This window comes from Scleropages formosus, chromosome 4 (assembly GCF_900964775.1).
Source record: "Scleropages formosus chromosome 4, fSclFor1.1, whole genome shotgun sequence".
In the NCBI taxonomy this organism is placed as follows: Eukaryota; Metazoa; Chordata; class Actinopteri; order Osteoglossiformes; family Osteoglossidae; genus Scleropages; species Scleropages formosus.
The window spans coordinates 24782802-24843705 of NC_041809.1; the positions used below are offsets into that span (position 1 = coordinate 24782802).

Here is a 60904-nt window from a genome sequence, read left to right on the forward strand (position 1 = left end):
ACTCCAAAACCACTTGGCTCGTACAGGGTCGTGGGGAGCCTGAGCCTAACCCGGCAACACAGTGTGTAAGGCTGGAGGTGGAGGGGACGCACCCAGGACGGGACGCCAGGCTGTCGCAAAGCACCCCAAGCAGGACTCGAACCCCACACCCACCGGAGAGCAGGACCCGGTCCAACCCACTGCGGCATTAATTACGTACAGCATGTAATGTGTGTATTTGCTGATGTAGAGTATCGCGGGACTCATTAACCAGCTCCCTAAACAGTGCCGTGGAATATGATCTGACATCTCTATAACACCGACCATGATGTAAAGATCAGGAAGTTAGTGAGAAATGTAAAGTAACTGCCTTTCTGTTTACTTTGAGATCACCCTTCTTAAATACACGTATTAAATCCCTCACGCATTGTCCAGTCTACTCAACTTTCTCAGATTCAAAATGAAGGTTCTTAAATATGCAAGTATACGTTTCAGATTTCGTATTCCTCACAACTAGCTCCTCATATTGCTGAATATGTTCTGCGACTTCCTGCAGGAAAGGTAAATGTTCTTTCCTAATGAGCGGGGATTTAAATGGGTCCGCGGAGTGTGTAAATCACCACAAATGGAGACAGACCAAATGCAGCGACCGTATTTAATTGAGGTCAGTTTAAGAGAAGGCATTCACTCCCCAAGGCAGGTAGCATTGTTCAGATCACTACCAAAGTCAATTAACAGAAGAATGTGTTGTTATGAGTATGCGATGTATGACTGCTGGAACTTCCTACGGGCTGACTGTATTGCAAGGTACACATACTGCCCCAAGCAGGGGTAGAATGCTAGACAACGCATGCCTACTTGCACAATTCCCGCATAGAAAAGGCACCAGCTGTCACAGCATGAGGTTTTTTGAAAGAACAGTTCTGAAATACACAACCGCTTGTGTGAGCGGCTGGGTCAGTACACAATACCGAAACTGCCTTTCATTTCTCATTTTGATTATGCTGTGCATCTAGCTTGGGAGGCCAAACGCTGTGTGTGAGTGTGACTGCTCTAGAGACAGATCTATGTCTGGCACAGAATCCTATGCTTTTGCCTTCAATTAATCCTTTTAATTTGGCTTTGGGTTAGTTTAGCAGTGAGTTAGTCAACACCCTCATCTTTAAACACCACTTAAATACAAGCAACGGTTTGTGGTAGACAATTGGTTTTTAGTTTCATCATGTGCATTATCTGGTTTCGGTTCATTAAATGTATTATCGGAAGTGAGCCTGTATGTATTTCGACACATCCAGGAAAGAGCAGTTCGCAAGTTCACCGCAGAGCTAAAACATCAGTAAACTCACCCTTTGCTTTGCAGTCAGCTGGTGATTCAAGACATATTTTCAACTTATATTGTCCTCCAGCAGCGTAACCCTCTCTTCAATCCTGGCATCTGAAAGTGAAGTTAAATAGTAAGGTAACCAAGCACCGCCATAAGCCAGTTAAGTAAGTTAGTAAAAGTATTTATTTTGGTCAAAAAAAATATATAACTTTGGCTTTCAAGACAGTACAAAAGCAGAAAAAGTATACAAAAAATCTGTGATTAGTACATAATATAAAAACAACCTGTGGCTGAATAAATGTATTTGAATCTTCCTTGCAATTTTGCCTGCTTGATATATGAGTTTTGCCAGTCTGATTTTGTTCTGTGCTATCAAGTGGCTGAACAAGGTGACCAGATCAAATAAAAAAATTTCTGAAAAATTTCAAGTTTGATGGGTTTGATTGGTTTCCTTCATAGACTGATCTCTGCTGTCAGCCTATGGTCATCTTACAGTGTTCTGCCTTCTAGTAGGCCTTTTTCAATCATCGGTTTGCCATTTTCTTGCCTGGCTCCTCCAGCTAGAGCAATAAGGGCATGAGCAGAGGGGTAAACTGGACTGTGCAGAGGAAAGAATGAGACAAGAGAAGAGGCTAACAGATGGCCTTTTTCACCGTGATGTGGGCAGGAGAAAGAGGAGAGTGTGAGTCATGGACATCAAGCCAACCCTGGCTGCCAGCCTGGATGCACTCCCACATGCTCTGAGGCTAGGCAGCCCACACCTAAGTTCATTGCTCTCCACAAGAAAATGATGTCCCTAGTGGAACACTGCCAGCTCAGTGACAGGAAGTCACGGCTCAATGCTGAAACGGCAAATTTTAATTGTGGTACTGCATGTATCGCAATTAACGGCCAAGGTGACTCTTTCGTCCACTAGCAAAAATCCACACTAATGTCCTGGATCTGTCTGACTTATTGCTTCGCGACATAACACAAAATTTTTTTCTTCACAGAAATGTCAGTCCAGTGATGTGCTCAGTTTAATGCATTGTACAGCTTTAATTCAGGTTAAGTATTTTTATCAATGGTGCAACAGCAATTTTGATCAGGTGACTAGTGCCTTAACCGCAAAGTACTAGGTTTGGGCGGGACGGTGGCACAGTGAGTAACGCTCCTGTCTCACAATGCCTTGGTAGTGCAAGAGAATGTGGGTTTAATCCCTGCTCAGTCTGTGTGGAGTTTGCATGTTTTCCCTGTGTCTGTGTGGGTTTCCTCTTGGTGCTCTGGTTTCCTCCCACAGTCCAAACATATGCCATTTATGTTCACCCATAGTGTGTGAGTGACACAGTGAGAGTGTGTTCCACTGATGTATGGATGAGTGACCCATTGTAAATAGTGTATCTAACAGTGCAAGTCACCTTGGTGAATAAGGTGGATGGGCTGATAACACTACACAGAGTTCATTGGAAGTCGCTCTGGAGAAAAGTGTCTGCTAAGTGAATAAATGCAATTGTTTGTGGTTGTGAGCATATTGGTGTTGTATGCTGCTAACAGAAAAACTCTTTACAGGTGCCTCATTGGAAGCTTCCCCTTTCAAGCTGAAGAACTGTGTGGATAGTGATGATCCTCTCATTCTTCTCATGCTTGTTCTGTCTGGCCTGGACTGCTAAACTGACATATCACTAATTGATTAATGGTCCCTAGGGGCTATGCATTGCTCCAAAAAAGACAGGCCTGCTTTCATTATGTCATAAAAGAGACAGCTGTTAGAAAATCAGTGGGTGTGGATGCTTATGTAGAGTAAGAAGACCACATTAAACAAAAGCTTTAGAAATCACACCAGCATGTCTGGTTAGATCATGGACTGCATATTCCCAGGTCTCTCAGGTATAGTAGGTTAAGGCTGTGTCTATGCAAGGCATCTAATTGTCTCTCTTAGGTAATCAAAGCTTTTTGTACAAGCTGTGCTCTGGCAAAACAGTGTGGGTGGAGGGGGTTGTGAGGGAGGGAGGATGGTGTAGCTATGGTTTGTCAGCAACTTTGGAACCAGACAGAAATGTGACACTGAAGGGGAACAGAGCTAATGCAAATTAGCATTTGATGAGCAACAAACAAGTACACTGTGCTCCACCTCAAAGCACTCCATTCAACTGTCAGCAAGGTTCTGGGCCATACTTTTTAACCCTTGCAAGCTAACCCTCTAAGTAATGATATACTAGTTACTGTGGGGTGAATTTGTCACCCCACAAAGTTTTAGAGCTCTAGATGTAAGTCAAATTGTCTTTATTGAATAAGCCACAAACACCAAGTCTAAATGGTGAGTGTCACACACACATTTTCAGAACCGCTTGTCCCATACAGGGTCGCGGGGAACCGGAGCCTACCCAGCAACACAGGGCGTAAGGCCAGAGGGGGAGGGGACACACCCAGGACGGGACACCAGTCCATCACAAGGCACCCCAAGCAGGACTTGAACCCCAGACCCACTGGAGAGCAGGACTGCAGTCCAACCCACTGCACCACCGCACCCCTGGTGAGTCAGTTTTCTCAAATGGAGAACTTCAACGTGAATTTAAAAAAAAAAAAAAGAAACACAGGGCAGATAAAATGTTTTTTCAACCCACAAAAATTTAAATGCAGATCTCAATTTTTACAATTCAACAAAGTGGAGAATATCTTTTTTTTCTTTCCTCAAGGTCAGCTGTCAGCAAAGTCATCCTCACTGCAGTCATCAGCACAAATGTTTATTATGTGCTGTCTGCAAAGAAAGATACTACATGAGTGGCAAAGAATGGTCGTCTTATTGACTTTTCAGGCTGTTGCAGCAACCCGTACAACTGCTTTTTTGTTGACTAGCCCTTGTTTTGTTGCTAAGTGGCCCAACCACATACATCTGGGATCCCATTACTGAGGGTTGAAGACTCATTGCAAATTAGGATGACAGGAAATGCCATTATACTGGTTATATGACAATAAACCAAAGATGACATGATGTCAATAAATGCAAAAAGATGCCTATAAGCACAAGGAGCACAAACGCGAGAAGTAAGATGGCAAAGCTTTGGAAAAATAAATTGCAGAAAACTGGTACAGGGCTAAGAAATTTACCCTGTGGTAGTCAACAAGAGGGGGTATGGTGGCGCAGTGGCGCAATGGGTTGGACCGGGTCCTGCTCTCCGGTGGGTCTGAGTCCCGCTTGAGGTGCCTTGTGATGGACTGGTGTCCCATTCTGGGTGTGTCCCCTCCCCTTCCAGCCTTATGCCCTGTGTTGCCAGGTTAGGCTCTGGCTTCCTGCGACCCTGTATGGGACAAGCGGTTCAGACAGTGTGTGTGTGTGGTCAACAAGGGTTAAAAGCAGTAAAAAATTACTGGATTTTTCATATGGAATTGCTCCACAAGGTGGGTGCATACTATTCACAAACTTGCCACCAAAGAACAGAACTGGTTTGACTACAGCATATGTATACCTGTCCTTCTCCATCATGGAATATTTAGTCTTGAATGAGGCAAAGTCAGAAACTTCTCAAGGTGCAGAGAACATCTGAGCAACATTTGCTGGTCATGCTTTTCAAACATAAGGGGTGAAATTTGTGTTTTATTAAGGACGGCGAACCTGGAGACTGTGATAAGGTAAAAGAACACTGCTATCTGGGAGAAAAATATAAAATGTTAATTCAGACCTATGAGGAATATTATTTATATATACTGTATGTCCTGGGGGCACGGTGGGTTTGATCGGGTCCCACTCTCTGGCGGATCTGGTGTTCGAGTCCTGCTTGGGGTGTCTTGGGACAGACTGGCGTCCCATCTAGGATGTGAACCCCTCCCCCTCCAGCCTTGCATCCTGTGTTGCTGGGTTAGGCTCCGGTTCGCCGCGACCCTACTTGGGAGAAACAGTTTCAGACAGTGTGTGTACTGTATGTCAAATATCAAGACTTTGATGTATCACACAAGTTATACAATTCTCAAACATTTACTACAAATTAGAAACAGAAATCTCGACACAAATATGATAAAGAGTGACATCTACTAGATTGCTACTATCTGCAACTGAAATGTTTAAATAATATTTGTTTTGCCCATGGGTACTCAAACTTATGACCGGTGCTCAATAAACAGGCGTAATAGTCATGAGGGGCATTCTAGGAACAAAAAATTTTATATCTGTACATTTATCATTGAACACACTCTCTGTCACCCACCGACTTTCCTTAATCCGTTGTCCAAGTCAAGGTTGTCTCAGATCACAGACAATCCCTGAAGCACAAGGTGCAAGGCTAAGCAGGGTACATCTTGGCCCTCTTGGCCATGCCACACACCCACACACACATTCACTCACCTATAAGCAACCAAGAGCACCTACAAGAAACCCACATGAGTACAAGGAATGGATGCAAATTCCACTTGGACAGGGCTGGATTTGAACCTATGCCAAAACAGTCTAGGCACTGTGAGGCTGTGTGACCTCTGTCACTGAACTGTAAAACTAAATACCAACCATAGGTTGGGGATATACTGAGCCAATAAGTTATGTAATGTAATATAATTAACATAGTGCTCAATACCAGTGGTATTCCCTGCTGGGCTGACCCATTGGTCTTGGCAGATGCTCCTGCTTTCCAATCAGTTAATCTGACTTCTAATTTTCACCACCAAAGTCCTAGGTACTAGGATCATATGTGTCTGTGAAACCAGCTTGACTGGCATGACTTCCTGTGGGAACCAGGCTGTGCCCAGAGTATAATTTTTGTGAGGCATATTTTTTCTCTCTATTTCATGGAAAATTACAATGGAAAATATCACCAAACGTGCTAACAAACACTGGACCCTCCTAGGACAGGACTAAATGCAGGATATTCTATCTATCTTAATCCTGCTTGGCATCCTGCTCTGAAGTGTACTATACCCCAAACCCAGATATACAATCACACTCCTACAAAGAAGTCCATTTTCCATTATCATCAACTGCTTGTCCACTGCAGGGTTGTGCTGGTCTGGAGCATATTCTGGAAGCATAGTATGGTAAATTGCAGGGCAATCTCACACATACACACACTGCAGGCAACTAGGGTTACCGATTCACCTAAAACACATGTCTTTGGATGTTGAGAGAAAGTAGGCTTCATTTGGATACTCCTAACTAAACGTGGACAATAGACTCAGCTAGATTGGAAACCACATCTGAACCCACAGCCCAGGGGCTGTGTGGCACCAGCGGTAACCGGTGTGCTTTCATTATGTTCCCTACAGATAAGTGGATGGGAAATTTGAACAATCTGTTTGGACACTGTATGTTTTTGCATAAAGGAATTTCCATTCGATTCGGGACAGGTACTGAAAAGGAACACTGTCATTGTGAGAGTGAAGAGGGTGAAAGCTGCAACTTCCTGCATTAGACTCCTATGATTACATAATTCTAGGCTGTTACTCATTTGACCTGCAGGCGTCCTTGTAATAGCAGAACTACATGTAAAACACAAACATGCAAGCTGACAGGCCTGGAGAAAAACTTCAGTAAATCTGTTCAGCCAGAATAAAAAATGCTTTCATACTTCATGACTGCAATAGAATGGAATGTAGTTGCTTGGGAAACATAATGACAACTGGTTTGTATCCATTTCTTGAGCATATAAACAACTGTGGGTAGTAACGACTTACATTACTTGTACTTGAGTAAGTTTTTCAAAAAATTGATGATTTCTGAGTAGTTTCTGGCAACTATTCTTTTGACTTTCACTAAAGCACATTTATAAACAAACGCATTTACTCTGTTACATTTCAGGCCTCAAATTCAATCAGTGTTTATGAAAAAATAAGCAATTATATCTTTTTGTCATTTATGTAATTTGTCTTTATTCAAAGCAACTTACAGCAGTGTACTCATTTACAGAGCAGGGAATTTATACAGGACTGTAATGGCCTGACATCCTGTCCAGGATTTACTCTGCCTTATACCTTGCGCTTTCTGTGATGGGCTTTGGACCACAATTTCCCCTGCTTTGATCACTTACTGACAGTAAATTATAAATAAATCAAGATTTTATACTGGATCTATTCTGTGTGCACTACTTAAAGTCAATACAACAGTTTCAAGAAATGGGTTTGAACTGACAACATGATGGTTACAAACCATCATCTCTAACCAGTACGCAACATAAGTTCCCACTATCTTCAATAAGTTGACTGTATGTGAGAGTTTTGTGAGTGCTGAAATTGAATTTTCAATTCAATACACACACCCTCTCTGAAACTGCTTGTCCCAAGCAGGGTTGCAGTGAACCAAAGCCTAACCCAGCAACACAGGGCACAAGGTTAGAGGGGGAGTGGACACACTCAGGACGGGATGCCAGTCTGTCGCAAGGCACCACAGGCAGGACTCGAACCCCAGACTCCCCAGAGAGCAGGCCCCAGCCAAACCTGCTGCACCACCGCACCCCCCTCAATTCAGTCCAAAATATTGAAAGGTACTCTACATAGACACACATTTATTTCTAACTTTTTTTTAAATAACTGTACTTTAATTGAGTATTTTGGAAAAGCTAGAAAATGGCTACCCCTTCAATAAAAGGTGAAGAGAGAAAATCGTACTGCCATGGGAATCAATGTTTTAAACAAAGAGCAGGAACTGAAACACCTGACTGCCAGAGGAGGGTGCCTGTCTTCAACCCTTTGGAAAACAGTACAATCTGTGCTGTTCATGAAGCCCACAGGCTTAATTATGAGGCCTTCATCTGAACAGGCAAGGACAAGCATTGTGACGGACAATGTCAACAGTATAAAGACTCTTCTTCCCTACTATCACGACCACTGTTCTGCTTCAGTCAACATTGTTTCCTGTCCACATTCTCTGGAAGCTTTTCTTTATGACCATTAGAGTATTTCTATGCAGTTCAATCTCCCTCCTCTTATCCCCACGCTCCAATGCAACTGAAGCTGCAAACTGACCTTGCACACATTTCTCTGCTCTTTAGAGTCTCCTTCCAGTCACATCAGCTTTATCACTGCACTACAGCTGCTGGAAAATGGGTTTTAACTTACTACATATTTATAAATTGATTAAAAAAAAAATATTCATTCAGAACACACATCAAAATCCACATACAAGACATTGAAGAGACAGTCGGGAGAGGTCAAGAGCCTGGGAAGCACGTCTCAGCTAGATACAGATGGGATACAAGTGCAGCGCAGGAGCAAATTTACCTTCTGGGGCACCAGTTCTCCTTGACTGATCCATCATCAGCTTTCGCCATGAGCAAAGCTCTGATGTTGTCATAATCTGCAGGTGATGAGGGGGCATAAGACGGGCATCGTGTGGATTACAAGGCAAGACCAAGGGTTGGTAGTTTAAAAAAAGAAAAACCACAATGTCAGATTGTATGTGTTAAAGTGGGGTACAATGGAAGTGAAAAGAAGAGGGGTTACAGCATGAAGCAGTGCAGTTACTGGTGGTATATGATGTGAAGGAGATTCAGAAGGCCATTTGGACCAATCTTGGGGTGGGACTGGAAGGCAAGGTGAACAAAGGCATTTTAAAGGTGCTCCAAAACAGTCACACTCTGAAAAGTGTGTGTCTGTTTTGTTAAGAAGGGACTAAGTCCCGTAGTGCAGAGAGTGCTGTGGCCTTTCTGGGGTTTACCACTGCCAGAGGTGAATTTTTTTGCTTTCTGTAGGCCCAGGTCTGGAAAAGAGACAAACGAATAATAACTCCTTTGCTATGTTCCCTTGAGTGCCAGAATTTACAAATAACCTTAGTTAATGGGGGCGTTGTCTGACTGGGGATAGTAAGTGTAAATGCACAGGGGATGCTAGTGGGAGGGGGGTTCTAACTGTGCCCATCTCTTCCACACATGAAGTTTCGTGCACGCACACTTCCCACGAATAGGAGCCACTGAATCAATCGCAGTGTTCTGTCCTTGTCATAACAAAGGAGCGTCTGCTCCCAGAGGGCTTCATTAGCCTGAATTTCAACATCCTTGACTGCAGGGAGGAGAGAGTGAGAAAGAATGAGAAAGAGGGAGAATTCACGTTCCACCAGACACAGAAAAGGACTGGAATTCATTTACCTTTTAGGTTTAGCTCATTGTTTTCAATGTTTCAAAGGCCACACAAAAGCATGTCAAACGTAAAATCAAGATTTTGGTGATGTCACACATCGTCCATGTGCGATATCACCGAAACCTTGACTTCAGGTTTAAGAGGGGCTTCTGTATCCTTTCTGGATGAAGTTTGGGATTCCACCACACTTTATCCAGAAAGAATACAGAAGCCCGAAGATTCAGTTTGGAAGTTTGAACCTGAAACTTGAAAACAGGAAAAGACTTGCATCCTGTGAAGACGGAAGAGGAAATCTGGATGTTTGGACATTGTATGCTAATACACCATTAATATACTTTGCATTATGATTTAAATTTTTATATATAACTTTATAACTTGAAAACATTTCAGGTCATTTGTTCCTCTTTGTTTTCCTGCTTTGATAATTTAAAAACAGCACATATTGGAATGAGAGTCTCAGCAGTAAAGACAAATTTTGCCTACACAGCTTGGGGTCTTTCAGAAATACTCTTTATTTATGGTTGCAGAACATAAAGGACTACAAGAACAACATTACATACACAAAGCATAAAATGTGTTATGTAATCCTCTCATGAGGATTGACAGCCACACAAACACACCCAACAAGTAGACCCCAAAACAATCAGAAAAAAACTACAAGGAAAAAAGATGCGATGTCTTCATGAAATGATTACAAGTTGTATAGAAAGACCTACAAACCGGTTTTGGAGAAATGTGATCAGTGTTTACATATAACCACAGTCTCACTACAGGTACACAGCAGCTCACTGTGCCACCCAACAACTTGCCCTTGGCTCCAGGAAAAACAAGATTAAAATAGAAATGCACATTACTGTGTTGGGTGAGAGCATGCTAGGAGGTTCTCCATGTGCACTCTATTTAAACACCACATCTACCCTACGCAAAACCATTTTGCAATGATGTTAGAAGTATGGCAAATGGAGAAGTAAAGGGATTGCATAGACTAAATAAATAAATTAAAGTCAGATGTCTCATGTAGATTTCAGTTTTATAATATTGATACATTTGATAGTAGACCATGGCCATTTTTAAAAGTTGCACTACAAGGTGATCTTTTACTGCATTGTCTATCTTCAAAAAATGTAGGGTCATGAAAAGCAACATCAATAAATTCCTTTTCAAAAACACATTTTGGAGTTGGTATGAAAGGCTAAATTGAGGTGCGAAGTAATACTGTCATATCTTGGGAAAGAGGTGGAGTAATCCCTTTCAAAGGTGCTACGGTCTCAGCAGCAGCCCTTTCTCCATCCCATTCCTTGGAAAGAAAGATTAAGGTGTTTCAAACTGGTCACATCAGAATGGTTAGGGCTGCCATTTTTTAATCATTACCTTGGGACTGGTGAGACAGCACATCAAGCTATACACACACACACACACACTGACTGAAACCGCTTGTTCCAAGGGGGGGGGTCGCGGCAAACTGGAGCTTAACCCGGCAACACAGGGCATAAGGGGACACGCCGAGGAGAGGACACCAGTCTGTCACAAGGCACCCCATCAGATATAATATATACACATACACAATGTCTGCAACTGCTTATCTTGAGCAGTGTTGACCTTTCAACACAGGGCGCAAGGCTGAGAGGGGAGGGGACACGCCCTGGACAGGACACCAGTCCACCACAAGACACCCCAAGCAGGACTTGAACCCCCGACCACCATAGAGCAAGCCCCAGCTAAGCCTGCTGCACCACCGTGCCCCCCAGATATAATATACCACTGTGGAATTTTTACATTGTGTGTGTGTGTGAGCCTATGGTTAGTATAGAGGAAAAAGGTACATAGATAGCGTAAGCAATAGAAGAAAAGCATCTGTCAATTAATATGTTTCATACGATGAGAAACAAACCTACAGCCAAATTCAGTTATTTCTGGGATTGTACTGTGCTACTTCAGATAATTCATTTTTCCCCAGCATGTTTAGTCTTGACTAGAAAGTGCCTTCCAGCCTCCTCACATTAATATTCTTACAGCATCTGGGAATCCTGGTGACAGGGAGGCCACATTACAATGTCTTAGACTGGAAGTGATCGCATTACAATGACTGAGGCAAACAAAAACAGGAACAGGAAATTTTCTTTAGATTCAGCGTTTCAGATTAAATGACTAAACTGTTTTCCTTTTTATCGTTGCACAATTCACACTGGAAGATAAAACGGAGAAAGAGCGAGAGAGCACGATGGAGCGGGAGAAGAGAACTCTTGAGAATTTCTGTGAATTGAATTTGCAACTGAGGAAACCACCTGGATTAGGCAGCGGACTGTTGATGGGATAAGAGACCACTGTTGGCTTGGAACAGCTCAAACCCTGAGCCACAGAAAAGAATCAGTACAAGATTTAGAAGTTAATCCCATTGTAGATCTTGGAGAAGGACTCTCCTGTGTCAAAATTAATTCCTCTCCATGCAGCAGGAAGCAATCGAGACAAGCCAACAATAAAGATTTAAATTTCTGGCTCTTAGTCATCACCATGGACTGCAGGCAATGCAGAGTAATGCAATGTTTCCAAAATCTTCCTTTCTGGGGCTAGTGCAATGTTTAAAGCATAATGTGCAGGCAGTACATGGATGCTCCCTTCTACTTCAAGGACCCAGGTTCAAATATCACCTTTTGCTGTAATATGCTTAAGCAAAGTGGATGAACTGAAGTGTCATGAAGCTGAATCTGACTTATAGCAACCACTTGCATGATTTACTAGGTAATGAAGGGAATGGATGGTTTACCATTGTCTTCTCCATGCATGTCTGCAGGGTGCAGTGCAAACAGAAGGAGAACATGTAAACCCTGAGCTGGATATGAACCTATACCCACAGAGCAGCTCATTAGCTGTGAAGCTCTGGTGTTATCTACTGTGCTACTGTGTCCCCTTGAGCAAAGATGCCTCCGCTGAACCGCTTGAGTAAAAATTACCAGTCTGTATAAACGGGTAAATCATTTAACTACTGTAAAATTAACATTGTACAATGCTTTGGAGAAGACACACACAGACACATCATCTGAAACTGCTTGTCCCAAGCCGGGTCGCAGCAAACCGGAGCTTAACCCAGCAACACAGGGCGTGAGGCTGGAGGTGGAGGGGACACACCCAGGACGGGATGCCAAGCAGGACTCAAACCCCAGACCCACTGGAAAGCAGGACCCGGCCAAACCTGCCGCACCCCTGCTCAATAAAATAATGTTTTTCAAAATATTTTCTGGGAAAAAATGTATATATATGTTTCTTGTTTGTATAATTACTTAACAATGTGACATAAATTGCAATTACAAACGCAAGTTATAGGATATGTCATTGTGAAAGGAGCATCAGGCTATGTATATGTTCCCAATATGTACAGCAATCAGACTAACTCAGTATCATGTTGCACAATCTGCCGTTGGATTCACATGGAAATTAGGCTGCTGTTGTCGACATAGTGGTGCATGCTAACAAAAGGTTCTAATTACATTTGAGCTGTATGCCTCCCTGGGAGATGTGAGAAGTAGGACCATGGTGGACTATTCGAGCAGTCATTCACACCTGCTAATGTGCTTTCTCTCTGTCTTGGCCATTGTTTTAGAAGAACAAATAAACATAAATAAGATCTATTTGCAATGGCCAAAGTGATTGGTAAGGTTTATCTTGTGTGTCTGCTAATCTGCTAGCTCCAGGTGCTATTGAGCACATTTCAAACTGCAGTTACATGCAAGCACACAACACAAATTAGAAAACACATCTTAATGACTTGAACGAACTAAACTAAAAAAGTTATACTTCGATGTGACTGTATACTGAGCTTCATCAACAGACACTTTCACTTGTATGATATACGTAAACAACGTTACTGAGTTTGACTTCAGTGGCGGGGGGAGCGTGATAAAATATGATAGCTCAACAGTCAAGCAGAAGGCTTGTAAATTTGCTTTAAAATGATGGAGAGAAACTGTTCTAGGTGTTGCACACATTTACTTTTATTTATTTAGCAGATGCTTTTCTCCAAAGCGACTTCCAGTGGATACTATGTAGTGTTATCAGCTCACACACGTTATTCACCAAGGTGACTTACACTGCTAGATACGCTACTTACAATGGGTCACTCATCCATACATCAGTGGAACACACCCTCTCTGTGTAACTCACACACTATGGGTGAACCTAAACAGCATGTCTTTGGACTGTGGGAGGAAACCAGAGCACTCAGAGGAAACCCATGCAGACACAGGGAGAACATATGAACTCCACACAGACTGAGTGGGGATTGAACCCACATCCTCTCGTACCACCCAGGCGCTGTGAGACAGCTGTGCCACCATGCCACCCATTAAGACATTAAGTATTACTGTGACACAGGTCTGGCCTTAAGCTAACTGAACCCGTTTGACCCAATGGCACCCTGTACCCACAGGAATAGGGAAACACCCTACTGAAGAGTTTGGGTGGGTATAAGGGAGAGGCATTGTTCTGTTTACATATAAATAAATATAAATAAGAGATTGCTTTGTTTTTAATACAACCTAATATGAAATAACTGTCAGTACAGGAGGTCCCACCAAAAGGTCTGAACTGGCCCCTAACAAAATTACTGCTGACCCTTATTGCCTCAGGCATCCCTGATAAGATGACCTTCATCATTCACTCGAAGATTCGCCGTTTTATTTGTAAACAAAAGGGAGCTGATCCCAAGTCTAAGAGCACAGTAAAGGAACGTACTCCTGCGTTTAGTCACGCGTGTTCTACTGTGTTCACCACTCTCTGTGTGGGTGTGTTTGCGCCGTCTGTGTGTGCGTGCAGCTTTTTTTTGTTTTTTTTTTTTGCTCGTTGGCACGCGCGTGCCCGCACTGACTGTGCGCGCGGAGCCCCGTCCTTCCAGCCCAGTCCGGCGAGGCGGTTCCTCGCGCTCCGCTCTTCTAGTTCGGCTTTTTTTTTTTTTTTTTTTTTTTTTTTTTTTTCCACGAGCGCTGCCGCCATGTTTAGTTGAGGCAGAATGACAGCGAGACAGCGGAGGAGAAACACGGACTAATTCCGAATAAATGACAAAGGAACCCTGCTTATAAAGGGCATGGCACGTAGCTATCGAGATTTACAAAACAACTGGGCGATGCGTGTTTTTTTTGTGTCCCTCCCAAAGTAAACTGGAAGGATTTAAAGCCAAGTGCGATTTCCTGGATGTGCTGTGTGTGTGTATATTTCGTTTTCCTATGGCGTAGGCACTTTTTTTAAGGCAGTATTTTTGTTTTTTTGGGACAGAAGGGAGATCTTTTAATAAAAGAAGAGCATTATTTTGTACATTTTTTTTATAAAGCGGTTTTCTTAATAAAAAAGCGCCAAATGTGTAATACATGAACACACTCCGAGTAAACGTTTAGCTACCTCTTCGTATTTCGTCCTCAAGAGTGAAGGAGTAGCCAGACCGGCAGCAACTTGTTTTTATGACCAACTGATAATTCAAGTACTTGATCAAGGGTTTTTCAGACCTTTAACCAAGGAAACACTGCGGTTTTTTTTCTGGAAGGTCACGCTGAAAAGGGATAAGTCGACGCAAAAATGACGAACAGTATTCCAAGCGACATGGTGAGAATCGATGAATTTCTTCTGTAAAAATCATTGTAGTCACTCTTAATCGCCGGTCCTGTTCTGCTTATTGTTTATAGGTTCCACTGCCAGCATCTGGAAGTATTTTCTTTCCAGGAAGTGGTAATTTTAGAGACACAGTAACTGTGACAGTTGGGCAGGAAAAGGAGTACAGCGACACGATTGAAGCGGTGTTTACTAGGTTTGTTTTACACGGAATAGTATAAGGTGTTACTTTGTTACAGGTATCATTCAAGTAATTCTAAGATCAACACTTGGAGCCGTACAAATTTGCAAACGCACAACACATTGGAAACGGCGTCTCAGTGAGCTTAATAGGAAGATCATGGCATGGGCTTTAGGCTAGCGCCTTGCTGTTTGGTGTTGGGTATGATGACCTGCCCTGTCTTACAGCTTCTCTGGGTTGAGATCATCATGGCAGAAACAGTGAAGCAGTCCTCTTTCCGACATGCCCATGAACGTTGATTTCCTACCAGCTCTTCTGAGTAATACACTGATTGTCTTTTTATACAAGTTAACTAAAATGTTGTATCTATCAGAGTTTACGTCTTTGCTCGGTTTCCAGGTTAAGTGCCACTTAAAGTGGCTTTGGTGTATTTATTATAGGGTTGCGAAAGGTATGCCATTTAAGTTAATTGCCTGCTGTAAATGGGGGTATTTAAAGTTTCTTCCCCCTCCGGGTAACCTCCCCTTTGAAAGAAGCCCTTTGTGTTGTCCGAAGTTCAGAGCGCACCCATAGACAAAGATGCTGTTGTATATGTATCGCTGTGTATTTTGTCTCCTCTTTAAGTCACTACACAGATAATCACTTGAAGATGTGATCTTTCAGTGCTTCTCCAAGACTAATCCGGTCAGGTCACACATACAAGGCAGTGTTGAAAACCAGTGATGGCACCCACTTTGGTCTAGATCCACATATCTTGAGTGACCAGCTGAGTACTGGAAGAACAAAAAGGCCTTTTTATCAGTATCGAAATGTCCCTGAAGGGCACAGTGCATTCATCTGAAGCAGAGATCCTCCTTAATGTAAGATAACGTTAAGTGATTGAATGTCAGTAGACCTATAAGGTAATGGCAGAGCAGGTAGATGGTGGGAATTTCATTTGCTTTTAACTCACCGATCTGTGGAGTTGAGGGAATGTTACAGGGAATTTTGGGACTTCCTTAGTGGGTGAGAACCTGTAACGAATCACCTTGGGCTGAAAGTCGTAAACTTTATTGGTTGAGTGTCCCTGAGAGTTAAGGATGAAAGCGCTTCTGTGGGAGCTGGTGTAACCCCAGGGGGATATTACCTTGGAACTAAACAGCGCAAAGCTCCTATTTGTTGGGTGAACGTCTACTGGGGAATAACTAACAGGCGTTTTCAATTCAGACTTAATTCCTTTACAAGAAATATCAAATGTGTCACTATCTTTTAGACTGAAAGAAAAGAGCCTGAAACTCAGTTAGTTTTTGCAGTGACTTAGGCTTAGCGGTGTACAGAAGGACCGTATTAGGGGACTGAGTAAAATCTCTACTTTGCCAGGAGGTGTGACAAGCCCCATGTCAATCCAGTTGTTCAGATGGCTGGGGGACAATGCTAGGTGTCATGCTGAAAGACTGTTGGTGATTTCAGCTTCTACATAGTAAGACTGTGGCCTGCTGGTGTTCCCTTGATGTCCCTTAGCATTGATCTGCTTTTGCCAAGATGTGTATTTGGCTGTGTATGTGGAGAAAGTTTAAAATGTAGGCCGTGCCATTTGCTGTGGATAAATGCATCTATTAAGCAGCTATTTTGTGTAATTCTATGTAATATTGTTAAGACCTTAGTTTGAGTTGGCTGGGTGGATAGATATCCCGGTGTTCTGTTTAGGGCCACATTGCAATACCACTGAGCCACTGTGGGCAGGGTTAGATATTCGGTAAGCTGTCACCTTGAGAGAGTATTACGTTAAGCCCGGTGAGATGAGAGTGCTAAGAGAAAATAGATATGCTCTTGAGTTATTGCAAAAATAGCTAACATAGTAGAAACTGCTTCAGTATTTCTATTTTTAAAATATGTTTATCTGTCTGTCTAATCTATTTCTGTAATTTTTGTAAATTTAAGCAAAATAGCACAACAAATGACTGCAAGAACTAAAATGCCTCTTGAGTCACGTTCACTCAGCGACAGCTAAGACCGGAGAGCTTCCAGTTTGAGACTGGATCTTGAAAAAGCACTTTTTAAAATAGCCTTGATGTAGAATAAATCCAGTTATTTAACTTGCAAAGATAAATAATTGTTGTCGGGGTTTCTGTCTTCTCATTTTGTGTCCATAACCAGCCACCTCTGTGCTTCTCGCTTTCCCTCAATCAATTCTCTGTTGTCCAGGTGGAATGAGGAGTGAGGAGTGTTTTGCTAAGTGTGGACTCAGCATCAGGACTGGGAAGATTCAGGGGAGAGAACATTGCCTAATATGAGAAAGGAGGAATGTACCAAAAAAACTAATTATGCAATTGCTTGGCTGGTTATGCTAGGTTTAACATTACAGGAAATTGAGGAAAGAAGGGCTCAAATAGTGAAAGTTCAGGTTTTCTTGGTCAGGTGATGAGTGAATTAAATTATTAAAGGGAGGGTTTTTGGAATGATGAAACTTTTAGGATGTTTGCATTATTTTGTACGAGTCTCAAAAACAGAACTGTAATACCCTACAAAGCAAAACTCTGTGTGAAAACAGGACACGCTGGATGGGCGTCTCCAAGAAAACGGGTATCAAGAATTAAAAATTTGCAGTAAAGAATGTTTTTCTTCCTTGTCCTTCAGAGTCTTGTCATCTCATTCCTTTGTGAGATGGTTTCTCATTTGGGATACTCATAGCTCATCAATGTTCACAGCAAACCAGCTCAGCTGGTTTTGATGCTTGTGTTAGACATAAGACATTCCAAACATGTCAGGTTATTCACTGGTTTAGTTAGCGCAACATAATGGGAGTGGATTGCTGGGCCAGGAGGGCAGACAGCATTGGACCAGAGCTGTATCCTATGGAGTTATTTGGGCTGCAAATGCCTCTTCAGTAGTGTGGCGCACAGTGCTCTGGGTTTGGGTGGGGTGAAGGACACACTGGCAGTGTTCATTACGAATGTTTATTGGAACACCGGCAAACAGGGAAATAATGCTCTTGGTTCGAGGACCCCTTTTCCTCAAGGACCTTTACCTCAATCCAGCCTTCCCAGCCTGCTTAGCACCCCCAGGCTTTCTCCCTTTCTTACTGGCAAACACAGTCACCCCATTATATTCGCTCTAAGTCCCCCCCCAGTGGTTGAACACTTTATTCACATCTTACTCACAATACAACTATTTACAATAAACACATTTCCTGCTCAAACTCTCAGTAAAATGGGTCATTACAGTAGTTTGCATGACTCACCAATTTGTATTCTTCACCAAGGGAAGAAAAACAGGAGTAATTTTTTGTTGGAGATCAATGCAATCATGTGTCACATGGTGTAGGTGTTCCGTGCTATATAGTATTTGGTGGTTTAGAAAAACGTCTGACATCTGTATACAAACAAGCTTTATTAATTGCTTTGGGAATTTGAATACATGAGCAGCATGCTGTGGTATTGGTAATGGAATATTCTTTGTTGTCTGCATTTTGTTGTAGAGGTTTTTAAATTGCTCATTCAGAGACCAGCAGACAGAACACAACTACAAATACTGGAGATATTGTTTTCAGTTATTACATTTTGATTTCTGAAGTGTTTTGCTTTTTGGTTTTATAATTTGAGTTCACACGAGACCGTGTTTTCTAGCAACAACATTGTACAGTTTGATGGCAAAGAGAGACTCGGAGACCAGCTAAACCTGTTTTGTGAGTATTGCGTAAATTTGCCCATTCATCTAATCACGTTGCTGAACCTGTGTGGCTGTTTAAGGGGTATGATTGGGTAATAGGTGTAGGACTCCACTTTGGGAGAAAACAGAGAGCGCTACATCAGTATTTTAATGGAATAAATCCCATACCAACAATTCTTTAACACAGAAAAATAGCATTGTATTTTGTTTTTCTTTTTACTGAAATGTAGAAACTTGAAGTATTAAAAGTACAACCTTTTCAGGGTCCTGTCCTTTGTCTTCCAAAAGATGACCAGTAGCAGGGTACTGTGGCCTGAGCCATGGTAATACTGTGAGCGTCTCACTCTTCTGTCTGCTAGTCTGCCAGCCACCACCCAAAGCAAGTGGGCAGACGGAAGAGAACGAGGGGAAGTGGAGCAGACTAGCTCAATAAAGGAACCTTTCAGGCTGGACTGGGAACAATTTACACAAGTATCTACAGTGCTTGTGTTCTCTGTTGGCCATGCACACAACCCACTGATGGTCCTTCCTTGTGAAACAGAAGAAAATTGATGCTGCTGAAATACACACACAAACTGCATTTGTACATTTTGTATTTTAATGTATTTTTTAAATATCCCTGTGTACTGGCAACATAGACAAACAGTACAGTAAGAAATTTCTATACAGCCACTTAAAGGCAAAAGATTTACTACTGTCTAAAAAGTACACAATCCAAAAAATTAGTCCAGACATCCCAGAATTTGTTTGCACTATCATGAAGATGTTAATTTTATAAAGAAGAAAAAGTTAAACACTTTTGACATCCTTGTATGGTGTTTATAGAGGGAAATTTAGGTGTAAGCCATAGCAACAAAATGTATTTTTTTGCCAAGTACCTAATAGTAATCAGCATATGTTCCATATCTTGGTTAAAAGTGCTGTGGTGTAATAATAAGAAAATAGAGGGTAATAGGATAGAATCGTGTTCAGTCAACCATTCAAAAAACTAAGAAGCTTGTATCCTGGTGCAATTTCAGAATTAATATCAAAGTACCATGAGTGGCTATACATATTTATACTAAAATAGTATGATGGCTTGAAGAGAGATGGACAAATGTTGCTTTATACTGAGAAAGTTCGAAGTAGTTAAATTAGTTGTTGCTCTAATAAACTTGTACTCACTCCTTGTTTTGAGGATAAATGTGTCAAGAGTACCTGGACTGCTTATCCTCACTTAAGATATAGCTAAGATGCCCCTATAAGTGTCTTGTAAAGATATACTGGATAAAGGTAGACTGTAAATAAAGTAGGAATACAAATAAAAGTAATGGTGTTACTACTGTATGTTTAGAAGTAAATTCAGTTTGATTTACATTTGGAATGCACTGTTGAGAATTCTTTCATTTCATGAATATTGAAGTATATTTAAATCCTTAAATTGTTTTGACATTCAGAGGGATAAGTTTAAATGGAAACTCACATAATTTAAAAAAAGTGATGTAACACCACTAATAGTCTGTCATTATCAGAAATCATGTAAACAGGAACACCTCACCCAGTAAAACGGAAGGCAGATGAAGATGTAAAATCCAAACAACGACGGCTAAACTATAGACAAAAACTCAAAAAACTGACAGCAACACTTACCTGTCTTGCTCCCCCAGGAGCCTGTCAATCACCAAATTATTTATGGGTGCTTTGCAGACCTCACACCAGGCTTCTACCCCTGTCATCCCCAGCTGTACTGTCACTCCAAAATCCACCATACATAACACCAGGAGAGGAACCCTCCTAAACAGTTAAAAACATAGAGAAGTCAGAAAAATAAAGTGGAAATTCAGCTTTTTGAAGTCATACAAGTGATTCTTCCCTTTGTGTAATTTTGTACTCCATATGGAAGCTAATGTCAAATTCATGTTGTCTTCTTAGGACATTAGCTGCCAAATTGTGGTAGAATTGCAATAATTTCTTTGTACTTTCAGACATCTCTGAGTGTGTGAATATTACATGAGTGAACTTATGGCAATGTTTTAGCCTTGCAGTTTGCAAGTTGTTTTGTTTTTTGTTTCATACCCCAAGAAATGCACATGCAATGTGTAAGAATTCTTATATGAGTTCTTAAGAGTTTTTATGCTCCAAATTATATGTTGTTTGAAATGGCCTGGGTTGTTGAGCTGGTTGTTCATTCTTTTGTTCTGTACCTTTGTTTTTTTCCAGCCTAATCTTTACAAGAACTATTTGTATATTTACATTATAAACCAGGTTTCTTAAGCAGTGTGATACTTGCTGGTTGAAAGTCAGTTTTTGATTGATAGAAGTTGATTAAAATTATGGTAAACATCCATCAAACCATGGTGTTTAACTTTTTAAATTCCACATCTTCATCAAGTCAGTACTCAGACTTGGATAACTTATGTGAAAATGCATGTTTTGTTTAGGCAATTTCTCAGAATGAAAGCAAACTAAGTTTGTATTATTCTGCCATTATTGTATCATTGAGGTAAAATTCAGTCAAAATTCTCAAGATAATGAACTGTACATGCCATCCTGGATTAAGGGTGTGTTCTGAAATCTCAGCAGTGTGGCAGTGCATCTTCTGTTCCTTAGCAACCCGCCAGAGGAACATTCCGCAACAAACCTTGCCATGTTCTGCAGCTGCAGCAGTGACGTCATGTTAGATTGACCTCATCACCCCTGTATTCATGTACTTACCCATGACAGTGACATCGCCCTCTGGAGAGAGGGAGAACATCACATCTTTAAAATAGAGGGTTCTTTGTTTACATGGATTCATAGGTGTTAACATACTGATGTCCCTTTGTTGCCTGAAAGCAGTAGCTATTGTTTGCGGAATTTTCCTGCTTGTCAGCAATTTGTTGGACAATGGTTATTTTAGATGCTCTTTAGATGGCCCTTGGCTGTTTCTAGCAAGCTTAATTTTTTTGTTGCATATGGTTTCTGACATAAGCTTATATTTGTCATCTGCAGAAATGTTCTTGTTTACAGGACACAACATATGTTACACTCAAATGGCTGCTGCATATTGCAGACCTGCTGTAGTTGAAAACCTAATAGATTATTACGTGTCTTTCAGCTTATGTCTTTTTCCAAAGTGACTTGCAACTTGGCTGTATTCCAAGCTATTTACTGTTTTTTACCCATTTAGTACTCATTGTAGTGGTGCAGTAGTGCAGTGAGTGTGCCTTATAATACCTAAGTTCCACATTCAGCTGTCTGCTCAGATCTGGCTTAAGATTTGCAGAGATTGCAGGCTATCCCTATGTTTGTAATCAAAAGTCATGCACAGAGAAATACAGTGGTAAACCACTTTCATACCCTTCCTTGCCTTGACATCATGCAAGTGGTCAGTTTGAGTTGAATTACACTCGGCAGCACTTATCCTACCATACAACAGTGTAATATATACTGGAGAAATTTAGGTTAAGTGCCTTGCTCAAGGATACTACGATAGGAGCAGGGATTCGGAGCAGGGATTCGAACCAGGACTATTTGATTGCAAGATGACATGTCAAATCACTACATGACTTGCTGCCCCTATGGATGACACATTAAACTGCTGAACATTGCGCACGTCAGCATATTCCGTTACATCTCTTGATTATTGCTGCACTTGTGTGTTTGCCATCCTTTATGCATGGAGTCAGAGCTATGTTGAGTCACTGAAAAGTGCTGGCTCTCTTGTCTTGTTGACTGGGCAATAGCACCGTGTCAGTGATGAGTGTGATGAAACACCGTCTGGAGAGAGGCAATTATCATCCCATTATGCCTGCAACCTGTATCTTGGCTTAGACACAATCATGGGTTGCTGTTGTCAAGAGGGGACTGGGATGTTTTATTTACTTAAACACAAGGCTTGTGTACCTCCTGCAAAAGGCTTCATCGTCCATACAATGGCTCTTGTTGGGGTGATTAAGTTTGCTGACGTGTTCCTATTAGGAAGGCAGATTGGGTCACCCTTGTAAACTATAACTTTGATAGGCCTTGTCTTCCAGCATGATGGTTTGTTTGGCTCGATTAACAAAATGTAATGTCAAGGATACAGCGAGTCATCAATGGCTGATAATAATGCTGATGGAATATGTGTTATTAATGTTAATAGATAATGCCTATTATTTTTGTCCACCCACATCTCTATTTTAAGACCTCTAGTGCTGCTTCTAATTGGATTTAAGGAGGAGGACTAGAGTGAACATAACCCTGGAATGTGATAGGAGCAGTACAAGAATTTAGTACATCAAAAAATTTAGTGGAGGATCTCAGGATGCAGTTCTTCACAGAAGTTATTTTGTCCTTGTAAAAAGCATGTTCTAACCACAGTTTTTTTTTTTTTGCAATGATACTGATGAGCCCTTTCTTTTGGATTTTGCTTAAATTCTGGTTATTTATAAGATGCAGGTAAGGATGAGGGGGAACATGATGTTAGGAGATCAGTGTGATGGAGGGAAGAGAGCATCAGTTAAAAAATGACTCCAGCATGTCTGAATTGTGGAGTAATTATGTGCTTTTTTTATGAACCACCATTTGTCAGCCTGGCACAGTTTCATGGGGCTTAAGTGTTATTTCAGTAATTTTAATGATCTGTGTACAAATTAGTGAATATTGTTAATAAACAGACCTAAGTTTATAATTTTGAAACTTTTTATGAAGCAGACATGAGCTTATTTGAGGTTGCTATTCCTCTGTTTTCAGATCCTTTCTCCCTCCCTCCGCACATGACCATATTAATTTTTTTCTGAAATTCAGGCTGACACACAGCAAATAAATGCATTGCTGGCAGCTCTGAATTAGTGGAGCTTTTGTGCATGTAGGAAGTGAAATTTTTATTTGTCTAAGATCCATCACTCCCCGTGATATTGTGCTACCCTTGAGGATTTCAGGTTCAGGGTAACGAGGCTTGACATTCAGAAGGTTAGTGGGGTCAGGGGATAATGTGAAGTATGATGTAACAGGCCACTCTTCTAGCTGCTTTTGCTGTGGCACCATACACCCCCAAGGGCTTTCTGTATTTAGCCCACCCCACCCCTTCATCCACCTTTACAACTGCTTTATGGACAATTCATTGAGTGAAAAATGAAAATGTCCTTTTTTTTGACCTCAGAGGAAGGTTGCTAAATCTTGTTGTGCGTTTAGGGATGTGAATTATTGATCTTGGGATTCAGAATGAGATGCAGTTGTTATTTGAGAAAGTAAGCATTTGTTTTAATATTTGTGTTCATGTTATGTGTGTTTTACTGTTGATCCTGAAAGAGCTCCTAGCCAATGATCAGACACAACAAGTGTTCTGAACTTGTAGGCCACGCAGTGGTCAGGGCCCTGGCTCTCAGTTTTTCATTCAAAACTTTTCATCTTAATCTGAGGTGTATGCCTCCCTATTGCAGTTTTTTTTTTTTTTTTTTTAAACTGTTGTCCTGCAGACTTAGTCATTCTACACTTTTTGCCCTGGGAGGTGTCCATCCCAAATTAGCAGACTCTTCTGTAATGCTTTCTTTTCCACATTTAGTCACTTAGAAGAGCAGAATATATGCTTGAAATGTCAGCTGTTTTCAAATTAAGCAGTAAATAAAGAAGTTGTAGGTTTACCTCTCATCTCTCTTGAAATTCCTTTTAACAGAATGTTTTTCAGTAATGAACCTCCACCTAACGACAGAAATATTTTAGGAAGGCGAATATGAAAAAGGCTGTGGGCACCCTAGAAGTGAAGAAGCTGCAAATAGAACAGATAAGTTTAGGTTTAAGATTTGGGAAGAACCCGCTGCTGTGCTTAACCTGAATTCCTTTGCTTCAACATCTAGCTGCGTAAATGGGTGGAACTAATATTCATATTGATTTGGCGACAGGTAAACAACAACAGCAGTTGTCATCTGAAACGAGTGAAATGCCCCACCCTTTGCCTCTAATACTCTGAAGCTGTGTCGGTCCTGTTAAGTGCAACCAAAAAATCAACACGCCAGTGTCATGGCTGTCACTGCCCATCGCTGCCTTTGTGTAATTATAGTGCTGGACAGAAATAGAAGTCTTCTGTTTTCACACACTGGATGACTGTAGGCAGAGCAGCACCACGGTGTGTTTTCACTGGCCAAAATGTCTACAAACACCTGGTGAATAGGTCAGACCAAACTGCATTTTTCAGTGTCTGGACCTGCAGAGCTCACTTTGTGTTGATGACACCCTTGAATTGCACAGCTACTGGACAGACAGGGTGGGTTATGAAATGTGCTCTTTATGTGGCCAGAGTGTAGGATCCTGTCTGTGTGATGTCTGGTTGTTTCAAATCCATTTTTGGTCCTTACATGTGATGGCTGATGAATGCAAGCTATTGTTTCTTTGATTAAGTAGTGTAGGACTTTCTAACCGTACTGCAGTTTTTCTGAAAGTAGAAAAGAGGCGTGGCAGAAGACTCTTGAGAAATGGAGCTGATTTGTAATGTGCCATTGGAGGCATGCTCCTTGTCTAAGAGTAATAAATGGAAATGTGGAGCTTGAAGCAACGTGAGTCATACTAGAAATTATTTTGGATATTTTAATATGAACAATGTTTTTCATGCTCAGGACAAACATTTAAAGTATTTTAAAAAGTTTGAGTAAGATAACTGTTTGAGTCTTTCCAGTATGTTGATTGACACTTGCATCATATGTATGCTTTGGTGCCATGGTTAGGAGGGTGTAAAAACAAAAAGAAATTAAAGCCAAATACAGTAACAGCAAAATCGTCTGTGTCGTATTGAGCGCGGAGGAGACTGAGGTGTGTGTGTGTGTGTGTGTGTGTGTGTGTGTGTGTGTGTGTGTGGACCCAATAGTCGAGGAGGCAATGCAAGTATTGGGAGCCATAAATGTCAGGAGCGGGAACAAGGGATTGAGGAGAATGAGGAACTTGGAAGGGAAGGGCAGGTAGATTGTCGTGGGTTCACTCGAGAGCGTGTGTGTGTGGGTATAAGAAATTTTAATGTTCGCTTTTCTAGAGCACTGGAGAGACGGGTTTCTCAAATGAGATTCCGCACCCAGGGTGTGCAGGTGTGGCTTCTTTATACCCCGCTGTCTTGACTGGCAGGTGCGGACGTTTGGGGCGAGGTCGTAGGTATGACAGTCCGACTGAAAAGAAGGAAGTCTTTGTCCTACCTTGGGCTCACGCGCCCATGAGCTGGCGAACCGCTCTAGACGTGTAATGTTTTGATACGTGTTGCAAAGTAGCGCCCGTTTGTTATTACGAATCATTGTATGTGGTTCGTAACTACGGGTTTTACGTAAGTTGGATGTTTGTAACCCGGCGACTGCCTGTACATTGTTGCTGTAGTGTGGTTCTGGGGCTATGTTTCAGGAAAAAACAAAGAGGAGGCTGTTTGAAGTTCATTATTCCCAGAATATATTTTGTTCATTTAAGTGTGAATACATGTTATTTTATAGGACGTTACAAAGGAATTCAGTATGTAGTGCAGATTACTGTGGATGCCTTTTACATTATGAATATGTTTGTTTGAACTTTTAAATATGGTGTAGAGAGACACAAAAAATAACACACCTGCGCGACTGACAGTATATCAGGTTTGGGTGTTAAAAGGACCACACAGTGTGATGATAACAGGGAGCAACCCTCTACTCATCCCCCATAGACCACTGCTCCTCCAGGCCACAAAGGCCCCATGGTGATCTTCTGTCCAGCTGGCATATGATAAACAAGCCTTTGGCCCTATCTAACCACATCCTCTGTGGTGTTGCCATTCAGCTCTATCTATCTCTGTGTCTTTGAGCTTGTTTGATTGCCTGCATATAACTCTATGTGAACCATACTGTAGGTAAATCCACCATAATCCTTGTGTGCATCTTGGATGGATATCATTTTGTTTAGTACAGAATCCAAACATCCCAATCTATCATTATTTAGACTACATTGCTTTTTCCTGATACTGCAGAGTGCACTGGTTTCCATCATAGCTTTACACACGCACACGCACACGCACACACACACACACACACGCATGCCTTACCCCTGGCTGCAGATGCCAGCTGGTGTGTGACCTTTGCTGTCAGACAGACTGTGATGAGCTCAGGTAGGAGGCTTTGACCAAAAGCATTTTGGATTCTGAAGTGTTTAAACATACATCTAGGACCAGAGTCTGCCTGCTCATACTCCTTGCCCTCAGTTTTACCTGAGAGTTTTTGACCCTCTTTGTCTGCCCATGAGCAGCCTGGGTGGGCTGATGTTCACAGGCCAGCAGGAGCCGGATCAATACGAGGGAGCATGTGAAAGCAATTTCAGTGGCTGTGCGAAAAAATTTCCCAGCATCCTGTTAAATCTTGTAGATCTAAGAGTCACCCACAGAGTGGAATGATGTAATTTCCTCGGAACCCCCCCCCCCCACCCTAAGGCTTTTATCTGGCGGCCTCTATTGTTTTAGTGACTTCCTCTTACCTTGCTCCTGCGCCACAAACACGCCTCACTAAAAGAGTCCATGAGGCAGCCGCTATCATCGGAATCAGAAAGTTTTCTGGGCAGCTCATGAACTGGAACAGCTGAATAATTTTGATCCTGGCTTGTGGTAATAGTAGCATTGCCCCTGTGTTATTTGTAATGGCTGTAGTGCTGTTTGTATAGAAGATGTGTAGTGATTTATATACTCTTCTAATATGTGTTTTTTTAACCACAGCTTGTAGCATAGCGGGTAGAGCTTTTGCCATACAATCAGACACCTTTAGGGGAGGCGCTTAACCCTGAATCCCTGCTCCAGGAAAAATCACTATGGCTTTATGCATGGGTAAATAATTATATCTGTATCTTAGTGTACATGCCTTACATTGTCACTTTGGATAAAGGCATTAACTGAATCTGTACATTTAAATTTACGTACATCCTTATGTACATAAATATTTGCATAATCTGTAACTTACCTGCTGTCAAATCTGATTTGTCAATGAAAACTGAAACAACTACATTGCTGGTAATTTCAGCCAATTAATAGCACCCTCTTTCTGGATGCTCTGTGCCGAATGATTTCCTTGGCAACCTCCCTTGAAGTTTCACAGTGCGTTTATACTAACAGCCCAGAGAACATTTTGCTTTGAGCAAAGTGTTTGTACCTTCTGAACTCAATCGCTGTGGCCTTAGCTAAACTATTGTGCCCCAAAGCTCTCAGCTCATATGCTCACTGGGTGCTGAATGGTTGTGATAAGTTAAGAAATTATGCATCTCTAGACTGGAGTTGTTGGATACTTAAATTGACTGACTTGAACTTCAAACATTCAAGAAGTTAATGAACCTGTAATTTTTGACACTAACACAGAAGCTCCTACTTTATACAAGACTTTCAAAGTTTATTGTGCCCATCAAGTATGTTTTTCCCTTTGGGAGGGAATTTTGAATAACATATTGATTGTGATAATTCATCATTTTCTGTAATTTATATTTACTCATTTAGCTGATGCTTTTCTCCAAAGCAACTTACAGTGTAAAGGTTACAATTATGTACCCATTTATACAGCTGGGTAATTTTACTGGAGCAATTTTAGGTTAAGTACCTTGCTCAGGGGTACTACAGCCGGAAGCAAACCTGCGACCTTTAGGTCCAAAGGCAGCAACTCTAACCACTACGCTGCCAACTGTCTCTGTAAGCTGAAACAAGGGTGAGTTATGCACTCTTTCTGAGCAGAATTACACCATGTTTGAAAAACACATTCTTTACTCTGACGAGCATTTTCTTGTTTATGTTCGAACTCCAAAGTCTACTCTGAATTAAGTCCTTGTCTGATTCAGTGGTGTGTTACAGGAAGCACAAGAACTTTGATTTGGGTTGCAGTGAATATGGTCAGATGCTGGAGACTGAGAAAAATGATGATTAATGAGATTGAAGGGTGTTAGTCATGGTTGCACATTGGCTATTGTATTATGTTTTATATTTATTATTTATTCTTACTAGCCATTGATAAGTATCCATGATGGGATGAATACATTTTTGCTCCCACAAAGACAATCTTGGAGATGGTCTTGGAAATGGAATTTCCTTGAGAAATTATAATATTTAAGTGATCTTAATGGATGTCTTCTTGCCTTTGAGCAAATGTCTGTTTTGGAGGGCCCACATTCTGCCTAGTTGCTATAGGGATGACACAGCTCTTATGGGAGGCAGTGAGAGATGTGATTCTGCATTATGTCAAACACAAGTGAGCGAGTGGGCAAAATTATAGGGTGCAGCCTAATTGCTGCCTGTTGTTTCTGACTGTTAACACTTTTAATTACCCTCCTATTGTGTGTGTCTGTGTGTTTATGTAGTGGTCAAGAACTTGGAACATGTTTCCCCAGTAAATGACCCAGAAAAATGGCAGTTCATGTAGCGTAAAGATGTTGTGTTAAATAATCTATCATGAGAATAGTCTGTTTAAAGAAGTATTTATGAGTGCATAGTTGGAACATGAAGCTCAGTAACTCCTGATCATCAGTGGAATAGTGAGTGGTAATTGGTATAAACTGGCATGCCCTCACAGGGTGGTGTGGTGGCACAGTGGGTTTGTCTGGGTCTTGCTCTCTGGTTGGTCTGGGGTTCAACTCTTGCTTGGGGTGCCTTGCGATGGACTGGTGTCCTGTCTTGGGTGTGTCCCCTCCAGCCTGGCACCCTGTATTGCCGGGTTAGGCTCTGGTTCACCGTGGCCCTGCTCGGGGCATGTGGTTTCAGTGTGTGTGCGGCATGTCCTTCATTTGACCTGATGAGGTTTGGGTTCAGAAGCTGGGTGTATAGGAGTTTGTGTCTTGAGTTTGCATGTTCTTCCTGTGTTTGCTTGGGTTCTTTCTGTGTACTCTGGTTTCTGCCCACAATCCAGAGATATTTTTCAGATGGATTGGTGACATCAGATTGCCTTTAGTATGTGTGAGTCTGCCCTGAGTTGGAATGACATCTCATCCAGAGTGTACCCTGTCTCATGTCTTATATTTCCGGGATAGGTTCTGAACATCTGCGACAAAATGACGGGCTGTGGGAGGCAGGGTGGCAGGCTCTTTTCTTTGCTGCTTAAATTACTTTAATAATGATGACAGTGCTTTTGAAGAGCCCTGCAGTGATGCTGCGAATTACTTATGCTACTCATGTTCATTCTGTCCATCTGTCCATCTTGGCATTTGGGTAGTCACTGCTTAGAAGTCAGGCATCACTGTGCACTGCTGGGCACATACCAGTGCCTTCCCCTTCTCAGTCTGGTTTGCTATCTCTTCTGCAACATATCAGTCAATCAAAATTAAAATATCTCAAAATAAAATTATCACTGAAATATACCATGTCTGTAAGTTCACTCATTTTCATTGTTTAAGGTCATCTTGTGTTGACACAGGTAGAATGGAACTTGTGGTCCAGTTGAGGATCAGCACAGCCTCTTGATTCAAAGCACCATAACAAATACCAAACAGCCTTTCATTCTAGTGTTCTGATTCCGTCTTGATTTGACTTCTACGTGTGCTATCCATAAATGCAAGGATTATACAGTTGATTACAGTTCATACAGTTGATTTTCCCTGCACCGGAGAGAGAAAAAGACACATAGTTGATTTTAAATAAATCCTTGCCCATGGCCTTTGTGTCCGGTGTCTCGCTGTCATCAGTGTGTGGTTGCATAACAGCCAGTTATTACTGTTTTCATCAGGCAACTGTTAGTCCTGGTAGTGTTTGATTGCTTTAGGACTGCTGGGAGGCAGAGAACTTGACCAATTTGCAACGCCCCCAGTGAAAAATGCTAGTCTACCCTTTATTTAGTCATGATGAAGGCTGTGTGCACAGTGAACAGTTCACCATTTGTGCAGAGTTTGGGCCACAGAGGCAGGTTGATAATCCCTGAGGTTATGGACAAGTACACATCAAGCAAGGCCCCATAATTACTTGTTAAATGGAGTTGCCACCTTTTGGGTTTAAAGGATTCTGTTGTGACCCTGATGAGCACCAATCCCCACCCCTGCCTTACTCATCCCCATGGAGCCATCATCTTAGTAAGTCAAGGAGCTGTAATTAGACCTCTGTAATTTGGCCTCCTAATTACTGTTGAGGTTCTCATACAGATGCCTGTGGCCTTCAGCAGGATGATGGTAATTATTTATGGTGAAAATTACTTTGTATGCACTTAATGTTTTTATCATTCCCTCCAGCTGACTCACTTGACTTGCCTTATCTTGGTTATTTGGATCTGTCTTTGGTTGTTCCCTTTGCTTACAGATGTTCCTTTCTAACTGTCTGTGTCCCCTTTTCAGATGGCTGTCCTGAACATATGTCATGCCCCTAGGTTCTAATTTGCTGCATAGGTCTCTTCACACACATTTGCACACTGTGCTTGCTCATATAGTAAAGATAATATTGTTTCTGTATACCCACACATTCCCTGCACCCTGTGTGTATTACTGTGATTTTGGTTGCTGGCTTGTTTTCACAGCGAGAGATAATTGGATTTTTCTTCTTCCCTTAGATGCTTCTAGTGGGGGGAAGCATAGAGGTTGGAGATGCCATAGGATAGCACATGCTGGACAGTATCTGGGAGAGAAAGTCACTGGAATAATGGGGGCTTTCTTTTAGGGATCTTGAGGAAGCCACATTTTACTTTTATTTAGGTTTTTCATTAATGTGTAATCTGTAATCTTTGGAGGAGATTTACAAAAGCAGTACAGATTGACATGCAGTGAGGGTGATAGCAGTGAATAGTGTTTTCAGATTCCTTGAAATGCACTAAGTGCTCATGAAATGCGTTGTGTTACACTGAGGAAGTTCTGACTTTTGACACTTCATGAAATAATAATAAGGAACTTTTAATGGTGCCTGAAGCTGTCATTCTTAACATTGCTTTTTCAGTATTTTCCAATTTCCATATACAGTATTTTCAGTAAAAATAACATTAGGGAACCTTTTAAAGCACTCAGCAAATCAATTTTGTTAACTGCTTGTTCTTTGTTTTCGGCAGTCCAAAACCTGCCCCAGAAGCACTGGATGCTGGACTAGGAACTAAAGAACTATATACATTATATTTATTATTTTAGGCTCCTGAAGAGATCTCCAAAGCCACCTACTTGAATAACGTAAGGATTAAACATTGATACATCCATTCCTCGCATCAGCTGGGTTAATTTATTCCATGAAATTCAACTGTGAGGGAGTCATGTTACTATTATTTATTACGGAAAAATAATTAGTTCCCAGACTACAACATGTCACCAATATTTAATCAAACTACTACAATAAAGTATATTATATGGATGGCGATAACACCAAGATATTGTCTGGTGTCTGTAAAAAAAAAAAAAAAACAAAAAAGTTATTTTCTGTATATTTCTTTTATTGCTGTAGTTTCATTCATTCATTCTTTATGAAAAACTGCTTGTCCAGGTCAGGGTTGTGGTGGTCCGGCATATATCCAAGATGCACAGGGTAAAGACAAGTTTTTGTTCATAATTAAATGAATATAAATGTGTTTTTATCCATGTTTTTCTTGTGTTAAATGACTTCTCTAAACCAATAGCTGGGGACTGGAGATAAGTTGTCGAGAATCACCTATATGGCGTTTACTGCTCATGCATGATTGTACTCTGTGTTGCACTTTAATTAAGAATGCACAGAGGACATTAATGGGAGCAGAAAAACTTCACAATGGGTAAAATAATGTTGTGCTGAATACTAAGCTCATTGTATGTAGAAAGGTATTTCACAAGCCATAGCAGTAGATTTTTGTTGTACATGATCCTGCTCTATGAGGGGTTGAGTGTGCTGTATTTATATTAGGATGTAAATATTTTTTCCTCTTTTTCTTCCCCTCCTCCCTCCATTGCTGTTGTGATTGAATTTGTTCAGTACCATAATCTGATCTGATAAACCGCTTGGGGAAGGAGTAGATCACTGCTCTAGTCAGCTGTTACATCATCTGCCTGAAGAGCAGACGACACGGCCATGTGCTCCCCCTTGGGAAAGCTGGGAGATCCCGAGGACATGTCTGAACACACCAATCACGCAGAAATAGAACAGCCCCATCTCCCACTCTCACACGTACAGTTAATGCCTACTCACTCTTACACGAACTTGCACATATAAAAACAGCCAGAAATTCTACAGTCGTCTAGCTTACATGTTTTTTTTTTTTTTTTCCCTCCCAGTCTGGCAATGCACAGGTGCCTGACAGATGCAGCGAGACTGGCCTTAAATGTCATTATGGAATACTTTAATATTATTTATTTTTCAGTTGATTATTTATGTTTCTTCAAGGTCTATGCTTAACAGTAATTTAAAATAAGTGTTATCCAGTATTACTTAGAAGGGTATGAAAAAGCATTTTACAGGATATTGTATTATTTTGCAGACTGCTGGCACAGGTTAAATAGTGGTAGTCAGTTTTTTAATTCTCTCTGCAAAATATTTTGTAAAGGACTTTCTTTATACCTTCTTGTGTGAAATAAAATTTGATTTGTACTAACCTTCTGTCATACCTTCACTCTGACCTCCAAGTGTATGTTCTTTTAAAGCTTTGCTGTCCACTCAGAGCTTGACAGAGGTGGTGCACAGTGCACAATGTAATATATTAATCTCTTTAAGCGAAACTGGTATTTGCATGTGTCAAGTGCTCTGAAGATGAAAAAAAGTCAAGCGGGTGGAGGTATTATATTTCTGCTGCCAACAGTAGTAAGTCTTTTGTACATATCACTGCAAGGTTATAATGCCCTTGCTGAGCACTGACAACTTTCACTACTAGCCTAGAATGACAAAGCTGCATTTAATGGAGTGAAAGATGAGTATCAAACTATTACATAATGAGGCCTGTTGAGAGTAATATAGTTTCAACAAAGATTTTGAGAACAAACTGAAGGATAATTTAGAATGACTAGCAGACTATATCATTGTTCTCTAAGTTCTATTCCATTTTTAAGTCAATTTTTAAGTCTCAGCACATCGAAGCCACAACCTCGACCTGCAGATACATCCTGCATAACATCCGCAGGATTCATCCTTACCTCACAGCAGACTCTGCCAAACTACTTGTCCAGGCCGTGGTGACATCCCGTCTGGACTACTGCAGCTCTCCCCTGTCTGGCCTCCTGCTACTGCCATCAAACCTCTACAGCTGATACAGAATGCTGCTACCCGAGTTGTTTGACTTGCTGAAGTGTTCGCATGTATCTCCTCTACTCGTTTCTCTGCACTGGCTTCTTATAGCTGCCCAGATCAAATTTAAGACCCTGGTTATTGCCTACAAATGCATCAGTAGAACTGCTCCCGGCGATCTACAAGACTTGATCATTTGCTACACACCAACCATACTGCTACACTTTTCCACATCTGCCCGCTTGGTGGTCCGATGCACGGAAGGTAAAGCATGGAGGTTCTCGGTTCTGGCTCTGTTGTAGTGGAACGACCTCCCCCGCTCACTCAGAACTGCTGAATCTCTGTCCACATTTAAAAAGGGTCTTAAAACTCATCTCTTCCGGACTCACTTCTCCCATGATCTCTTAAGTTCATGTATGGTATAAATGTTCATGATCATGCTCGGACCAGTCCTTTACAGAGCCGCTCCTGCAAAGTAACGTAAATGTTTATATGTATCTCAAAGAAAAAAAACACTCTAGGAAGGTGATTAGAAATCGGCAATATTCTGGTAAAGTTATTCTGGTTAAGTTTTTTGTGTGATGAACGTCGGTGCATATGGTGAAGGAAACTAACTGTACTTAAGAGTCACAGATCTGCAGCCATGACTCTTTCTCCTATGTAGTGCACAAATTTGTATTTTTTGTGAGATGTACGTCGCTTTGGAGAAAAGCATCTGCTAAATGAATAAATGTAAATGTAAGTCATGTCTTATATTACAAGGTGTTTTTTTTGCTGATCAGAACACTCATCTTGAAATAACTATCCAGGTCTTAACTGTTGCTGTTGTTTCGTGTGTCAGCACAGGAACCTTTAATTTGGATTGGCGTTATTTGCATTTTATCAGATCATGGAATCCAAAGGAATTTAGTTGAAATTCTTAACACTTGTCAGCACAATCAATACTCTACTGTCAAGCGAAAACGAAACAAGTTCTCTCAGTAGATTTCCTCCCACAGTTCAAAGACATGGAGAGAGGAAGGCAATGGTAAACAACTTCCATACTCCACAGCAAAAACTAAACGGCTGCCATGAGTCAAAGTCAACCAAACTACACTTAACCCATACGACCCTTACTCTGAGCTGCAGTTACAGCTCTGGGACTGTTACGGCAATTCTAGCACCATTGCTCATCTGAACAAAGTCCATTCTTCTCCGCAATACTGTGCAAGCTCCTTGATGTTTAATATGGACAGCAGTTTTCCAATCATTCCACGTATTCCTGATGAGGTTAACGTCTGGGTCTTCAGTAGGCATTTCTTATTTTTAAGTATTCCAATGAGGCTTTTCTTGTAGCTGTGTACATTTTCCAAGTCAGCAGTAGGTTTTTCTCCAAGATTTGTCTTATGGTTGAGTTCACTCTTGGTCTCATCAGACTGGAGAATCTTCATTCACTTGATTTAGGGCTCTCGATGATCTGTGAGTTTTCCTAAACAATGCTTATCTTTGTGCCACTCTCTCATAAAGTATACTGACCTGAGCATTTTGTACATTTCTTCCAACCTCTGTTGTAGACTAGTATAAGTCTGTCAGGGTTGCCATATGCCTCTTAGTGGCTTTCCTAACAAATTCCCATCTTGCACAGGTTGTCAGTTTTATAGAATATTCTACACAAATTCCAGTTGTTCCATTTTATCTTTGTTTTTTTTATGATGGAGGTTAAGGTGCTTTAGAAATATTTTTGTATACTTCCTCTGGATAGTATATAGAATTTTAATATAATGGTAGTTGGTAGATAGTGTTTTCTTGGATTTGCTTAGAATGTTTTGTCCACTCGACGAGGATTTTGATTAGAAATCCTTAACAAAGGTTACAGTATATATATCACTCACAGGTGTATTTATTTTCAATAGCATGAACCTTTATTGCCATTTACACATACAGTGCACTGAAAATCTTAGTGTTTTGCTCAGTCTCAGAACACTTAACATCACAAATATAAGCACATGGAATAGGCACATCAACACGGACTACATTCAGAATTCTTTCACTGTAAATAGGTATCTTGTAATAAAGTAGTTACCTCTGAAGAAAGCTTTATTTATTTATTATGGGTGAATTCTGCAACCAGTTGTGGTCTTTATTTGCAATTAATTACAAAAGCTGTGAGGTTTTTTTTGAAGGTATCTGTGTTGATCAGTAGTGAGGATTTTTTATTCCCTGATTAAAAAAATAAATACGGAAAAATCTCAAAGGGGGGTACGTGATTTTATAGACACCGTTGCACTTATCTTGTGAATCTAAAGAGAACATCAGGTGGCCTCTGTCTCCCGGTTGATTTGGAGGAGGGCATGTACAGCCAAGTGAGATCCAAAGGCCCTGACTATCCTACTGTCTTTGGTCTGTTATAGATTAACCTGAGGCTTATCCTAGTGAGCGGCAAGACAAAAGAGTTTCTCTTCTCCCCCAATGACTCAGCTGCAGACATTGCCAAGCATGTGTACGACAACTGGCCGATGGGTGAGTAGTCCTGTTTGAGCTACAGCGTTTGTCCTCTGGGGATGGGGGCTGAAGACACTTAAAAGGGTTAAATGCAGGCATTGCGGGTTTTATTTTCAGAAATAACACTGCTTGTCACTTTCTCTGCTGCTGGCTCTTTCTTTCAGTCTTTCTTTCTTTTTTATTTATCTCTGTCTTGTAAAGTCTTTGTCTCCCTCCCTCTCTGCCCTTGAACCTCTCCTTGGTTTTCTCTGGTCCCCCTGCACCTTTCTCTGTCTCCCTGTAGTTAGCTTCTTGTCTCTTGGTCTCTATCCTTGTCCTTGACCCCATCTCTGAAATTAGTACAGTGCCATTGCAGGCATAACAAAGCAAGTTTAGGCGTGGACAGGAGTGCTAATGAGTTGCACATCTTTGCCCGCTATGACTCGGAAAATTCCAATCTGGTATAGGCAGATGGCATGCAGATGCAGACTCTTGGCACCTTATCCCAACATAAAAATGTTGTGCCTTTCAGCTGTTTTATTCTGAAATATATTAAATAATTTTTAACACTGCAAATTGATAGTATGTATTATATATGCCATTTTCTGTTTTCCTGTTTTATTACGCTTTAATACCAATTAAACTTACCTGTATACGTGTCCAGTTATGCAATATGTAGAATGTGCAGTTATGTACTTTGCGTGGAGCAATGGCTTAATAATGTAGTAGTAATGTGATTGTTGTTGGATGGGTGCCAGGTCAAAGCAGCACACAGGAAAGAGAAGTTCTACCCTGTATGTTCAGTGTACCTTTGGGGAAGTGGAATTTTTGCTATAAACCAAAAGCCTCTTCTGTTTTTCTTTTCCTCTAGCTTATTCCAGTGAGTGGCAGGAACAAAGCAAAAGAGTCTTAGTTAGATATTGCACTTCCGTTTCATTATTAAACCTTTTTCCTGGACAAATTCGAGTTAAAAACATATGTAGAAATTTACACTGAAACTAAAAACAGACCCAGTCAACTTCTTGAATTTCATGTGAAGACTGTGTCACCCTGTTAATGTCTTTCTCTCTCCCTATCCAACACGAAGACTGGGAGGAGGAACAGGTGAGCAGTCCCAACATTCTGAGGCTCATCTATCAAGGCAGGTTTCTGCACGGCAACGTGACGCTAGGAGGTATGCATCATACCAACTCCACCCTTTTTACACTGTGACTGCATGTGTTTTTCTTCTGTGCCGATGTCACCACCTCATTTGACACAAAAGACAAGCATCCAGTTCGAACCTGGGACACTCCATAAACTAAACTGCTTCTTGCCATCATGTGTAGTGTATGTGTCTTTGCATTTGCTTGTTGAATTGAGTGGGGGGTAATGGACTTGTTTAAACATGCTGTAAGATGTAAAACAGTAAGATGGCAGAACTCTGAGTTTCTGCAGAGAAACATTAGTTGGCAGTAAAATGCACCCAAACAAAATAGAACTTAACTGTCACCTTACTATGGGGGGCGCGGTGGCACTGTGGGTTTGGTCTGGGTCTGCTCTCCGGTGGGCCTGGGGTTCAAGTCCTGCTTGGGGTGCTTTGCAATGGACCGGCATCCCCTCCCCCTCCAGCCTTGTGCCCTGTGTTGCCGGGTTAGGCTCCGGCTTGCCGTGACCCCTCACAGGACAAACGGTTTCAGCCTCTGTGTGTGTGTGTGTGTGTGTGTGTGTGTGTGTGTGTGTGGTTTCTACTGACAGTTATAACATGTTGACTTTCAGTCATATCACAGTTCCTGCTGCCAATAGTCCTACCACACTAACTTGTATTTGTGCTGTATTTACCGCTACCCACTATGCAAATACACTGGCTTCCACTTGTTTTGTGGTTGCCTCTATTGGTAGTATTGTCACATGTAGTACTGATAATTATTGCTACTGACAGTAATATTACACTGGCTGCTACTAATACCTTTAACACTTCTACTGATATTAATATAACATCGGCTACAACCCATTTCATAATGAATGTTACCATTGTTACCATTTCTGCAGACCATTAATGTTACTACTAATACCACATCTAATGAATAATCATTACTAAAGTCACTGCTACTGCTAGTCTTCTGGTAACATTATTTTAAGTACTTTTAATAACTGTTTTGTAATGCTGGTAGTAAAAAAGAGGTCATGTAAAACACTGTAGTGGTATGTATATCTGCACTAAACCTCTCACTGTTGGCAAAGGTGTTGGGTTTTTTCCATTGGAGTAGGCCATGCCAGCTCATGGTTTCACTTGCCTTTCCTTCTTGACCAAAAGGAGCAGCATATCAAAAGTAGTCCTCAAATAGGTATAACTGGGACAAGCCTTTTGTCTCATCAGAAGTTTGTCACCCACCTCTACAGATACTGGACTTGGGGTGTTGTTCATTTTGGTGATCACTTATACTCCCTTTTGCTCTTTATCCTGGTTAAAGCTAATGACCTTGCACAGTTTTCCAGTGTTCTGCTGCCGACTAGTGAACCCTTTCGGTGTTGCCTTTTTTCTTGAAGTGCAGCCAGAGGTGCTCTAAAATGGCAACATTTCTCTGCTCCTGCAAGAAGAATAATAACAGGGAGATGCCAGCCTTCAGAGCTCCCAAAAAACCAGAATAAAGGGGTGCTATGGCTAGGGAAAGCTATAACAGCATTCACATGCTTATTATGTATTTTCTGTAAGGTAGAAGCCCCTGTTGACCTGTGTTAAGGAGAAAATGGATGCTTGGAATAGAGGGTAGAATATATGTCCGGTTATAAAGAAGTAAAGTGCCTGTAATGTAGCAGGAATGAAAATGTGAATGCTGAGCAATAGAAACACCGCAGCATTTCTACATATTGTCCTGATAGCTGTTGTCACTAATGCAGGATCAATTACTTAAGTACTGTGAACTACAGTTTAGATTGTTGGAGTGTGAAATAAACTGGGTTGTGCTGTTTATCATGTGGCATGCGATCCTGTGTTTTTCCACCATTCTTAGCAAATCTCAGAAGAAATGTCTTGATCTCCTCTGATTCATTTCTTTTTATATATTGCTTCCTAACACTCATTCATTCTGTGTCCTCAGCACTGAAACTCCCTCTTGGCAAGGCAACTGTGATGCATTTGGTCGCTAGGGAGACATTGCCGGAGCCTAATTCCCAAGGTAACCATTTGCTTTCACGTGTACTTGCATTCAGGGCTATTCTTTAAACAACTGGGCAGATCATATTGCTGTTGCCGACCTACCCCTGGAAAAGTAGGGCTTTGCATAGTTTTATGGTTAATAACCAGTTTTCGCTTTGCAGACTAAACTAAGAGAAGTACAAAACTAATATGTTGAAGCGTCAAAGTCCTTATGGATGAAAGTAATCTTGCACCTTCTACTCTTTCTTGCAGAAAGATGATTAAGAAATATTTTTGATTTTTTTCATTTTCTATGTATGTGAATCTGGAAATAAGGAAATGTAGTGTAACGATGGTTGACACCATCCCTGCTGACCTTCAAGATAACCTTCTCCCTGGCTCCTTAGGTCAGCGAAACCGTGAGAAGACTGGCGAGAGCAACTGCTGTGTGATCCTGTAGAATGGCCAGAAGGCTCCCAAACACCGGCGTGTAATATAGTCTTTGTCTTTCATGCTGCTGAAATACACTGACAAACACACTCAGAACATAGCTTGGAGGACCAATGGGCTCTTTATAAGAAAATAACTAATTAATTAACAATAAATATTACAACGGAAGTGGGAGAAATGTCACTAGATGGAACTTGATCAATCACACTAGTTCTTTTGTGTTGCACTTCAGTCTTGGGTTCTTTCTGCTGCATCTTGAAAGATAGGGCAGCTGTGTCTGAAATGGCTGAAATCTACCCCTTGATTTTTCTCTCCTTAAAGTTTGCAGGTTTCCTGTGGTGGCATCACTTGTATGGGGGAAACCTTTTTGTACCCAGTGCTTAAATCAGTGTTGTGTTTGAAGGGAGAGGTTTCCAAAGAAGTGGCATGTTAGGCTTGGTGAGGTTTCTATAACCACACTGAAGTCCTGGCAGCTAATGCATACAGATGCTCTTATGATTCAAGCCCAGTAAATGCAGCAAAACCACTAAATTTATCTGTTGTAATTTAATCCATTACTTTTCAGCATAATGCCAGACTTAACGTTAAAGTGCCTATATTCTGTTCCATCATAAACATGGAACTGGAGAATACTTTTATGTTTTCCAGAAATGATACCTGCATTCTTTAACGTGCAAGTTCTGGACTAAATTCCTAACAAAAAGTTGCTTTCCCTATTACTGGCTTGGGGGAAAATTCTCCTTCATACAAGACTTGTACTTAAATTACCCACCCTTATTTATATTTGCGACTGTATTTTGACAGTCTAAGACTTCATTGTTTAGGGCAGTATACTGCTGACTTTCAGCTAAAAGAGGATGGGGTGGCATAAGTTTCTTGCTGTCATTAACCTTTTTTAACCTAGTGTATTAATGGTTATTGGTGCTTGCAGTTCAAGCAGAAGGTAAATTTGGAATGAAGTTTTTAAGCATCCAGCAGTTGTATTCTTTGCATACATTAGAATTCATTTGCACAACACTGAAGCATGACCTATTTCATCTAAATCTGTAAAAAAAAATTTTTTTTTAATATTTTTCCAATGGGAATTATATTACAAACTAAGGTTACATATGTGTAGAATATATTTAATATGAATCTTATATAGTACTTAAATAGAGATCTTATTGATATATATTGGTGTTTAGTGTAAGATGGTCTGTATGAATAGCTTGCTAGCAGTTGAAACAGTCTCTTGCTGACAGGATGTCTTGTACTTTTAAGTAAACAAACCCTAATCATGGACTCAGATTATTGTGTGCTTTTCTTTTCTTTTTTTGTTTTTTGATCTCTTCATAATTTAATATTTTTTTTTCTGTGGTTATTATTGCTTTAAGGAAATTCTTTATAACAATACTAGATCACAAAGAGTATTGTTCATAAGTTTCATATATGTATAGCGCAAGGTTTTCAAACCAGTCTGTAAATAGCACTAATTCTTTTTTCAAACTACAAATGGAATAATTCTGTAAACTAAATAAAGAATATTGAAGTGAATGAATGTTGGCTTGGACCATTTCTGGTTATCTGGGTTCTCTCTAGAACTGGGGATTGGGTGTATGAACCTGAGGGTTATGTTTGGATTAGAAAGAGTAAAATGAAATAAACTTTACTGCGTAGTGTGGGTCACAGTGAATCCCCACAATTCTGTGGAAAAGAGGAGATGGAGTAATTCCTGACTTAATCTCTGCCCAGCTGCTAGGCAGGAAACTAATAGGAATCACAGGGTTGAGAGGCTGTATAAGGCTGCCTGCTCAACAAAGCCAGAATTGTTGTGAGCTTCCAGTGCCTATCCAGAGTAAGCAGAAAAAAAGTAAAATTGAATGAATGAGTTTCATATGAATTTGCTGGTTAATCTGTAAAATTGATTTTTTTCCTAATGTTCTATAATTGTTATGAATTTAGGAAGGAAGCATAAAAGTGTTAAAATTAAAGTTATTCACTTATGAGAAATCTTTATCCTCCCTGGTCCTTACTCTTGCCTTTAGTCCATTCTTATGCAGAAGATAATTGGTTCTTGGATGAAAAATGTCACCTAAAATTAATTTAAAAATGAAAATGAGAAATTTCAGTATGAAAATGACAACACCAGCATATAATATTTAACAAGGGAACTCCTCATGAGACAATTCTGGACCCCTTCCTGTTCATACTGTACACCTCTGACTTTAGGTACAACACTGAGTCATGTCATTGGCAAACGTTCTCAGATGACAGCGAATGTTGGGTGTATCAGGGTCGGACTGCCAGAGTGGTGCCCTCTTAACAGTGGCACTGAGCTTGCAATGAATCCCACCACATCTTGCATCACCTCACTTCACTCCTGTCTTTCTTGCATAAGATATGTTTTCCTGTTTTGTCCTTTTACCTACATACACCGATCAGCCACGACATTAAAACCACTGACAGATGAAGAGAATAACATTTATTATCTTGTTATAATGGCACCTGTCAAGGGGTGGGATATATTAGGTAGCAAGTGAACAGTCAGTTCTTGAATTTGATGTGTTGAAAGCAGGAAAAATGGGCAAGCGTACAGATCTGAGCGACTTTGACAAGAGCTAAATTGTGATGGCTAGACGACCGGGTTAGAGGATCTCCAAAACGGCAGGTCTTATGGGGTGTTCCCGGTATGCAGTGGTTAGTACTTACCAAAAGTGGTCCAAGGAAGGACAACGGGTGAATCAGCGAGAGGGTCATGGGTGCCCAAGGCTCACTGATGTGTGTGGGGTGCGAAGGCTAGCCCGTCTGGTCCGATCCCACAGAAGAGCTACTGTAGCACAAATTAGTGAAAACCTTAATTCTGGCCATGATAGAGAAGTGTCAGAACACACAGTGCATCACAGCTTGCTGCGTATGGGGCTGCGTAGCTGCAGACCGGTTAGAGTTCCCATGATGACCCCTTTCTACCGCCGAAAGCACCTACAATGGGCACGTGGTGAGAAGGTGGCCTGGTCTGATGAATCACGGTTTCGGGTGCGTGTGAGTCGTTTACCTGGGGAAGAGATGGCAGCAGGATGCACTGTGGGAAGAAGGCAAGCCGGCGGGGGCAGCGTGATGCTCTGGGCAATGTTCTGCTGGGAAACCTGGGGTCCTGCCATTCGTGCGGATGTTACTTTGACACGTACCATCCACCTAAAGATTGTTGCAGACCATGTACACCCCTTCATGGCAGTGGCCCTACCACACAGCAAAAATTATTCAGGAATGGTTTGAGGAACATGACAAAGAGTTCAACGTGTTGACTTGGCCTCCAAATTCCCCAGATCTCAATCCGATCGAGCATCTGTGGGATGTGCTGGAAAAACAAGTCTGATCCATGGAGGCCCCACCTCGCAACTTACAGGACTTAAAGGATCTGCTGCTAACATCTTGGTGCCAGATACCACAGGACACCTTCAAAGGTCTTGTGGAGTCAGAAAAATACTGTCTTTTGCATCCAATGTGGTGCAATAAGCTCTTTCTGTCACACCTCAGAAAATGCTGAATCACTTAAGGCATTCCATGAAGGTGTCGAATTGCATCTCTTCATCTGAGACGCTTCTTTCCTGATCTCATACCTGCTTCATAATCGGTCACAATCACCTTGTCTTCCCTACAGCCTCGGGTGTATATATAGCACTTAGAGAAAAATGTCTGCTAAAGGGGAATATTTCAGAGGGTTCTTTTGCAAATAATTTTGTAAATACAAAACGTTAGCGCATCATCAGTGTAGATCACATACTCATTCGAACTGCAGCGTTGATGTGGCGACAGAGGAAACGAAACATTTCATGTGCGTTTGGCTCCACCTGTTGGTCAGACAGACCTACTACGTGTCAAAGTGTGTGTGTGTAGGTGTGTATTGGGTTCGGGGATCAGTAATATGACCGAAATTAAGCTGCTGTTTGATAACAATGGGTTCAGACACGGAGAAATTTGTTTTGTGCACAAAACCAAGGAAACTGTGCCATGTCCCTTCCGGTGACACGCTGTGACCTCCGTAACTGACTGTGACTCCAAGTTGGTTTGAGTTCTTCCGTGTTTATGACAGAATATTCACTGAAATATTATCTCTAGAACTCAAGAGACCATATATAACATCCGCGACAGCGAAGTGGGAGCCGAGCCTTCACACTGTCACCTCAGGTGACGAACGAAAAGAATTATGGGGCAATTTAAAGACATACTTCTTTACGCAACTACGGAGACCTTTAATAATTCGACGGAGTTTACGGCCCAATCAGAGGTAAGGAACGCAGAGCGGTGATCCCCGCCGGAACAGGCTGGACATGAACTTCCGGGAACCCCCATAACGACAAGGCAGAAGGTCAAGGTCAGAGGTTAACCAACCTGCCAATCGCCATCGTTCACCTCCGAAGAGCTATTCAAAGATATTCTCACCCCCTCACACCTCCTTAGTAACCTGGAGGAAAGTGAATTAAAGCATACATGAATTTAGAATTACTTTAAAATAATCATTAGAAACGGTTTAACTGATAACTATTCAGCCCCCAAATTAACAGCTGAAACTTGAGAGAAAATGCCACTTATTTAATTGTTGGCACTTAACCGAGGATATACATGCAGTTTGCTTAAATATTACAATGCTTCAAGTTTATGGGTTTTTTTTAAAACGTCAACTATAATATGAAAATAGTTAGCTAATGAAAAAAAATAAAGTTAGAATGTTCAGTATAAATGAATTCTACTTTGGCCATTCTTATAATAGTTATTATGCATAAACACATGTATTATTCCCAAATGTGACATGTTTATTTGCTTTAGACATAGCATGCTCATTTTTTTTTAACAATACCATTAAAAACAAAAAGAGAATACAGACTATTGTCACAACGGCAGTGCTGATTCGTGGTTCGAATGGTGATTTCCATTTGGCGAAGGTGAAAATGTCCTTGTGGCTCCACCTGTCGGTGACATTGATGTACTACTACCGCTCAAAAAAACAAAGAGCTCAAATGAAAGGAGGAGGGAACATGAAGTGATGGATTTGACCAAGGATGTGGAGACAGTGGTATCCTCGTATGACAGCACAAAAGATTATGACGCGTAACATGAAAATACACCCACTTCTGGAATTGTTAAATAAAACACCTTAGCAGTGCTGCAAACACATCTCCACAAACGAATGTGAAAATATTTTCATATTTAACACTTTTTCTGCATAAAATCCCCAAGTGCTACTATTCTACAAAAGCACTTGCTTTAAAAAATAAAGATTTGGAGTGACCTTTTTGCATTTTGTAGATCTAAACCAAAAACAGTTTATGAATCATACAATTTCACAGAAACAAGCAGAACTGAAGATAATAGTTTGGTGGAAACTTTAATGCCATTTTTCAAGTCACATGCTGATATTAAAAAGTTTACGGCATGTGCAACATTAATTCAGAAAATACAGTTTTTAATGTATTTTTAATCATATGTATTATGATGTTTTTAATTATGGTATTAAATTATTAATTGTAATTAATCATACCTTCCCATACCACTAATCCTGAAATATACTAGAAAAAATATCCTAAACACTAGTTTAAAGTCCTATTAGACAAATTATACCTATAGTAATACATACATAAATGATGTGGATGATGCAAGTTTTTCTAAATAACTTTTAGTCCTATACAAACACAATAAAGATATTAGAAATAGTTTTTTTGTGTTGTCTGTTATGTTTACATTTACATTTGTTTATGAATAATATTTTTTATTCATAATATTTATTCATATTTACAATAATATTTGTTATGTGAACAACTTTTACAAATTTTGTGTGTTTAGCATTTTGAATATATGCACTGTAATGGTATATTATTTTGTTTTCTAAATTCTTTACTATAAAACATGTTTCTGGCCATCTGGATGAAATTTCATTTGGAAATTGTCATAATTTTGAATTTTGGACTTACAGCATTCCTTCTCTGAAACCATGTGTGAAAAATCTCTCTGATTTCTTTTGTTCTGAAGCTGTAAATTATTGGATTGACCAGAGGGGGCAAAAGGCTGTAAATGAGAATAAGCCCAATACGCATGTCGGTATTGATCTTAATGGGTAAATAGGGTGTTAGGTAGACAAAGAAGCGAGGTATGTAATATACACCAATGATGCAGACATGGGTGATACAGGTGGAGAAGGTCTTCAGGTAACCCTCTTTGCTATCAATGCGGAGCACAGCAGTGATAATATGGACATAAGACAGCATGATGAGGGAGAAGGGCAAAAGCAGAACAAACATGGCCAGTGAAGTTGACAAATTTACTTGCATACTGACATTTCCACATGCAAGGCTGCTTACTGACATTGAGTCACAGAAGCAATTAACAATCTGGTTGGGTCCACAGAATGACATCTGGGAGGACATGATGGTGGTGATGCTTGGGGAAACCATGGAAGTCACCCATGCAAGCCCATGGAGGAGCCCCATGACCCTATTAGTCATCAGCGTTGAGTACCGGAGTGGGAAGCATATAGCCATGTAGCGGTCTAGAGCCATTATCAGCAAGATTACAGAGCTTAGCGTGCCAAAATAATGGATTAGCAGCCTCTGAAACAGGCAGACATGGACTGATATTGCTCCTGCATTAAACCAGTACCTGGCAATGATCTTAGGCAGTGCCACAGTACAGAAGCCAATGTCAGAGAGAGCAAGGCTCACCATGGTGATGTACATGGGCTTCTGAAGGCTGTGCTGTTTCACAAACAGTACAATGAGGAGAATGTTTCCAGCCACAATCGTCACATATATGATGAAGAAAGTTGTAGCCATAAGATCATAGTATAATGGCTGAAGCCCAGGAAATCCCACAATGAAAAACTCCGTCACGATGGCGGTCTGATTTCCCTGTGACATTCTGACGAAAAAAGAAAAAATGGAGAACATAAGTTTCATAAATCCAAAGCAAAATGTGAATTTGATTTTGCGACCTTGGTTGGATGCCAGTCTCACAGAGTGCTCACATACACAGCTACAGAACCATATTCAAGTCAGAGCAAGACAAGAGTTACCACTACTTTACCATTTACCACTTGAGCAGTGTGTATTTGAAATATCAGAAAAACAAATAGGGTACCTGGAGATAACCAGCTCACAGACATATGGAGAAGTAATGCAAACTTCATAAAAACATAACTAGTGCCAGATACAAATCTGCAGTCCGGGAGCTGTAAAGGAGTAATGTAAACCTCAGTTTTCTTTGTCCTTGTATATAAAAAAACTGAAGAAAAACCAAAGAAGATAATCATATGAATTCTGGTTGACTGTTACTTCCACAACTGAAATTTCAAGACACTGGTGATTTTTCACTGCAATTTTTCTGATAAATTGAGTATTTTATCAGAATGCAATATTTTCGCATTAATCTTTAGTAAAACTGGCATTAAAACAATTGAAGTTAAAAGTAACCGTCAAATAAAATAACATTTTATGCAACCAAAAAATCTTTTACACAGAGACAAATGAGTGTAGTAAAATCAGAAATAAATTGAATACAAAGTTCCCTTCCAGTGAAACTTGGCCTTACCTCACTGGCAGTGGACAGAGCTTATTTGTCTTCCTCTGTGTTGCGTGTTTATATGTAATTTGGATATTCACTAGAGTGGTGTGTCCATAGAGTCCAAGAGACCATTCTATCACCTGCACATTCTGTAATACGTTACTCTTTTAGTGGCCTCAGATGCCAAACAAAAAAAGTGAGAACCATTATGTCTATACTAGAATTAGGAATTTCATTGTTCTAGTGTTTATAACTGTTTATTATTATATGCATTGTATTAATTGTGCTCACATTCTTACAATATGCAGGGGGTGATCAAAATTACATAAAAAACACAAAAGCATGAATGTGAAGGACCTTAAAATGGGTAAAGACACCAACTACCTTCAGAACCAGGCTTTTTTGAAATGTTATCATACAAGACCTGAACTGCGTGTAGCGGGATATTTCACCCATTTTTAAGAAGAAAAGCCTCCGGTTCTAAGAGGCTTGAAGCAGTTGGAAATGTACTTGCACTCTTCATTCCAGAACTTCCCATTAAAGTTAAATGATGTTTACATCTCGTATGAGAACGTTATCATCGTGGAATATGGGAACATCATGAGGAAACAGCGTTTGCACCATAGGCTACCCCTAGTCCTGTAAAATGCCCTCATATTCTTTGGTTGTTACATGATAATGTAGAGCATATCGGACCTAATGTCTACTGTGAGATGCTGCTCATACCGTTTCAGATCCATAACCATGCTTAACAGTTGGCCGCAACCATTGTGAGTTAAAGGCATCCTTTGTTTTATCGAGATGGTAGTAGGCTCAAATCCAGCTCAGTTTGTTCAGTGTTTGTATTTTCTTCCAAGTGTCCAGTGATTTTGGCATTTACAGACTGCGAGAACCCTAACCAGGGTCAGTGGGTAATGAAAGTGAATGAGTAAACCATTAGTCTGATAACATTTATATCTATTCATTTAACTGACTTTTTTTCTCCAAAGCAACTTATACTGTTAATCTACTTACAATTATTTATCCATTTATACAGCTGGATTTTTTTTTTGTGTACTACTGTTTATGGCAAGCACTTTGCTCAGTGGTACTATAATAGGAGGTAGGATTCCAAACTATTTCTTTTTAATGGAAAGGGAGCAGCTGTATCCCCTACACTACCTTCTGCCTTTGTGACAGTAATAATGTCACCCGTGACCACAGAGTCTTTAAAATCATAGTGTGTATAATATTAGTATTATCGTTTATTGTACTTTGCTATGGAAAAAGCTGGGTTGCATGGTGGTGCAGCAGGTAGCACCACTGCATCACAGCACCTGGGCTATTTGTGAGTAGGTTTTCTCCTGCAGTCCAAAAACATGAATTTCAAATGAATTGGTGACTTTGAAGAAAATTGCTTGTAGTGTTTGAACATGTGAGTGGCTAGTTGTCCTCTCCGGGCTGTATCAGTGCACATTTACATTTTTTCATTTAGCAGACATGTTTCTCCAAAGCAACATACATCTTCCAGAACAATACAAAAAGTGCATAACAACAACAGTAGAGGAGATTTGGATGCAGACACATTATTCTCGAGTACAGTCAATTTTTACACCATATAAACCAGTATAGATGAGTAATACATAAGTAGGTGCATATAGGCCTTTATTAAAAATGATTAAAGAGATAACATAAATGTACACATGTACATGGATCACAGGAATGACAATGTTAATGTAAGATATGATGAGAGAAAATAGCAACAGCAACACAAACATGGCTAGTGAAAATGGCAGTCTCTCATACTTGCTGATATCAGTTCATGCAAGACAATTTACAGAGATTGTGTCACATGGCAATTGAGGATCAGGTTGGGACCACAGAATGGCGGTTGGGAGGACATTATGGTGGTAATGCCAGGGGAAATCATGGCTGTTGACCAGGCAAACCCAATAAGCAGCCTCATGACCTTGTTGGTCATCAGCATTGGATATCTTAGTGGGGAGCATATAGCCACATAGCGGTCCATGATAAGCATGATGAGAGAGTTGAGAGTTCCAAAATAATGGATCAGTTGCCTTTGAAAGAAGAATCAATGATCATATTTGCATATGAATGAATGAATGAGCTTTATTGCCAAGTATGTTTACACATACAAGGAATTCGTCTTGGTGACAGAAACTTCCACAGCACAGACAGAATGACAGTGACAAGACACAGATAATAAAAGTAGATTGGGCTAATAAAAGATTAAAAAAACACATATATATATAAAGTACACAGTATACAAAATAGACACTAGACATTAGATGTTTGTACAGGTATGTTATATAGAATGCAAAGGAAAGTAAATAAGAGATATGATGTGAAAAATAAATATAAATATAAATAGCATTGTTTATTGCACCAGTTTACTCCCTAGGGGGCATTTAGCTGTTCATGAGGTAGATGGCCTGAGGAAAGAAACTTTTCCTATGCCTGGCTGTCCTGGTGCTCAGTGCCCTGTATATTCTATCACAACAAATGTCAGTTTTGTACACAAGACTGGAGAGATCTTGGTTGTGAAAATTATGACATATTTCATAGTTAAGAACCAGGAGGACAGGACTCTGCACTAACAGACTCTTTGGCCTCCTTTAATTATGTGACTGAATGTCAATGGGGCATAATGCTGGCATGTAGGAATTTATGACTCAGATATTTAAAAAAACCAAAACCACATCAAACCAAAAACTGAAAATGATTTGTGTTTTTCTGATAAAACACTTTATAAATTTACCATAAAAATTGCAGTGAAAAACAAATAATTTAATTACCAAGAGGTACTACTGGGCAGTGAGAACAGCCAATTTAAGAAATAGGCACTCCTTTTCAATAGTGCTGTGGCACCATTCCCATAGGCATAATTTAGTACCAGCCAAAAGGGGGGACATGAGCTGTTCAAAATTGGTGGTGATCCTGCAGGCAGTTAGCTACCCCCTGAAAGGACCTTACCTGCTTTTTGGACTTGGGTGTATGGCAGGCCAGAATGGCCACTGTTTTGTGTTTTATTTTGTGTACCTGGCCCTAACCCAAAAGAAACCCCATATACCTTGCTCATTGCAGTCGCACTTTTGCTTGGTTCACTGTGAGCCCCTCCCATTTCAGGGACTTTGGGACAGGCCATGGGTGGTTTAGGTGTTGGTGCCAATCATTGCTGTAAATGATAACGTTGTCCGGATAGATGGCAGCATGGAGCTGCAGGACTTTGTTCATCAGGCTCTGAAATGTAGATCAAATGGAAGGGTGACAAATTGGTGTAAGCCAAAAGTACCCGAGAGAGCCAGGATCTGCTTGGACTCTAGAGTCAATGGAATTTACCATTAACCTTTGATCAAGTCAAGTGCTCAATAAAAATGAAAATTGCCCAGCCAGTCCAGCAGCTCATCCTCCTGGGGCATTTGGTATGTATCAAATCTCGTGGCTGCATTAATGTTCCTGTAATCAACACAGAAATGAAGAAAACCATCACCATTTGTGACCATCTCTAACATCTGGTCCATTTTGGTCCTCTACCAGGCATGTGTTCCTTATGCACAGAAAGGTGACATGGTTGGCTACATAGAACAGCCCCAGGTTTAATGGTGTTTCTTGAGGCAAGTCCCGCTGGGGAAAACACATTTGCAGATTATACATGTTGGCAAGTTCTGCCTGTATCCTGTGTGTTACTTTCTGCTTGGCATAAAATAAAATTTTGGTGGGTAGTTAAACAGCAGCTGGTAGATATTTTGCCAGCATTAAAATAGCTATGAACAGCAGGGCTACACACCATGTGTAGAAAGTGTTCGATTATAAGGAACTCAATTACATTTTATTTTCTTGGAATACTGCTGCTACAAGTCCGTGTCTTCATTGCCCTTACAAACTCTCTTGACAGTGATTTCCCATTTCTCACAATTTTAACATTCATGCATATTGAAAGTGGCTTATTGATTTTAACATTTTAACAATTCATTTAAGTACCTTTCTGTATAATAAAACAACGGCAACTTTTCTTTTGTACTTTCACAATCCCTAGTTCAGTTATTTAATCAAAAACCCAACATCCAGTATTGCTCTTATTATTTAGATTACACTATTATCCAAGGCCACTTAACAATGCTAGATATGCTACACTAAGCTATTTACGATTATCTACTTATCCTGACAGAAGAGCATTTTAACACATGTTCATGCCCCATTCATACAGAAATAACAGTCCGGTTTAAATGGAAAAGCCTGTAAAAATTTAATAATCATTGGCCCCAAGCCCTGAAAACCCTGGCCAAGAGACAGCACAGAATATTTTTTTCTGATGCTGTACCACAGGTACAGCACTATAGTATTGCACTATAGTATTTGCATTCCTCTCTCAGTGGCAGTGTTTGGTGCCTTGGGCCCCATTGCCTTTGAGCTCAGGTGTCACAGTGTTAATTGACCCGGTAATTAGTGTTGTTGCTGTTCTCGGCTGTTACAGCTAGACAACCCTTGAGAACATCGAGAACAAAACTGACAACACTCAGCTTCTTAGTGAGCCCATAGGTGATGACCAGTAATCCAGCTCTCTGTTAATTGACACGCAAAGCAGGCACCCATTTGCAGATGGCTGATGGCATTGCTGTCCTGGGCTCAGATGAGCTAATCACGTTTGTTTTATTAACTAACCCCTATACTTAGGACTGTGTCATTATGTTATTTTGAATTTATGATATCAATACTGCAGAGTAGTACTTATTATTTGTTCGTGATTGTCAAAATGTTTGGTACTGCCATTGACCACAAGCCTTGAAAACCATGGCCAAGAGACAACACGGAACAGTTTGGCTGATGCTGCACCTCAGCCATGGCACTGTAGCAACTGTGAAAAACACAAAAACAGTTTAAATTATGTGTTTACATGTAGTCACTGTTGTTGTGACCACATGTGCTTCTCTGTAATTTTAATATCTTTGATATCATCCATCCAGTGAACCAAACAGGACATCTAGTGAAACAGGCCTTCATTCAGCCTACATTTTGTGTGTCAAAACAAAATATTTACCTATAAAATTTATCACCAGGGGTGCGGTGGAGCAGTGGGTTGGACCACAGTCCTGCTTTCCGGTGGGTCTGGGGTTCGAGTCCTGCTTGGGGTGCCTTGCGATGGACTGGCGTCCCGTCCTGGGTGTGTCCCCTTCCCCCTCCGGCCTTACGCCCTGTGTTGCCGGGTAGGCTCCGGTTCCCCGCGACCCCGTATGGGACAAGCGGTTCTGAAAATGTGTGTGTGTGTGTATAAAATTTATCTAATATATTTTCCACATTTTCCAGCATACCAGAGTATAAAAAATGCATTGACATGATTGTATCACAGAGGGAGTAAGAGACTTGACTCAGGTTTATTTCAGTGTTTAAATACCCCAGGTTAACATCAGTTAAGTTGACCCTCATTGCAATATGTGCCTCACTAGCACAGGGACTTTTAATTTAATAAAACACCTACTAATACAGTCCTGTTCCCCAGAGTTTGTTATCTATACAGAGAAAATGTCCTCAATTATTAATTAGATGACAATGCAGAGCAATGATTAGACCTTTGGACCCATGGATATTAGGACAGCGTTCATTTCTACCCCCGAGAGACACCACGGGTATTTAATGGACTTCTTTTCTGTCGATTCGGTAGCATATACCAGTAATGTCCGTAGTACAATAATGAGACAAACAATACACAGTAATCCACATCAATGCACAACATGTCTCTGTTACAAAGCAATTTTGCTAAAACATGAAAAACAAAACCCTGAATGAATTTTTTAATCTTTAATGTCAGTTCTTCCTGAGCGATTCAATAAGAGTGAAGACATTGACTTTCATACCTCAAGGTTAATATAAAGGTTAATTAAGTCCTTTGGTTCTTTGTACACCAGATTTGCATGACTGTTCACAGGAGCTTGTAATGTGAACTACTGAAAGATTATTCGATTGGTCTCTATATTTTTTGAAAAATTCATTCATATGACAAATAACTTGTCAATTATCAGTTTATATAGCACGATTTTTTACTAGAGCATGTTACTGAAGAGCTACACTACAGCAGGAACAAGAATTTGAATAGATTACAAGACCACCGCCTAGACCAATACACTACTTTTTGCCTTGGAATCAACATTTTAAAGGATAATTTAGGGAGAAATTTGAAAAAATAAGCTTTGCAAAAAATTATTTTGGAGAAAATGACAGCTAAATAATATAAAAAGTAACAAAGCAGTGTAAACAAAATTCCAGTTTGTGTCTAGTATATCAGGCCCTGTTTGACCTTCACTATTATTGGAAATGGAATATTACAGTAAGTTGTAATTAATAAAGCCCATGGAATGACAGCATCTGAGACTGTTTTCTCCAATGACATCACTGATTTTTTACAATAACAAGCTGAAGGGTGGTAATATGTTCATCTGCCTTTCCCCATAGTGCACCTCCGGCACCCTATAAAATCCCTTAGAGCCTTTTAACAAAGACAAAACCTCATTATTATCAGCTCAATTAAAACTACAGTACTTGAGCTTAGGGACTGTAACTTAGAAAACAAACATCTAGCAAGCTTAGTCAAGAGTTGCCAGGTCATCCCTGGAAATGATGCAACTTCTCTCTAACATCAATAAATGCTGCTTACCTTTGGCCATGTAAATAGAAAATGGCAAGACATAGAGTATCACTTGCTATCAATTTTTGAAATAAATAAAATCCCCATGACTAGAACATCTGTATTTCATATTAACAGATTATAAAAATAAGTAGATAATGATTACAAGTTTTAGCACTGAAAAGAAACTTCAGAATTTATTTTTTTATGATATGCTTAACATATATTTGTATACATTCCATATGCACAGTTGATCATTTCATTTTTCCACAGATAAATATGTTAAGAAAACAAGTTGCTTGAGGGCCCTTTTGTTCACAACTCACTCCACTTTTCCATTACAGTCCATGTTGCTGAACTACAGCTGTTTAAGCACCGGATTACTTGGTGCACAAAATTGTACAGAAATTTGAACAGAAGGCAGTGTAAAGCAACTTTTGGGGAGAGACTTTATTTAATTTACTAATCAAATCTATAGGCAAACATCACAAAAGTCTTTAAACTGTACTGTAATTTCTGCAGTCTGGGTGTTGCAGAAAGTATAGCTTTACTTTCTTTTGGAAAAATATTTTTCTTTGGAAAATACTGAATGATTAGTTTAATGACAAATATGTCCCCAACAAGGTTATACACATAGGAGATTTCTATTTTACTCCGAGTTAACAATATGTAACAAAAAATATAAACAATATGTATGTTAAGTAATTGAGTATATTTTAATACTTAATTGCTTTCACATAATTTCTTCACAGTATTTGAATTAAACCTTCCTCTGATTTAATTTTTCTTGAAAAAACTAAACAACTGGATTCATAAGTGATGGTATCAGTGACATTGCTAGTAATGTGTGTCTTTCTGTCAGATTCAGAGTGACACTCACGCTTGTCAACAACACCAAAATTAGTTTGGGGAAATACAAGCAGAATACAACAATGGCATGGCTCAGACATACCTTCATCATCTGCTTCTGGCCTTCAGTGTTAGCCAGTTATTCCACGGCTAAGATAAATAATGTTCACATATGTTGCCAGGATGAGTGGGAAGTGTCCACCCAGCAGCCATATGGCCAGAATGGTGGTAAACATAAAATATGGTTCTGGATCAACACAGGCAGCTCTCACCAAAACAGCATAATCACAGAAGCTGTATTTGATGATGGGCTGGCAGTTGGGAGGCCTGTCAGTGATTCCTGCCAGTACACCTGCAGCTGTAAGGGCCACCAGCCAGGACAGGGCAAGTAGTGCAAACATCTGTGAGTTGGTGAGGATGCTGTGGTCAAATGCCATCAGTTTTAGAACAATGCAAAGGGAGATCATATCAGCCAGGATGTAAATGAATATGGATGGCAAGCCAAGTAGCACTGCAGTCTCACAATGCAAGAGAATGGGGGTTTGAACCCCGCTGAGTCTATGTGGGGTCAGCATGTTCTCCCCACATCTAGATGAGTTTCCTCCCGCAGTCCAAAGACATGATATTCAGATTGGCTGGTGACTCCAAATATGTCCCCTCCCCCTCCGGCTTTATGCCCTGTGTTGCCGGGTAGGCTCCGGTTCCCCGTGACCCCGTATGGGACAAGCGGTTCCGAAAATATGTGTGTGTGTGTGTGTGTGTGTGTGTGTGTGTGTGTGTGTGTGTGTGTGTGTGTGTGTGTGTGTGGTGACTCCAAAAGTCACCAATAGTGTGTGTTAGTGGCAGAGAAAAAGTTTAACTGATCTATGGATAAGTGACTTATTGTAAGTAGTGTATCTAGGATTGTAAGTCACCTTGGGTAAATAAGGTGTGAGCTGGTATTACTGTATAGTGTTTATTGGAAGTCATTTTGATGACAATAAATAAATGTAAATATATACATTGGCCTGTACAGGTGTCTATCTGATGCAATGATACCTATGTTGATACTGCAGCCCAGCAATATAAGGGAATATGTGATTAAGAGAGGGGGCGCAGTGGGTTGGACCGGGTCCTGCTCTCCAGTGGGTCTGGGGTTTGAGTCCCGCTTGGGGTGCCTTGCGACGGACTGGCGTCCCGTCCTGGGTGTGTCCCCTCCCCTCCGGCCTTACGCCCTGTGCTGCAGGGTAGGCTCCGATTCCCCGCGACCCCGTATGGGACAAGCGGTTCTGAAAATGTGTGTGAGAGATTAAGAGTCCCAAAACCTTTTGGTTTGAGAGCTACAGAGTATAAACTCTAAGTGTTAGTATGGTAAAATTTTTCCCTGTCATTTCAGAGCATACCTAAATAAAATGAAAACTATAACCAATAAAAGCGTTATTTTAAAAGTTTTTCATAAAGAAAACCTTTAACAAAAGTTATCTTGTCATTTTATTTTCTTTATATAACTGGTTGCAAGAAAGGGGTTTCTCCTTCAAAAACCACTAATGTGCACTTTGAACAGTACAAAGATAGAACTTACGGTGTGACACAGAAGGCGTCTGAGACTTTTTAACAGCCTTGTAATAGCTTGAAAATATGAGTAACTTTTTCAAGTTTCTGTAGGTTACTTTCTCACTGGGACTGTACCTAGTGAGATGGGAATTTTGCAGTAACCAAGAGAATTGCAGGTGTCATTCTATTGTTTAATGGGGTCATTAAAAATGTACTAGTTGTTAACTCAGTGTTACCTTCTTTATGGTAACACCATTCAGAATGGAATGAATTCACTTCTAATAACTCTCTTGACCCTTTCTGTAATGTCTGTTCAGTTTTGATAGAAGTGACAATGTAACAAGAAAGGGTATGAAAGAAGTAATTTCTTCTCCTGCTCATGCTGTGGCCCTCCTGGCTGACAGACAGCTCTCTCTAGATTCTTTCTGTAATATTTTGGGCAATGTAGTAATGTTGTGTAGACAGGAGAAGTGCCAGACAGTCAAGGTTAAGGGATCGTTGTCATGTCACCCCATCTGATCAAGGCAAGAACAGCCTGATTTAGGATGGCCAAAGACAAGACCCTCTTTGGACAGCAGAGGAAACTGCACCACCTCAGAACAGGGCAAAAGGGTGCAGTCGCAAGTGTCAAAACTGATTAAGGCAACTCCCCTTCTATCCAGATAATTGATAACCCCTGTTATTTTGAGACTGTGCCCACCTTTAGGGCTGACCCCTGGTGATTGGAAAGGGGTAACACAAGGGAGACAAAGAAAGGGAATGGACAGAAGCTTGTTCTGCTGATGATCAACCCTCAAGAAATAGGCAAACCAAGAGCAGTGTCTCCTGCGCCTCTCATATACGGGGCCGGATCTGACATGTCCTCTGAATTCTATGTTAGGCTTAGGATCAGCTGGCAAGACTGGATGACAGATATGATGCAGTTGATAATGCAGAGTTAATGCAGTTTTTCTCAGGTCTGGAATGCAACAGGGTCAAAGATGCTGCCTAAGTATGCAAGGCAGATTGATAGGCTTGAGATGTGTTTCTCAACTGAAATAGGTATGCCAAGACATGAAACAGCTCTGAGCTGTGCAGAAATGTCTGTAATGGATGGTTTGGTAGATGATGTGACTATGAAGAAGTCATCAGGTATGTGGGCTAGAAAGGGGCTTTGTACTCATTGAGCAGGAAGGATCCAGCACAGGGTCTTGTATAGACAGCAGAATATTTACTGTAAGACAAGAGAAAAGGCAGCAGCCAATCTGAGAAATAAAATTTGTCCTTGAACAAGAATCTGAAGATGTGCCAGACATTTGGACTGCGATAAAGACATTTCAATACAGTCCTTATGTTCTGTGAGAGAATAATTTATGCTGCCTGTTGTGGACTATGGAGGTCATGTACACAGGGCCGCTATGTCCTCCCTACTGCCAGACATCCTGGTTCCATCTTGTCTTCTACCTTATTCCCCTGTCAGGTACAAGATATTCAGGTTTTGATGTTTGTCTTTCTTCTATCCACTGAAACACACTATGTCTCATCCTAAGCATCATGTTTTGCAAATTGTTAGCTTTGTTTCAGTTACTAAGTTCATGTTATGTACACATCTGACTTGACCAATGAGAAATTTTTAGTAGCTGGCACCCATTGTAACTGTATTTAAGGACTATATTGTTTTTCTTCATGGAGCCCTGCTTCATCAGTGCTGGTTTGAGTGCTGAACTGTTGTTCAATGATCTGCTGAATAAACTTTATTGCTTTTAGTTACTGAATGGTGTTAATAGAATTCCTCGACAGTTCACCTTGACTAGCCAGCTGCTGTGAATTCAATGAGGGAAGTGGTGTGGTCATCCTGTGGAGTGAGTTACTGAAAATTCAGAATTTTGAATTAGGTTATTAATTGTGGGGACAGATTTATTGCTGGTGTCACAGAGGTTTGTGATGAGCCTCCCTTTGCTGGACTATTCATGAGTGAGCACAAGAAATATAGGGGTAAATGCAAAAGGTGGAAAAAGAAGTAGAAGAGAATGGACCTATCAAAAAATCTCACTTTAGGAATTAAAATGACCACATGTTGAAATATGCTGTTGTACTGAATAATAAGTCTGTTGTATTAAAAAAAGGTACACTGGGTCCTCAACTTACAGAACAACTTATTGTCACTCAGACTGGCATTGTTTATACATTTGGCTTTCAGTGTCATTGAAATTCTGAAATACATTTATTAGCAGTTTTATAAATAAAAATTTTTGCCATTTCTGTGGTTTTACTGGCCATAGAAATGGCCAGAAACAAAAACTGGTTATCCTGGTATAGGTGCTTTCTTGTGACACAAATGCAAACTCTCTCTACAGACTTCAAATAAAAGTGTGATGGTTCCAGGTTTCCAGACATATGAACATTGACTTTATGGATGTCACTTTTAATTTGCCAGTTTCTCTAATATGTCCCGTTTTCACCTTCATAAGTAGAATTTTATCAGTGGCATGTTATAGTTCACGGGCCCAGACCCAAAATTTCAAGTATCTGTACCACCAAATTATTTCATGTGTTAAGTAAAAGAAATGATACGAGTTACAGTGATATATTCAGTTAATTTTTAAATATGACTTTTAATATCACTCAAAATCAAAATAAGTTACGTTACTGACTGTTTTGCATGTTGTGGTTTTAAATTGTGGGTAGCATGGTGATACAATTTGAGTTTAAGTCTGTCCAGAGATTGTATGTTCTTCCCGTGTTCATGTGGGTTTCCTCCATGTACTCTGAATTCTTCCCACAGTCCAAAGGCATGCACTTCAGGGGGACTAGTGATTTTAAATTTTTCTGTGAATGTCTGTGTGTGTGAATGTCTGAATGACTGTGTGTAGGTGTACCCAACCTAGCGTTCCATGTTTCTGTGATAGGATCTGAGCCACCATGACTCTGCATTAAGGCAAACAGTTATTGACTGGACCTGTCAATAGGAAAAGTCAATAAATATCCGGTAGGAACTGGACATTTATAGAACTGAAATTGCTTTGAAATCCTTATAAGGAAACCCAGTACAGTGTAATACAAGCGATTATTATACAACACAGATCTTCTCACGGCTGCTAAAAAATTACATATACCCAATTGTAAAGAGGTGATGAGCTGGCAAAAGATTCAAACCCCAGCACTATTTTCTTTTACCCAAAGACTTCAGCTTCATCAAACTGATCATGATTAAAAGCTACTTTTGTGGCAAGGCCTATTTTCAGCATTGCAGGAGAATGGATGTTGCAGATGGACTTGTACCCTTTCACTTCCAACAACATAAAGATAAAGAAGACTGATGTGTGTTATATGATGCAATGATGCAGTAAAACTATGAAGAGAGTGATTATCAGGGGAGCTCTTATCTTTCTAAACATCCATTGGTGGAGGAAACAGACAGAGGGTTAGTTCATTTCTTTTGCAGGCAGATGCATATAAAGGCAAAGCTTGGGCATGAAATTTCAGTACTTTCACTTCAGGTACAGGTATATGTTATTGTGCCTCTCTTCATTTCAGTTTACTCTTCTATGGCCACCAATAAGGGTAACGATTCGAACTGAAAAAAAATTAAAAGGCACACATTACGTCTTTCATTTATTATTTTCAGATTTCCTTAGTATAAAGCTGATTCAAAGAAGAAAAAAAATCAAGAAATTTGTAAATTAACCTGGATGGAATCAAACATATCATTCAGTCACCCAGTTGGCTTTTGGATCATGGGTTTTCAGTCTTTACTGGACACAAACTATTATTTTGTTTTCCTGGCTTTTGTTTACATTGGAACACTTCTGGGGAACTTCTTCCTCATGATGGTCATATGGCAGTCTGAGGCTCTTCACACACCTAAATACCTGGTGGTATTCAGCTTGTCTGTCGTGGATGTGAGCCACAGTACTGCCCTCATTCCAAAATGCATCAACCAGTTTCTTTTTGATTCAAGGTTTGTGAGATATGACTTGTGCCTGACTCAGATGTTCTTTGTTCACTATTTTTATGCCATTGAATCTTTTTCACTGGTGATCATGGCTTTTGAGAGGCTGGTCTCCATTTGCTTCCCCTTACGAAGTGACGCAATCATCACCAACATACGCATGTTTGGCATCATTGCTTTTTTCTGGGCTTTGACCCTTGCAATTCAAGTGGCCTCCTTAGTTCTGATCAATCGCTTGTCATTCTGCAAGCCAGTTCCTAGTGTAATGAGCTACTTTTGTGATCATGGCCCAGTGTTCAAGATGGCTTGCAGTGACTACACTCCAAACTGGGAATTAGCCACTGTATTCATGATTGCTGTCATTTTTGTGCCGTTAGCCTTCATCTTGATGTCATATGTTTGCATCATTGTTGCAGTCTCCCGAATCACGTCGGCAGAGGGTCGGTGGAAAACATTTAAAACCTGCTCTGCACACCTGATTTTGGTGGCAATATTTTTTATACCTTTTCTGGTGATATACACCATTGCATGGATATATGTCAAGATTGATATTAATACACGAATCCTGAACACATCTTTGTCAGCAGTGTTACCACCTCTTCTCAAC

General features: G+C 40.5%; 3 protein-coding genes and 1 pseudogene across 3 annotated transcripts in view; 1 reads left to right on the top strand and 3 right to left on the bottom strand.

Annotated features, from left to right (window-relative positions):
• Positions 1-14293: 14293 nt before the first annotated feature.
• Positions 14294-41372, top strand: ubl3a (ubiquitin-like 3a). The gene is made up of 5 exons (XM_018755407.2): positions 14294-14926; positions 36198-36306; positions 37355-37441; positions 39348-39425; positions 39793-41372. The coding sequence occupies exons 1-5, from the start codon at positions 14900-14902 to the stop codon at positions 39843-39845; spliced, it is 354 nt and encodes a 117-aa protein (XP_018610923.1). The 5' UTR covers positions 14294-14899; the 3' UTR covers positions 39846-41372.
• Positions 41373-44258: 2886 nt separating this feature from the next.
• On the bottom strand, positions 44259-46722 carry LOC108936051 (olfactory receptor 1500-like). The gene is made up of 2 exons (XM_018755107.1): positions 45781-46722; positions 44259-44276 (listed from the first exon to the last, which is right to left on the bottom strand). The coding sequence occupies exons 1-2, from the start codon at positions 46720-46722 to the stop codon at positions 44259-44261; spliced, it is 960 nt and encodes a 319-aa protein (XP_018610623.1).
• Positions 46723-54780: 8058 nt separating this feature from the next.
• Positions 54781-55408, bottom strand: LOC114910382 (olfactory receptor 10J4-like; annotated as a pseudogene).
• A 5386-nt stretch (positions 55409-60794) lies between these two features.
• Positions 60795-60904, bottom strand: part of LOC108936049 (olfactory receptor 52E8-like) — an 8449-nt gene continuing 8339 nt past the window's right edge. Inside the window, exon 2 of the mRNA XM_018755105.2 lies at positions 60795-60828. Within this exon, the coding sequence (XP_018610621.2) occupies positions 60795-60828 (34 nt within the window). The remainder of the gene's footprint in view (positions 60829-60904) is intronic.

What these genes read in the sequence shown, in the direction of transcription:
- ubl3a (XM_018755407.2), top strand. Translation starts at nt 14,900, where the DNA reads ATGACGAACAGTATTCCAAGCGACATG. An exon ending in ACAGTATTCCAAGCGACATG is followed by an intron (nt 14,927 to 36,197) that starts GTGAGAATCGAT and finishes GGTCTGTTATAG; the next exon opens with ATTAACCTGAGGCTTATCCT. An exon ending in GCCGGAGCCTAATTCCCAAG is followed by an intron (nt 39,426 to 39,792) that starts GTAACCATTTGC and finishes CTGGCTCCTTAG; the next exon opens with GTCAGCGAAACCGTGAGAAG.
- LOC108936051 (XM_018755107.1), bottom strand. Translation starts at nt 46,722, where the DNA reads ATGTCACAGGGAAATCAGACCGCCATCGTGACGGAGTTTTTCATTGTG.